This window comes from Opisthocomus hoazin, chromosome 10 (genome assembly GCF_030867145.1).
Source record: "Opisthocomus hoazin isolate bOpiHoa1 chromosome 10, bOpiHoa1.hap1, whole genome shotgun sequence".
NCBI classification, from domain to species: domain Eukaryota; kingdom Metazoa; phylum Chordata; class Aves; order Opisthocomiformes; family Opisthocomidae; genus Opisthocomus; species Opisthocomus hoazin.
The window spans coordinates 20,488,077-20,559,375 of record NC_134423.1 but is presented as its reverse complement, the minus strand read 5'-3'; the positions used below and the strand labels follow the sequence as shown (position 1 = coordinate 20,559,375).

Below are 71,299 nucleotides of genomic sequence, written 5' to 3'. Positions count from 1 at the left end.
CTTTGCAGCTAAACCAGAACGTGGTGCTAGAAAACAAGAAATTTTTTGTAAGTATAATAATGTATTTTTTTAAAACTCTTACACAATGTTTATAGGTTAGATAGTGTATTTTCACATAGCCATGGCAGCAAGAACTGTTTCCACAGTCTTTCTAAAATAAACATGATTTTACAGGAACTACTGTAAGTGTTAATGTATATATTAAACAAAATAACAGCTGCTACAGGCTATAATAAAATTGCAATCTTTAAGTGATACAGGCATATCTTTGTTTAGACCACCAATTGCAGAGTAGGTTTCTCCAAGGAAGGTGGCTGGAGCAGACAATGACTATCTAATCCTGGTTTGTTTCCGGCAGCTACCACTGATTTGGAATAATCTCAAAAGACTGTTAGGTCAATCCATTTAAAGTTATGATGGAAAATACTATTTGGCAAGCAATTTACTAAGAAATATTATACACACTAAATAAAATGATGTGCAGGGTTGTTTTTTTTTTCCACTTACCTTAGCCTACTTTGAAGTGCTAAAACATTGCGCTCTCCAAAATTTTCTTTGCCTAGGATAAGAGAAATGCACATGCATTCTCCTTTTAGGTGAAAAGGCAAACTGATCTCCCTCTTCCATTGGAGTAGCTTTTTTTTTTTTTTTTTTTTAAGAATTTATACATAATTCAGAAAAAGAAAGCACAAAACGTAACAAAATATGTTGTACAGGTTCTCTCAAGTATTCTGTCACAAAAAGTAGTCAAATTCTACTACGCTAGTACTCTTACTTCAGGGTTAATTTTTAAACATGCAGTGGTGTATTTTCTGTATATCCATTACCTATTTGTCTTTGCGATTCAAATTCTGAAACTGCAGAGAGATAATGAACTGTTGCATAGCCTATAAAGTTGTATGTAGATTATGAAATTTTTTGTTAATCATCTTTTTGTCATTTGACATACACCAAGCCTCAAATGTATTTGACAAGAAACATCTATTACAAGGTTTAATAAATCACATAGCCATGTGACACCTCTTTTTTTGTGTAGACTAATTCGGAAAGCTTTAGGCAGAACTTAAATGTGAAGATCACATTAAACCTGTTCCATAATGACTCTGCAGCCTTTTTTAGCCTGTTTACTTACCTACTCGGCCGTAGCATCCAGAAGGAAGTGCAATTTGAATGTCTGTTTTCACTACAGCCTTTTCCATGGGTGGTATCACACAGTCATAGGCACTACATTAAAGAAAGAAACACCAGTTTATATATTTTGAAAATTTTCTTCTCTATAACTTAACGTACAAAATTATCCAGAATTATTCCTGCTGGCCATTTACACCATGGAATTTATACAAGAAATATTTACAGTTTTGCAAAATCTAACTCAGATCCTAAAACACAAGATATTCCCATTTTGATGGTGCTAGCTTAATATTTCAGTAGTGTCATTTGAACAGCATAGTCTTAAGATTGCTAGTTTTAAGTGTTTTTTAACTCGTAAGATAGACAAAAAATACAAGTTAAAATTAACCATTAAGCGAATGGGCAATTTTTATCCAAAAGCATAAACTTTAAGGATAATACACTCTTCTGATTAAGCTTTCTACAGCAGATGAACTAGTTGTACTCAAAAATAATAATCTGTTAAGTTAAATTTTAGGCAACTTTTTTTTTCTGAGCAGGTCAGAAGCTCACAATTTACATGATTCTTTTGGGAACTGCAAACTAGAGAGATTTTAATAACTTTCTGAAGCTACTCAGCTGAAGGCTTAATGAAATGCAGTGGTGACAATACAACAGTGAGACTGTTCTACTTGTTTAAGGCAAGCACATCTTGGCCTTGACAAAGACCTGATTTTTAAACACTGGGAAGCTGTCGTAGTTTAACTTGGCAGCTGGCAACTACCCACTAGACAGCCACTCGCTCACCCCTCCCCTTTCCTCCCCCAGCAGGATGGGGAGGAGAAATGGACAAAAAGGAAACTGGTGGGTTGAGATAAAGACAGTTTAATACAACAACAAAGTAGATAAGAATATTGGTAATAATCAACATGCAAAACAAACTGTATACAACTCTTATCACCACCCGATGACCAATCTGTAGCCAGTCCCCGAGCAGAGATCATGGACCCTCTGGATTTTTGCAAGTATCATGAAATTCCCAAAAAAGGCCGAATTCCCAGAAAACTGAAAAGCCCCCAAGAGCTTTCTCCCCGGAGCCAACCCTCATTCATAAACCGAGTATGACACCTATGGTATGGAATATTGCCACTGGTCAGTTTTGCTGCCTGTCTGGCTATGCTCTCTCCCAGCTCCTGCATAGCTACATTGGCTGAATATAAGAAACTGGAAAAAGTCCTTGCTTTATAGCAACAACTGAAAACATCAGTGTTATCAACATTCTTCTCCTACTAAATCCAAAACACAGCAGCTACTGGGAGGAAAATTAACTCTATCCCAGCTGAAACCAGGACAGGAGCACTGAAAGGTTTTTTATGAAACAGACTTTTTTTCAGGTGTACAGTGAACCACTGGAACAAGAAAAAAAAACAGACCTGGTAAGACAAACAACAAATACAAAGGAAGCATTAAGTGCAGTGAAGCAAAGCTTCAGCAGGAAGGATGTCAGATCGGTGAAGGAAGAAAAAGGCCGGTTATTCTAAGGAATGCTAAAAAAGGGAAGCTAGAGGAGGTCGGAGTGGAGTTTGGATATAACTAGCGATTGCATTTGATCACAGAAGCACTATGCAAACAACCACAGCCTAGCTGCAGATATTCCTGAACATAGTGAAAACCTTCGAACAACGAGTATTATCAGTTGAAGCAAACCAAAACCTAAGTCTGTACAGCAACCCCCATGGTTTCCATCTAGGAGCATCACCGAATCGCCACCGCTTCCTTCGGCAGGCAGCAGCCGCCAGCCAAGGGGAAAGAAGAACAGCGTGGGTGCTGGCAGGCAGGGCCCGCATGAGCTAGCGTTTCGATAGGAAGGCACCCAGTCAACGCTGGTGCCCACATGGACTCGGGCTGATGCGCCGAGCCTGGCTCTTGGCCACCGGCTGCATGGTTCCCTCACGAAGCCAGCGCTGCAGCACGCCCGGACCTCAGCTCTCTGCAACTGAGGGGAGAGGGACGGAGGAGTTCGGGAGCCAGACAACAGGCCAGCTCCGGCCTCCTCTTCTGCGGGGCCGGCGAGTTTCTCTGGGGGCTCTGCTCAGCAAGAGGACCTGTCCCACGAGAGCCCGCCCAGCGCCGGGGCTCGCCGAGCGGGGCGGCAGCGCCTCTCCCCGAGGGCAGCAGGGCCTTAGCGCGGGCGCTGCCCGGAGTGGGGTCCTCTCACCTGTACAGGTCGTAGCCCGCAGCCCGCGCAGAGCCCCTGGACGGGGCGGAGGCGTTCTCGGACAGCTTAGCGAAGCGGAGCCGCGGGGTGGGCTCTCCGGGCACTGAGCCCTTCTGCCTCTTGACGGGGGAGGGCTGGAGGACGGCCTCGGAGGAGGGCATGGCTGAGCGGAAACGGGAAGGCGAGAGAAGACCCCTGTCACGGCGAGAGTGAAAAGCCCGCGAAAACCGGCACGGCACACTCAGCGCGGAAACGGGAGGGGGGAAATCCCTCCACCCCCGGCCGCTCTCTGCGCGTAGCACCCTTGCCACCCCTCGCCGGTGAGAATGGCCTCGCCCGGCTCCGCTCACTGCCCAGGGCCCTCACGGAGGGTGTCCCCCCCCCCGCCCGCGGCGCTAGTTCCTGCCGCCCTTCACGGCGTCGGGCGGGATGCGTCGGTCGCGGCGCCCCGTAGCCGCTCCTGGCCGCGGCCGGGCGGCCCCCGCGGGGAGGGCCCGCGGCAGAGCAGGGCCGCAGTGCGGCCGGACAGCGTGTGCTCCCCCCAGCCCCTCCCTTACTGCGCCCGCAGGGGTGCAGGAGCCGCCTGAGGCGCTGGGCCAGCATAACGCCGCCGCCGCGCGGGGAGCCCGCCGCTGCCAGGCCGCCCGGCGCTTCCTGCCGCTGGCCGGCGGGAACAGGCCGGTGGGGCGCAGGCGGAGGGCGGCGGCGCCCCGTTCTCCCCTTCCGCGGGTTTACCTGCCGTGCGGCGAGGCGTGGCCCCTCCGCCCCCGGCCCGGCGCCGCGGGCCTCGGCGGGACACGGCGGTGGCGGTGCCGCTGAGCGGCGGGCGGACCCCGCGGGGCGCGGAGCGTTGCCGGGGGACGCGATTGCGGCTGCACGGCCGGCGGCGGGCGGAGCCGGGGCCCAGCGGGGCGGCGCGGGGCCTGTCGCGGTGGGGCCTGGGCCGCTACGCCTCACTCGGAGCGCTCCCCCCCGCGTTCTGCTGTCGCGCAGCAGGCAGGGCCGTTTATCCGCGCGGCGTACCGGCGCTCCGGCCTTGCCGCCTGCTGCAAATAACCCGTATCCTCCTTCAGGAACCGTCACGTCATGGCCCTGTGAAAGGAAAGCAGCTGCTTCCCCTCCTTGTCGAGGCTGTGGATAGGAGAAATCAGTGCTCCACCTGCCTTGCTTGTCTGTCTCACTCGGAGCAGGATACTTTCACGATTTCACCGCCTTCGATTTTGACGTTCGCTGCCCTCTTGTGCCATCCCGTCTGTGAAAGACTGCCCCGAATCCCCCCGTAGTTCTCTGTGCTGCCGAGAGTGCCCATTGGATTCATGGTTGCGAAACCTGCTCTTGACCACCCTGATGGATGTGGTTGTTTTCTGTGTAAAATAGCTGCAGACTGCTGGTGTTCTTTGTGATTTTTTTAAAGAGAGATCAAAGTATACGTGATTGTCTCCTTGCTATGTTACTTTTTTTCAATGCAGCCAGGTGGCAGTGAAGCCATTCCTACACATTGCACTCCAATTGTGAAAAACACTTTGAAGAGGGTCCCAATTTGGGGTTTCTTTTATTGCTGTTCAGCATATTCAGCCTTAATAGTGTGCACTGTTTGAATGAGGGGGTGTGTGTTACAGACCTCTGTGAAAAAGTTTTTTAAAATATTTCATGACATCTGATATAAACCATCCACAAACTGAAGTTTCTAAGGAGTTAAGCTGTATGTGTATGCGCCCTGGTTGCCAAGAAGGCCAATGGTCTCCCGGGGTGCATTAAGAAGAGTGTGGCCAGTAGGTCGAGGGAGGTTCTCCTCCCCCTCTACTCTGCCTTAGTGAGGCCCCATCTGGAGTACTGTGTCCAGTTCTGGGCTCCCCAGTTCAAGAAGGATGAGGAGCTACTGGAGAGAGTCCAGCGGGGGGCTATGAGGGTGATGAGGGGACTGGAACATCTCTCCTATGAGGAAAGGCTGAGGGAGCTGGGCTTGTTCAGCCTGAAGAAGAGAAGGCTGCGAGGGGACCTTACAAATGCTTATAAATATCTGAAGGGTGGGTGTCAGAAAGATGGGGCCAGACTCTTTTCAGTGGTGCCCAGTGACAGGACAAGGGGCAATGGGCACAAACTGAAGCACAGAAAGTTGCTTCTGAACATGAGGAAGAATTTCTTCACTCTGAGCATGATGAAGCACTGGAACAGGCTGCCCAGGGAGATTGTGGAGTCTTCTTCTCTGGAGATATTCAAGACCCACCTGGACAAGGTGCAGCCTGCTGTAGGTGACCCTGCTTCGGCAGGGGAATTGGACTAGATGACCCACAGAGGTCCCTTCCAACCCCTAACATTCTGTGATTCTGTATCAAATTAAATATAAGTGGTTATTGATACAAGCAGAACTTGATAGAGGTTACAACTGCCTCCTGCATTATAGTGTAGAAAAGGATAAATTTTTTGAATGGCCTGGCTCGGCGGGGCAGGCTGGGTTCTGTCCTATGTCTAAGGTAGCCTGAAAGTCCAGGAATAATAGGAGGAGTCATCCAAGAGTATTATCAAGGAGAAAGGTCTCAACCGAGCGACACTTTTTCCCCCAGATCTTTACAAGGAAAAAGCCTGTGCTTGAAGTCTTGGCAAGTTCGCCTTGGTCCTGAGAATGTGCTGTTTGCTGTGTAGATAGTCAGTTGGTCAACATTCCCGCATTCTTGATTGCTGATTAGTGCTGCTCTCAGTCATTTCCTCCTGCCTTTTGAAAACTACAGTGAGATAAACTGAAATGATCTGCATTTTACCTAGATGGAGAGTAGGAGTGGAGGCTGCTTTGTTGTATACAGAAAGAAACATAGAGCTTCTTGCAGGGATGATAATCTGTAAAATTCTGACCACAGAAGTTTTGGTATTAGAATGAGCATTTGTATGAGAAAAAAATTGTGGCTTTAGATGAGAGATTCCCCACCCCAGTCTCACTTAGAACAGCTGTCTCCCTCACAGTGATTAAGGTTTGTAGTTTCAAAGGCTGCTGTTAGGGTGTTTATTTATAATTATGCTCTATTTTTGATCATGTATTTTGCTGTACAGTGTGGGCAGCTGTGGAATTTTGCCATTGCTTTTTACTCTGTTCCAGAACAACCTTGGTGCTTTATTTTGTTTGAAACTGAATTTACTCATACAATTCCAGCAGTGACATGACTGTGGGTTATTGCTCTTATTAGCTGTGGAGGACGTGAGCTAAAATTTGCTATATTTGTTTGTAGCGTCACTGGCACGGCTACGTTTTCCAATTTTTCCTAGCAGAGTCAAGGCCAGTGGGAGGTGTTCCCTTAGCAGTGCTGGCCACGCAGCCTCGATGGGCTACACACCTGCCAAGGGGCTGTGCCAGGCAGGTACCAGAATCAACAGAGGTTTAAACGTGGTCTGATGTATGCTGAAACACACTGTTACAAACCCTTGGTTTTCCTCACCTGTAACCTGAGGGCTGAGTCACTTGTTGGCAAACAGCTGCAGCACTTCAAGGGTTTATTGCTCTTCTGACAAATGTTACCATCAGGTAGCAGGGGAGGGAGAGAGTGCAGGACCTTAGCGTGGTTCTCAGTCACTTCACTGAAGTCTACTGACAGTCTAATGACCTGAGGCAGCAGCTGGAGGGAGACCATGGAACTTCTAGATGAAAAGGCTGAGGGTTACTCAAATTCTGTTCTCCCGGCTTTGCTGATAAGTCAGGGACTTCTGCCAGCCAGGAGGTGACCGACAGGTATGGGGAGTTAAATGAGTCAGTAATAGCTAAAACTCTGTAGCTGTTTGCCCCATATCTACAATTTCAGTGCTAATCTGTGTTACCTGCTGCCATGCCTGTTACTTGTAAACTACTAATCAGTTGCTGAAACTGCTTTTGCCCTAAAGAAGATTTTGAAATACCATGTGGAATTGTAGAAAAAGAGAGAAAAGATGAGCAATGTCCAGGTTTTCTGAGAATGAAGGGCAGCTTGTCATATTTTGCCTAGCCAGGAAGGCTTTTGGTAGGACTTTTCAAAGATATAATGAAAATTGCGGAGGTTTAAGACTGGCAAAATTTACTATGCGAGTGATTGGAGCTTTGTACTTTGTGATTGTGATAATTAAGTGGAGAACTCCTCTGGGTGTGAAGTATGATAGCAGCCTGCTTTTTGCACAATGTGGCTTGAGCAGTTGCAGCTCTTTACCTTCAGAATGTGATGCCTTCTCAGTTAGGTAGCTTTTCTATTTGCACTATTGGGTTACTATTTAAAAATAAAATTAACAAACAAATAACACGCCTCCGCCCCTCCCCCACAACTAATCTCTGTTAGGAAATGAAAATCTAGTGAAAGGCATGTTGGAAAATGCTGTTCTGGAGTGCTGTGTGGTGATGGACACCTATTACCGTTCCTAAGCACCATGCCTTAGGGGTACGTGATGAAGATGGTCAACTTGCCAGTGGTTGTAAAAAGATTTAAGAAAAATGTATGCTCTGAACTATGATGAAATCGTTTCTGTGATATCTGTTGGAGCTTCACTAACTTTAGGAGGGAAAGGTAAGATTCACTGGTGAGAGGAGAGGCCATTTTAACAGGCCCTTAGGCACAAGCTTAGCTGTGCAGAATGGCTAGACTTCTGAAGAAGACGCAAAATATTCTTTGTTCTTGCTTTACAGCAATGGTATTCTCATACTTTAGTGTCCCCGGTCACCTTATCTATGCTTGCTTTTGTCGTGGCGGATAAAATCAGCTCAAGATTACATAAACCTGCAGAATTGCTACTGATACAAGCCCAAAATGTGCTAGACAGCTTTAGAGCCTTTTTTCTAGAGATGTTAAACTTGTAATTAGAATTCAGTTACTAACATGGTGATTAAAATTCAGCAGTTCTTTTATGCATAATATGTATAAAAGAGGAAGTGTCTGTTACAGAGTGGGAAAAGAGGTAGGTGGACTAACAAAATTTTGCAATTGAAGTTGCAATTTAAGAGAGTCCATGATTAGTATGCTTGCCAAATTAGTCGTGCACACACTTCAGAAATCGTGGTGAGGAACAAGAAGTAGCAGCTCCTAGGAAATTACTGCATTGAAATTACTTGTGAATTTCTGGAAATTACCCTTTCAGGTAGTTAAGCACTGTTGCATCTAGAGTTTGTGCTTCTTGTTATAAATCCCATAACATTGTTGTATGGATACATCTTCTAATTAACCACTGAAGTCTACATACACTGTATGTGTATGTTAGTACTTAGTTTTTGATGGCTGTTTATTTAGAAAAGTGCCTCTTGGGATTTATTGTTGTAATGCTCACAGTGATGTGTTTGTGAGAGGGAAGGGTGAATAGTATTGAAAGTGCCATTGCTGATTCAAATTGTGCTCCTTCCCTTTTTGGATCTGCTTAGGTCCCCCAGAACAGTTTGGGTCAATGTTTGCTGTAGGTTGTGAATTACAGTACTTGGGAATATTTGGGAAACGATCCCCACTCGTGTACGTTATTGAAGGGCGTTTAATGCAGGTGTGTAATTCCCCCAGGTCCTTCCATAGATTGTAATAAGAAACATGCTTACAGAAGGCCCAAGCGGAGTCTCCCTAAAAGATCTTTTTCTTTGCATTGCCTGTCTGGGTACCACATGCAGATTATGCCTGTTTGATGTCTGAAGTGAGGTGGAAAGGGTGGTGACCATTGCAATTCTACAAAGTTGGAAAGACCTGACAGCATGTAACAAGCTCCTGTATCGCCGCTAACATCACTGCAAAGGATGAGAATAATCTCCCTGTTTCGCAGGTGCAGTTTGGTTTGCTCAGAGCTGTGCAGGAAGCCTAGTATATCTAGGAAACTTGTATATCTGTGTCATGCAGTTAAACTGCAAAATGATCCTTCAACCTGGTTGTAAATGTGTAAGAAGGAACGAAGGAAGAACATTATGACAAAATATCAGTATTTCATATCCTGCCTTTAACAGATGGAAAAAATAAAACATGGATTATTGGGCTACATTACCATATTCTGCTGAGTTGCTGCTGTTGAGCTTGGAAAGATATGAATATCAAGTATTTGTCATTTTTTGAGATGGAGCGCTAGCTCCTCTGCAAGTTAAATTCTAATAATTCAAGTAAAGGTGGAAGATGAGGCCTGCTTTAAAATTAACTTTTAGTGAAATTTGGGATCCCCTGGCTTTCCTGGGGCTTAGATCTCAATTGATCTCTGCAAAGGAGTTGCAGAACTACAGTAATGAAATTCGCTGCGTTTCTTAATGGTCTTTAATTTAAATAATGCTTACACATAGGATATGGCTTTCCCCATTAAAAAATGAAGCTGCTTTTACTGACAGCTGAAATTATAAAATGCTAGAATGATGCAGAATAAACAAATAGAAAAATTACACAACTTAATGGATTTCTTTTATTTTAAGTTAGTGTATAATGAATATTATTTAGAAAGTTTAAAAATAAGGGAAATATTTTATATAAATCAAAAATAAGGCATTCAACTCAGCTAATGGAGTTTTTGTTGTTTTCTAATCACTTAAATCACTGTACATGTTATCACAAAGTATAATGTCAGATTGTATTAACCTTAACATTCATAGGAAAAGTTGTCAGAATATTTAGTATTTCACTAATTTCTTTGTGAAATTTACTTAGCACATTTAATTATTGCAATCATGCATTCCATTCCATGTCAGAGCTTAAAAATTCATTATCAAGTCTCCTCATATAGAGTCCATATTTCATATGTATGTAATTTTTTTTGTTTGTCAGTTAATCAGAAGCATTTGAGTTAATATAAATTAGCAGAACAATTTAGGTAAAATAATCTGCTGTAGGCATAAGTCTTAATCTGGCAATATTAGACAGCATCACAGGTATTCTACTTGCATTATATCAGTTTATGACTTTGACCTGATTGATACCATACAGGTTTTTTTCTTTCTCCCAGGTTGGTGCATTTGATTGTAATCATCCTGTGTGTCTACTAGCAACTATGACAGTGCAATTTTAAAGAAGTATTTATTTATAGATTTAATGCTTTTTGTATTGTAGCGGTTAATTTTGGCTTTCTAGGATAAATATCAAAAGCATTTTCAATACCCTATAAAATTAGTGGAATTGCTTCTTTGTGTGTTCACAATATTTGCTGTCTCATGTGATATATATATATTTTTTTTTTTTTTTTTTCTTTCTTTTGCCTGTACTGGAGTGTGACGCCAGCAGGGACCATTTAAATTTTTTTTTTGTCCGATTCTTCACTGTATCGCTTTGGATTTTTGAAAAATTTTTTGTCAATTATTTAAGTTTTAAATCTGTATTAGATAAGTATGTCTTTAATAAATCACTGCCATTAAAAATGTAGGTGTTGAAATCAAGCAAGGGATATTCTAGGCACTGATCTTTTCCTAAGAATAGAAAGTCAGTACGTTTTTGTGGTTGCCCCTGACCATTAAGACTGGAGGAAGGTTCTTGGAGAGAATTTCTAGCCAAGCCATATACAGGTAATCGGACACTACTCCTTTTCTTGCCACTGGGAGGCTCCTGTTTTGACAGAGAGAAAAATAAAATTAACAATATGAAGACAGGGGTAGCCCTAACAGCATGCATTTCACCAAATATTGAGTAGAAAACATCAGCTGTTCATATACAACTCTGAATGTTCATAATGAGACTACAAGATTGTTTTAATCTGATAAAGCACGAAGGTACCATTAGGCCTTAAACTTGCAAACTTGCTCACTTGGTAGTGCCATTAACATGGCTAGTTGTACTCGACACGGACTGCTTGTGATTGTCACTCAAGCTGGTAAAGAAGCATTTTCGGGGTCATAAAACTCCCACACAATATGATTTCCTTTTTAAAGTGTAAAAATACAATATACGCACAGTTTTGCAGTCCATCAGCTTGTTTTCTGATCCCACTGAGATGAGAGTTTTAAAGCATGGGTCAATTTATGGTAAACATTACCCAATCTTCCCTTTTTTTTTTTTGGAGACTGAATTAATAGAGCTAAAGAGGTTTATCTGCACATCACAAATATCAGTTTATTGAAGCTGTGTTTAAAAAAAAAAAAGTGTGGCTTTAAGGAAAAATTGATTCTGAAAATGGCTGCTTGTTTTGTTTTGTAATTTTATTAGTGGACTCTTTTTATTTTTGCAGTTGCAGCTTTCTTACACAGTTTCACACGGTTCCAGGTAGATCCTGGCTAATAACTACATTTATTATGTGCAAATCGAAAGAATCCTTTCTCTAACTTTGAGATGTTAATAGTTTGGAGAAAAGAAAGGAAAAATGTGTATTTTCCACATGTGAGTAAGCAGGTGTAATGCTCACCATGTGGATTTGGATGTGAAGATTACATTTTTTGACACATTTTCATGAGTAGAGCTTTGTTTTAAGCTATGAAGAACTACTAGGAAAGATTCATATTCAGTGTAGTCCCAGAGAACCATCAGTTTGGATGCAAGTCCTTCAAAAGGTACTTAAAAGATTGGTTTTGCCCTTAATGAATTAACAGAAGCGTTCCTGTTGCTCTAGTCCAGAATCCCTTCACGCATTAGATTATTCTCTTAAGTTAGAACCAAAATCTTGCAACTCACAGGACAATGAGGTTAGCTGCCCTCGAATGCTCTTGTAAGAGTTCATTCAGACGGACTTGGCGGTAACTCTGATTAAAAAAAAAAAAAAAAAGGGAAAAGAGAAAAAAAAAAAAAAAAAACAGTTAGGTCAGCAGTCCTCAGTTCTTGCACCTTAGGGACTTCTACACTACCCGTTACCCACAAGATTTTAGCCTGTTGCTTTGGCAGCATTGAAAGCCAGGTCTGCCCTGTGGTCCAGAGAGGTAGAGATTGCAAAATACAGTGCTAGGCCATGCTTCTTGATGAGTATAGTTATGTGGGGGCCAGAGTTGTTCACCACTGTGTACGATTTCCTGGGGATGGGGATTATTTTTGTACTGACACTGTACCAGAGCTGGCTCAGACATAGTTTTTAAGTAATTCTTTGACTATGAAGTATAGGAACTGTGCAGAGACTCTTTTGTGCTATCGTTTGATGGCAGTTAATATATTAATTCATCTGTTTTGTAAGTGTCCAACTGCCATGCTGGCAGGGCTGAACATCAGTGTGTAAATGAGCACCTTGCCAGAAATTCACCTGTTAAACAAAAGACCAGGAGTCTGGAGTAAGACTTAGCTGCTTTGTGTATTTATATGGACTTTTACAAATTGCATGAATGACTGTTACTTTGATGTTCAACCAAGATTACTTTATGCTCAGGCCCTCAAAGTTTTTGTAACTTAATGCACGCAATAGAGAGCAAGAGACCAGGGCAAGTTTGTGTCCAGGGAGATTGCGGCATGGGACATACATATGTCTTAACTGGTCTTATAAATTATTCTCTCTTTCCCTGGAGAAGGTAGAAAGCTGGTTTTTTTCCATTCAGATCTTAAATTTTCCTTCTCTACAGAAATTTTGCTGTTCTTTTGCACGTTATATAGGTAAGAATCCTCATAATTTAGCCAGTTGTTATCTCATGAGAGTCATCCTATAACATCACCCTTTATCTGTGCTGCCAGCTTTTTCTCTCCTGAATTTTAATGCATTCTAATGTCCTCCATAAAATTCCCAGAACTGCCTTACTACTGAAGATAAGGGGCATGTCTTTCCAGGTGTGTAAGCTAAACTTTTTGTTGCTGTGCTGATTTTATAGAGAGATTTGGCATTTTCATATTGCTGACTGCTTTCAACCTATGGGTTTTTTTCTGATTCCTTAGTTAGTGACCTAGACAAGACCGAGCTTCATCATGTTTGGGTTGTTCTGTTTTTTTTCCTGTTGTATTCTCACTGGTTCTGCACACAAGTGTGTGTATCTGGGGTTATATTCCAGTTGTTTTTTATACTGAGATGTTCTAAGGGCTCTGACCCCCAAGTTTTGATGATTTATGCTGAGAGTACTTCAAAAGTTTTCTGCCCATGGCTGACTATCATAACTTTATGCTGGTTATCACATCTATGCAAGGGGTAATACAGTGAGCAGTCAGTCTGCTTCCCAGCTGCTGCAGTCAGTAGTATAGTGTGTTATCGTAAATCACAATTGATTTCAGCTTATGTTAATGCGTCAAGCTGTGACCTCTAGCAGCTCTGAGCTCAGATTCACAATCCTTGCTCCAGTGAGGAAGTTACCAGCACCATAAAGTGGAGATAACTAAACTCTCAGTGCACTCAGGTTAATCCAATAGGAACCATAAATAAATTTGCTAGATTAATTCTCTGTGAGTTACAGGAGAACATGTCTCTTAAAAGTGGAAGAGTTCACAGTATCCTTTCCGCACTGTCCTGGTGAAGCCTGGCGGTTCATTGCTAAAAAGGTATGTTCCAACAAAATTGAAGAGCAGCGTGGGCTCTAATTCACTGCGTGGATCAGCCAACATCAGCCTCAGAGTGCTTCTGAACTGCGGTAGAGCTCCTGCGTTGTAGGCAGGTTTAGTCTTCACTCTGCCATTGAGATAGGAATCCGTCTTAAACCTTGCCTTTGGAAAGATTCCTAGAGCCAGTTATAGGGTCTGGATTCAGTTCTAAATTTCCCAAAGTGGTGAATGTTTGGAACTGCACTCGTTGTGGGGTTGAAGCTCTAAAACAGTGGAGCTATTTCATAAACCTCTCAGCAGATCTGATTAGCTCAGGCTTAGCGCAGTACTGTGTGGCTTCTGGTTCAGAGGTGATTTTTGTCTGTCTGGCTCTGATGTGGGCAGAGCTTCTCATCAGCCTGGAAAGTGCTGTGTAAACATGCCAAGGTCTTGCAGAGTGCTGAATAATGCAATCGTAACACACCTCTGCAATGTTTACAATATAAATCCAATTTGTAAATATCAAATACGGGTTTGTACATGTCATGTTTCTAATTCCATATCTGGTACTTCCCGTTTTCTTAGTAATCACTTCAGACATCTGGAGTGTAAGAAAAGGTACAGATGTAGAAAGGTAGGCAAGTCTTTACCTTCTCCTTCAACGCTTCCAACTCTGCATCTGTAATTTTCCATGGCATCTCTCGCTTTAATTTCTCGGCGGTTGTTATATCTTTGCAGCTTTCATGGAGGCGATATGGTTCAATCATCTCTTCAAAGAATTTCCAGCTGAAACAGGAATTACAAAGGAGGCTTTGCTGCAGGGTGTGAACTCACTAAGTTATTACGCAGACACTGTATATGGCAGGCCCACTGACTATAGCTGTAGTGCAAAATGCAAAATCTTTATTCTTTGCTATGTTGTGCCCCAAGTTATAGCTGTGCCAATTCAGTATGTTGTGGTTATTTGAGGATAATTAAAAGGTTATTTGAGGATAATTAAACACTGCATTTGGCCTGTTATAGTTGCAGAGAATTTTCTGCATTTTCCTGGTTGTAGCAAAAATAGGGAAAATATTTCAACCGTGACTCCAAAATGCAGTATATTGGTTACTAATGTTAGCAACAAATATGGGTCTCCTCATAAATACTGAGCTTTTATTATTATTTTATCATTAGCTGGAGCAATTGCCTGACTGATACAGTGTTACAGTTTTAATGAGATGGAGAAACAGGTGATGTAAATCTCCTGTGGCAAGGGGCTGAAGGAAATGCTGGAGGTTTTTTGCTGTATGGGGGCTCAGATTTGTGTTTATTTCCCAACTTTTCCACATATTTTCTCTCTAAATTTTAGTTTGTCTCTTCAAGCTTTTGGCTGACATCATCTGAAGAAGCTTATCATCCTTCTGTACTTGCCTGCTTGCCACTTTGTGGAAAGATTTTATCATCACACAGAGACCCCAGGGAGTTTCTTTTGTATTAATGTGTGTTTCTATGAGCGCTTCATGGTGACAGGCCTTGCTGTGAAGTGAAACAGGAGGCTGGGCACAGGTTGGACTTTTCTATATGGCCAGGAAGTCAAGAGATGGGTTAAAGGCTGTGACATGCAGCAAGTGATGCTATTGTTGCTAAGTCGCCAGGGAGTTTGTCAGCATCCTTAGTGTCTGTTTCAGTATGTAAAATAGCGATAATCCTCTTATTATCAGTGAAGTGAATGGGATGCCAGCTGGGAGAGACATACAGTGGTCTAGCAAGTGTCTGGCACAATATTCACTTGTTCTGTTCAGATAGTGCTGATGCAGCAAATGTGTTTGGTTTTTATGTTAACGCCAGATATTAATTCTTTTTTATAGCTTTTGTTTCTGTAAAATCACTGCATAGTACTGGAAAAAGAGAAGTATTCTGCACAGTTTTTTATATATAATTAAAAAATATTAACTGAGAGATCAAGATGGCACTAATACGTGACTTTAGGTATCTAGTAATAAAATCTTCATATTCTTTAATTGCATTTCCTAAGTCAAAATCTCTAATGCACTGTAGAAATACCGGTGAATCTAACATTGTTTTTGCAAAGTTGTGTGTGTGTGTAGAAATGGGACACAGAAGGATTAAGAGACTAACCTGAGAATGCACTTTAACTCAGAGGAAAGGCTTTGGGTGGAGAAGAGGAGCCCTTTGACTGTGAAATAGCTATGGAGCTATCAAGAGGGGAGCAAGGGATGGGATGGAAGAGAGCATAGCAAGGTGAGAACATTTTCAGAGGATCTTTAAGACTAAGAGCAATATTGTGAATTGAGTTAGGATTCAGTTATTCCCTGAGCAACCTGCTATATACTTTTGTCTACATAAAGCAGAAGAAATAGGTGATTTTTATAGGGATATATTTTAGAAAGCAAGAACTTGAAGATTTTTGGTGTTTTTGGCTAATACAGTTGAAGGTGGAGCTTCCTGAGCACAGTTTTACCACCTTCCTGATCTCTGCCTAAGAGCATTAATCCTGCAGATAAGTTAATTTTTAAAAACACTGAACCTTCATTATATTTGAGTGATAAAGGAGTGTTATAATATTTTTCTTGTGGGAAAGGAGAAGTATGTTTATGTTTGGCCAGAAAAATGTTAAGTTTATGAATTCGTGGTAAAACCCAGGCAGCTGAGTTGGCAGAGATGGAAAGTTTACAAGAGAACTGTGACTGAGTGAATAATATGATGAAGTCTGTTGCAACCTAAGTAGATATGAAAAGCCATCGTAAAATGCCTGTTTAGTGGCTCATAAGTATGGTGTCTTATTAGCCTTTATTACAATCAAGTCTTATCATTGCAACATAAAGAAAAAGGCTGCCCATAGTTTTGACCCTTTGAGTTGTGATTGTTAAAAGGTTCTTTTCTTTTTCCTGCTTTAGGTACTTAGAAAATGATTGCAATAAAGTGAAAGTGTTACTTTTTGTGGTGTGTTTTGTTTGTTTTTTTTAAATGCTCAGCATAGAAGGAACAAGCTCCTGCTAAAGGCCGGCTGCTAAATAATGGATTTTGGTAATGTTTCTTACCTCTCTTTGTTGGGCTTTATGTTGATATCGCAAATGATATTAATATCAGCAAATTTTATTCTGAATTTGCTTAGAAGTGAAGCCATCCTGAAAACAAAAGAAAGAACATTTTATCACTATATTCGAGTGCCTTGCATCAGAGAGCACTCATAAATGAGTTAAGATATCAAACGCAGTTGTCTCGTTATCTTTAACTATATGACAAATTACTTTAAATGCTTTAGTGTTTTGGTTTCCAATTACAGAACTGGATTGATGTGATTGCTGTAGTATAATTCATTTAACTGATGATTGATGAAAATAACAAAATATGGAAATGAATAGCAGACAGAGGGAAGAGTGTTTATGTTTTGGGGAAAAAATGGTAATTTAAGTATTTGCAAAGGCTTGAATTATAAAGGAAAAATTTTCAAAATACAGTAGGACAGAATTCTCCAATACTTAGAAGAGCCTTCTGTTATTCTATTATTATCAGATTTCTGTGCATGGAGTATGTACAATACTGGCAGTGTATGTGTTGATGAAAATTTGGTCCGGAAGGTTGATGTGCAATACCTAATGAATAATTTTCATTTATGAATTTCTATTGATCGTGGGTTTTTTTACATATTTCCATAAAGGAGAATACTTTGCTTTTCTGCCCCAACTGGCAGGAGGAATAGTTTATAGCTTTGTCTGTGTTTGTGCTGAGGTTAGAGAGGTTTAGTTAAGTCAGTTTTGCCTTTGGTTGAAACATGGTTGGGAACTTCTTCGCCCCCCCCCTTCCCGCCCCTTTTTTCTTAAGGTAATCTTTGGAATTTGAAAAGGTTAGAAAGTTCCTAGGAGCAAACCATGATAGAAATGCATATTTGCTTATGACCTGAGAATTTACTTGTTTCTTTTTTTGTAGAAGAACATACTGCTTATATAAATCTTGATGTCCCTTGAGGCAATCCTTGTTTTGAACAGCAAAAAGAGCAAAATCTCAACTTCTGTAGAAAGGTTTTAATATTTGGGGAATTACATGTTAGCAAAAGTCTAGATAAATTTATATTCTGAATTGGAAATACAATGGATGGCATTGTACTTGGATGTTGTTGTATTAGGTCTACCTAGGGAGTGGAGTAGCCACCCAGCCTCCGAATTTGTCTCTTTGAAGGCTTCTGTGTGTGTGGGTAGAATATGCTGTTGAGGAAAGCTAGCGTTTGGGTAGAAAAAGGCACAGGTATGGTTTTCTTGGAGACAAACTAGGTCGTTGTGAACTGTACTGACCATGCTGTTCGCTCAGGCTTTTGTAGGACAAACAGTGTATACAGGTGCTGGAACTGTCTCTGTGAAGATCTGTCATGTTTTGACAAATCCTGTTTGATGTCAAAGCCTCCTACTTCCTCTCAACAAAATTTGGTGACTTGAGTGCTGAGATCCAGGAGCCGGTTACAGCCCCGAGCAGCCAAGCATGGGCAGATTCCGGACAGGGAGCAGAGAACACTTCCCTGCAGGTACTTGAGCAGCTGTAAGGCTTTTTTTACCCTGTGATAAGAATAGTTTGTACAAACACTTGTGAATCTCTTCCACAGAAGTATGTTAACTTTAGGGTAATCCTCACAACTGACAGAACTATTGAGGAGTAAAATTTGCTTTATGTGAAAGCAAAAGTTTAAGGGAGCATCCCTGTAGCAGCTGTCTTTCAGAGGCACTGTGTTGTGATCGTAGTGACACTGGCTAAATTCGAACTCCTGCCCTTGCATCCTTCTCGCTTGTTTTCCACTGGAGTTTTGATTGGATATGTTGTTTTTAACTGGCTACATGGTGGTGCTGCTTTTTTGTTAAACAGTTACTGACTTGGATCCCAAATTGGCCTGCTTCCCCCAGTGGTGAAATGGTTGTGCCTCTAGTGTGTAAAGTGCTTCGGAAGGAAAGGTCCTATATAAAGTGATGGCGAAAATAAGTTTATATTAGTACCTTTCATTTGCTTGAAGGCAAATAATGATTATGAAATCTAGACTTTTTTTTAAAAAGCGAAGTCAAATCTACTTTGTCTTAAAGTTGATTAACTTACTCTTTAACTTTATATTTTACCACAGTTAATCATATTTATGTGAGCTATCTGTCTATGGTATTTGCATATGAGAAGCTTCATGTGTAATTTCACTTACTGTTAACTGGACAATCTCATGTAAATCCCATAAAACTAATTATATTCTCATTACAGAGTGCGGACCGCTCTTCTTAGAGAAGGGAATATGAGCTATTAAAGGGAAAAATTGCTGGGTGTGAGTTTCCTTTGGTAATCACCATTTACACTGAGCCTTGAGGGCTATGCCATAAGCTGAACACCTTTCTATCAAGTACATCTTTTTTTTCATGCTGCCCACAGTACAACAAACCAGTTGTGCTGAGAAATTCCCAGCTTCCTACTGTATATGCATTATATTCAGCATCCATTCAAACCCTTTAAATAGTGAGAGAAATAGTTATATTTACACTAGTTTTTCTTCTTCAATCCTATTGACTTTTCCTCCAGTGAAGATCCTTAATTTGCAATTTTTCCATTTCTTCCTGATAGTTAGAATGTAAGGAATTAGGATTGTTAGACCTGGAAGAACATATAAAATTGCAGGAAGATCGAATTACTGCATTGTGTGGTAAAAATTTCATCCTTCACTTCGGCAGTGTTGGACCTAAGTTAATCTCAAAGCACTTAAACCAGACAGAAAACTGACTACGTAATCTTAAAAGAAAACAGTTTTGTGCAAATTCCCAAGTCTGTTTTTATATTTGGTAACACAGAAATCTCTCTCCCTGCAGTTCTTACTTGAATTCCTTACCTCCATCATCGAACAGCCACCAAATGTCAATTGTACCTTTTCCTTGCTTCTTTTTAAATTGAGTGCTGGCTTCTAGCAGCTTCTGATTGAATTCACCCACATGCATTGACTGTATTGTGTTAATGGTGCTCTCTGTAATAAGAAAAAATGTGGAAGGATTTCTGACAAGTGAGGCAACGACTAACTTTAGGAAGCCAAGTGGAGAGAAAGCTTCAGGAAAATGAACTGTTCCTGACATAATTTCTATACTTGAAATCTGAAAAAAAATTACAGTGCAGATGCTATGGTCACTTAATATACCAATATGCACAGGAACCAAAGCTTGTGTAATGCTTTGCCACTAGATTATAACCTCCTGAAAAGGGTTACTTGATTATTTGTTGTCTGGATCTCTTTAGTTAACCTAAAATTCACTGGGGCCTTAAAAAGCAATTGGGAAATACCTAATTTTAGAAGTAAATAGCGTCATTTTTCATCATTTACAAGCTCAGCTGTCTGTTGTAAAGTAGATGTCTCCCTGAAATGCATGGCAACAGTGGACAAAGAGAGCTAAGGTGAAGCCAAGACTGGAAAGCAGAAAACATAAGCATATGTGGCAACTTCTGTGTGCTAAAGAGGGTTGTTGTTAATTGAAAATAAACTTTGATGCTTGCTGTTTGCTAGGCTGGCTTTAAAAGGTACAGTCCTGCCTACGTACTAACAATATCTTCTCTCATTGCATCTTTTGAAGCCTGAGGCTTTATTACTGCTTCTCTTTCAATGATTTCAAAGAGACTGTGTCAGAGCAGTATTTTAAATGGAGTAGACAGGCTTCTTTAGAGGTTTTACTCTGATCTGCTAGGTTCTGAAAACGTTTTTTCTGGTTTTCCTGTATTTCTAGAGTGTGGACAGGATAGTTCTAAAACAGTTACTGGCTTTCCTCTACAGTTCGAGCATCTATGCGGAAAGATGCACCAGCTCTGGGGAGCACGAATGTACAAGCAAAAGGGAGAGGCAGGGATATTTATTAACATCATCTATCTCATATATAGAGCCAAAGTGTGTAATATGTATTTCCTTTATGCCTTTCCGAACTAAGTCGAAAAGGGTGGTTGAAACAGGGGTGCACATTCTTGTGGCATTTGTTATAAAAATATATTCTACTGAAGCCTGCAAAATGAACTGGAGTCTGCCAAGTAAAGAACAATGACATTTTATGTTTTCAGTCTGTAGATCTTCTTGATACATCCGGCTGTGCATGCAACTCCCACAGGTAATAGTCTCTGCAGGTGAAAATTCTGAAAATACTTGTCTGTGTACAAGCATGGCTTCGGGTGGGTCATTATCATTCCAGCCTAGCAATTGTGAAATGAGACCTTTAATTCTCTCTGTATTTCTGTATCATTTTACTATATCTGAAATGTAATTTTGAATTCACCACCTATACGTTTAAGTTATGTGTTAATTAGTTATTTGACAGCATTCTGTAAATATTCTTTCAGTACTTTTACCACCTTCATTTGTGCATTTTTATGAAATTATGTTTAGAATATAGAGCAGTAGTGCTATTTTTACCTGTTTTTCAGCTGGGTACTGGGTTTGTGTTTGTTGAGTAAAGTGAGATTGCTTGTACCCTGAATTTTGTGCATATGTTCCTGTTTTCTTTAAAGAGGAGAAAAAAAAGGCCTCTGTTTAAAAACTAAAACCCAACAAAACAAAACCCAACTTGTTCTGTATTCCTCAAACTGTAATAACTGTGTGCTATTTTTGACAAGTAGAATTCAGCATAAGCTGAGCTGAGTGGCTCATCTAGCAAATGAGGGAGGGGGAAAAATTAGTTGTGTTGTACGAGGTAGTGTGCCCTGCCAGGAAAGGACGCTCGCTTAGTCCTGCATTACATGGTGGTGGCCACCAAGACAGGTTTGCACAGGGTAGGTCCTGTTCCAGGGGCTTCTGTGTGGCTCAGGAGTTTTCATCTTGGAGTCAAAGTCCAGTTTGCATATTGGTGAAAATGTGATGCATTGAAGGGCTGGCAAGAAGTTGTCACTTTGGAACTTACCCTGTTTTGTTTCATGTTTTGAGATATGGAGTGTGCTGGCTTTTCTGAAGAATCCGCAGATGCCACTTTTTGCTTCTTCAAAATCATTTTCTTTAATGGTAGCTTCAAGTGCCAATCTCTCCTGCTCCAGCTTCTCTAATTCCTCTGTATATTGGGAAAAGTAAGGAAACTGGTAACACATCATGTTCTATTTTAAATTAAATCACTTACTTAAAATAATGAAGGTGATGTAATTGCTGTTGTGGTACTTTGTACACAATGTAAAGCTGCTGGAAGAAAGGAAATACTTTAAAATGCTTTTTCTTGCAAACCAATAGGAAGGAGGAAGCTGAATTAATTTCTGGAATCCCTAACTTCGAGTGCCCACACCTCTAGCAGTGGTGTGTACTAAGGTGCTGCTCAGCTACTCTTGGATTTCTTCTTCCAGATCAAATTCAATCTTACTGTATTTTATACATGAGATACCATTTATTGAGTCAGGTTTGTGGGTTTGATTGGTTGGTTTCTTTCCCCAAGAATTTTAAAACACATTAGGGAAGCTTTTTCCGAAAGTGAGAAAGCTGAATTATTGAGTCCTAGCCCTTGGGTCCCTATTCTAAGAACAAGGTCAGGTGGCTTTGGACTTTGAGATTCTCAGGAATATGTGAGGATCCTGCATATGCGATCAGTTTCTATCCTGAAATATTTTTAATGTTTTGATTTTTTTCAACATGTGCTCCAAAGAGGTAAGATTTAGTTAACCAATTCTGTAAATTCAGTAATATAAAATAACATTTTCATCTTAGCAATATTAGACTTTTGCTGAGAAAAAGGTACCACATGTTATTGTGGACATATTACGGTGAGGCACTAATTAATATGATCCAGGCATTTGCCTGCAGAAAGCTTTTTTCATAAGGAAAACTTCTATTTGAGTAATACATGAACTAAGAGTGAGGTAAATTCATTTAAGACATTGTATTTAAAAAAAAACCCAAACCCTCACTAGATAGACATCGTTAGCTCTGTTGGCACTCTTGGTTGCCAACAGAAAAAAATATAATTTCTTTTCCTTTAGAATCCGTGACAGCCGTATGCTTCTGATTATTAGACATGATGATAGTCACTACCTTAATGGCTATTCGGAACTGGAATTTCAGTTTCTCTATTAAACAGAATGCTGTCGCGAGTAGAATAGAACACAATGATATTTTTCTTTTCCCCGGTACGGAGACGTTGTATCCGCTTCAGAACATTTCTACCTCTCTGAGGGTTTTTCTCCCCCTCCACACGTTCGTAGCTGATTGTTTGTGTCTCAGCACCCGGGGAGCGGTTGCAGCCGGTGGGAGCGCGGAGCGGGCGCTTGCCGCGGTGCCCTGGGGATGGGCTCCCGGCCCGACCGAGCCGCGGGGCCGCCGGGCTCCTGCCCCGGTAGCCGGCTACCCGCGTTGTTTAAAGGAGTCTCTGGGGCCTTTTAACTCCCAGAGGTGGTGTGGTTTTGAGGGCTTCCTCGCCCCCCAGGCCGCCCTCTGTAACGGGGAGCCCATCGGGCGGGGCGGGCTGGCAGCAGGCGGCGGCCGAGAGGCGGCGCGCGCTGCGTCGCGCCGGGCCCGCTCAGAGCGCGCGCCGGGGGGCTCAGGCCGGATCTGTCCGCTCCAGCGCACAAACTTATGAGCAGTGGGAGAATTAGCGTCCTGAAAACCTACAGAATTCTTCTGTTTGGGGTTTTGATATGGAGTCATTCCCTCCCTAGTGTGCCTGAGCAACCGGTCAGACCTCTGTGCCCTAAAGAGGAAGAGGAAAAACGAAGGCCGCCATTGTACGTGGCTCTTGGCAGCCCTGCGTTTAGGTGCGGCTGCCTGCGTGTTCTGTCTCCCTCCTTCCACCCAGATGACAAGTCTCCCTGAATGGTTGTGGTATGGTGGCAGGTTTTCCCTTTTCACCCGAGATATGCACCGAAGGAAGAACGAACAAACAGGTGAAAGAGAGAGCCGCTTCCAGAGTTTTGTGTGGGTGGAACATTCTGGGCCCCAGCGTTCCACAGAGGTGGTACCAAAACTGAAGCTTCCCGATTCCCACCAGTCCCAGTGGTCTTGGGTAGGCAGAGGGAGGGAGATGTGCCAAGAGCAGGAAGGAAACGTGCCACAGAGGGACGGGCTGCTGTGGCACAGCATGATTTTGCTGCTTCAGTCTGTGCCTGTGCTGGAAGTGCTTTGGGGGTCGAGGTCTCTGGTGTGCAGAGCCCCTTCATGTGTGAGGCTTGGCCTCTTTCTGTCACTGCCAGTGCTTCAGCAAGGATTTCTGGCAGGTTTGACACTGCAGAAGCAAGGAGAAACTGTAGAAGCTACTGGTGTAAGAACTATTTTAGAAACCAGACAGTGACTCTAAGACTGTTGGCTAGATTCCTTCTTGTGCTGAACATGTAACCAGCATAGATACTCAGCTATGGAGTCACCACGTACCTTGAACCTGGAGGACCTGAGATATATCAAACCCTTGGCTGATTCTGACGATAATCATACCGAGCTCAAAATCAAAAGCATCACTGAAAAGAAAGGAAAAGAGGAATAAATATCCTTTTGCATCTTGCATGTCAATGAGGAAAGCTACTTTGAGAAGATCAGTAAAAGAGTTAGTCCTCACAAGGAGGCATTACTGACGTGCTAGGCTGCTCTAGGTAAAATTGCAGAAGGAATTGCCCCAGATTAAGCAAAGTACTATCAACTTTCTTTCCTCATTTAAAAAAGATAGTATCATTGGGCTTTGGAACAGATAGGCTAGTCCTGAAATGGGCCTTTCTGACCACACTTTTTAGGAACTAGGTTGCCATTGGGTAATTTTTTTTCTCCCTTCTCTGAGGAAATAACAAAGCTGGGGTGGGTTTTGTTATTCTTTAACTCACTTCGGCTTTACGGGTGAATTTAGAGCAAGAATCTGAGAAGCCTGTTTCTAAATGACTGTTTCCTAGCTAAATCCCAACCCGCAGAGCTGCTGAGATTTGAAGCAAGGCTTTTGCTCTGTCTCCTAGGATTAAAAGAAGAATTCCATGATGTTCTCTTATTCCCTAAGTGTACACATTAGGATTGTTTTTCTCTGAGCTCCTGCCCACTAGAAATGGGAAAATACAGTTCTGCCAAAGCACTGCTGACAGAAGTGCAGCTTCTTTATGTAGCATTGTCAAGCGACATCAGCTCTGATGGTGCCAGATGTTTGCTAAGCAGATCGTGTTGGGTGTGTGAAGGCAAAGAGCCTTTTTTAATGGGCAGAAACTTCTGTTACAGAGCTAGCATGTGTGAACCCAGATTTGTAGGTATTTTCTTATATTGTTTCTACACATCAAATTCTGTATGGAAATGCTATATTAATCTAGTCCGAGAAGTAAAAAAGGAGAAGCTGAACTGTGACTTACTGTATAACACCCACATAGTTTTCAACTTGTGCGGCAGTGGCATTTCTCCAGTCCTTCTTAAATCCAATCACCAAGGTATTTGGTTTCATTCTACCCAAGCCTGAGGCCTAACAATATTAAAATACTGCTTGAGAAGGTACACACACACACACACTTTTACTGTAAATGAAAAGTAATGGCAAAAGATAGCTGAAGTAATGTTCTGGAGACACTTAAAACTAGATTGCATTTCATGAATGTCCTTCATGCTCCTACCCATGCAGAAAGCAGAAAGATTAGCTCTAAATCATTCCAACTATAAATGATTTTAGATGACAGAAATGTAGTTTTGCTAAATTAGCATTCATTTGCATTTCTTCTGACATGCTCTCATTAAAATGGTTCAGTAACTTGGAATCAAGAGAGAGTTCAAGCACTGTTTGTATGCTCGTTCTAACATAATAGCATAAAGCTTTTATCAGATTTGAAATACTCAATAGACGGACTGGGTCTGAAGTCTCTTAAAACACCTCAGATATGCAGAGAAGGCATATACTCTCAAGAACAATTTTTTTCGCCTTGAACTTGGAAACTGTTGCTGCTCTGTTTGCTGTATTCTTTCCAAAAGATTATCCAAAATTAGCTGACCATACTTTATAGATAAAATTACAGTTTATAAACAGGAAGAACAAATGGTTTGCCAAGATATTAGATTGCCTCCAAAACTGCCTGGATGCTAAAATCTGAACAAGTAAAGGTTGTCAGATCTAGATTCAGCTAAGCCTAATTTTTACAGAAATTTAAATACCCAATATGTTGGTAACCTTCGGGAGGGGACCCACAAATACAGCAGCTTGTCAAGTTGTTACACTTGCCAGTTTTTACTACTAGCAAAAAGAAAACAGATAAAAACTGCTGGAACCTTGGCGAGTTTTAGTGCAGAAGTATCAGTGCTACTCAAAATTTACATTGAAACTGGCAAAGCAATGCAGATGTCCTTAGGTTACATTAATGATGATATGGTTATCCTTCTGTTTGCTGGAAGGGAATTATTTGTGGTCCAGTAGTTGACTTTGGCAATAGTGTTTAAGTAGTCATGGAAAGGAACAGATCATCAGACTGTGACTGTTCTAAAAAACATCAGAAGGATCTCCTACTGAGACAATGTTTGAACCTAAGATGAAGTGAGCTTGTGAGGCTTTGATAGAACAAAGCGATCTTTATTAATAATATTTCATCTTATTCAATTGTACTGTCCATTCAGCAAGTGTACAAAGAGCCCTGGTAGGTTCCTGGCGGGTGACTGTTACCCAGAGTATTTTAGCCGATTCCCTACTGTCTTAGTTAGCACTGATGTCTTTTCAGCAATGTATTTTGTGCAAAGGATGGGAATTTTCTCTACATTTTGTCTCAATACCTGTGTGTTTAAATATTCATGAAAGTGAGAGAGAGAGGGAGGTGGGAAATATGAAAACAGCGCGTCTGTGCCTTCATTAAGACCATTTTAAATGGACTGTTGGAAATGATCTGCTGTATTCTTAGAGTAATAGAAAAATATTGCAGGCTCTTTTATTTAGATGACATTCTGTGTTTGCAGAAAATGTATATTACACATTTTCAGTTTTCAATGAATGCAAAAACATTTTTGGATATTTAATATGCTGCATAATACCAGACAATAGAATTGAGGTATATCAAGTGCTGGCTGCATAGACATTCATATGTTGCCCTGTAGATTCCTCCCTTTTCTTATAATAGTGTCTTGTTCATTTGGGAGAGAATCGGTCTGCTTTATCTCGTAATTCCATAGCCCAGAACTAGATCTCTTTGTGAAATAACATGTAATATAATATACATGTACCCCCAGAATGCCCTTTCTGTTTATAACATTATGTATATATACACAGGACTGCTTAACAGGCAAACAGCAATGCTTGACACAAAGGGATGCTTTGATGTAACATTCTTTTATGTGTTTTGTAAACAAAAAGCTACCTGAAGTAGACTTTTGACTCCATCTCTGAAGCTCTCAGCTGCCACTGCTGCATAAAAGGCTTTTCTTTTGTTCTTTGTGAGCCAGGCCTGCTTTTTTGCCATACCGCTGTTCATCTCCTTAACACACAGCTTGCGTGGTCCCTGCATGATACAATAAAATATTATTAAGAAGGCTTTGCATTATACCTCACACAGAGATTTTGAAGGAGTTACCTAGTCTGCTGTGAGAGCAAATGGAGAGTCAGAAAAACACATTTCCAAAAAGGGTCCACAGAGATTCAGCCATTTGAAAAGAACCATGCTGCTAACGTAATTCACATTCTGTTCCAGAGGGCTGAGGCTGTTAATGCTGCTTAAACATAGTGATTCTGACAGAAGGAAGGACTATGATGGGTTGTAACATCTTAGAGAAACATCTAAGGTATGATGAAGCATCTCGGAGTGAATGAAGTCCCTCCCTGACTTGACTACGTAAACAAGTCTCCGCAGACCTAAATATACGTGGTTAAGCTCGTATCTACAAATAGTAAGAGAAAAGGGTGGTTGCCATACAATTAAAGATGCAAATGCCTTTGTCACCAGGTTCTTCCAGTGGTCATGGGTAATTTAATTATTCCGTGTGCATATCCAAGTCATAAGACAAGATACACTGACTTGACAGCAGAGAATGGGCTAGCAGTGGGTCTCCAAAAGATTAGGCCCAGGGAAGACATCAAGTCTGCAAGCACGCGCTTTAGAAAGATAAAGGTAAGTTTGGGAAGTGTGTATCTGGGTTTTAATGGATTTTAAAAATCTGTGCTCTTGAGTTCAAGGTTTGCTAGGCTTTGTTTATTCCCTTTCATGTTGTCTCTAGGAAGCTGAGTTGGTACTCCAGATCTTCTGCAGTGAAGATGGAACTCTGAGAGGGACACTGAAGGGTCTTAAATACTGGTTTTAGTGTTATCAGGCTGGACAGGTAGTCTTCACTTTCCAAGGCAGAATAGGAGAGCAGAGTTGTAAACTGTGGGAGAATGTCCAGCAACATCAGAGACAGAAGCAGTAATTAGACACACCAGAAGGTTACAGCTGGCTTGGAAGCACTCAGAATTCAGTGAGTATTTCCATGTGCCTGTCTTGGGAAGTGGTACCAGTTTAGTTTGTTATAAACAGATAGTTTTGAACTTTAGTTTGCTGCAGAGTTTCGTTTTAGTGCAGAAGTCATTCCTTTGCGCTTTTTAAAATTTCTAATGTTTTGAGGATGCTGTCAAGTTGCAATTTTGGTTCCAACAGAACAGATAAATAAAAAAATCAGTAGAAGTTTCCTATAATATAAAACTAGGAATGCTAGGTAAACTCATGCTCAGGAGATTGTATTTCAAAATTCACATTTGGAGCTTTCGCATTTAACAGAAGTTAGTGTATGGTAGCTTCTGCTAAGCTAGGAAACCGGTTTAAATAGAGCTGAGGGGGATTTAGGGGTGTTTTTCTCCATAGCAAATACTGTAAGCTCAAAATTTATTTCCCATTCAAGAACAGTGTAAAACCCAAACTGTAAGAAATTCTCTCCTAAATGAAATGTATGGGAAGGATCACTTAATTAAAAATGAATTTCTAAAAGGTGATTTTGAATGTAAACCCGAACTGTCCTTCTTTCAAAACTTTTCAGCCTTACTGAAACTATTTTTTTTCCTTCCTGAAAGAAAGTGGGATGTACTATACATTTGTATAGATGTAGAAATAAATGGAATACATTTACATTCAGTGAATTGGCATTGGCTGCTAGAAAAGAAGGCAAGGCCTTCAAAATAAACTTTCCAGCTAATTCCATTTAAGAAAACAGAAAAGAGCGTTGAGAAAGAAGCTGTGAAATGACCTGGCAAATTTCATGTGTCATGATTTTATCTGTGCCTTTTTCATTGGTATTTTATATATTTACATAAAAAAGTGAGTTTTGACCTGAGTCAAAAAGTAGGCTGGCTTGATGCTTGCTCAGGTGTTGTCCCTCTTGTATGTTTCTGAACTTCTTATGGCTATTTGGGAAGTATAAAGGGAAGGACAGGGGAGTCCATGTGATCTTCCTTTAATGAGATCATGCTATATTCTTGGGCGATATTAAATTCACTGGCATTTGTTTGGATTTAATGGGTGTAACTTAAGAGAAGTTTGATCCTGGCTGTTGGAAGAGTAGTGTGAAGAGCTGGGATGAAGAAGTTGAACAATAAGGTTGAAGTTCCTTTGTGGGTAAAGAGGGGAGGAAGAAAAAGCCTTACCCTTCTTCCCAGTCTCTTTAAGGAGAGTACCTGAAGATAGTTTCACAATTGGCTTGCACAATATGTTTCTGCTGGCCAAGGGGACAGTCCCACCCTGCTATCAGATAATAGCCTATCTCTGTCCTTCCCTACTCCTTGTTAGTATCAGTGTTAATGTTTGTGCAATTGTACAAGGAGTCCGGTGAATTTGCAGACTGAAGACTAATCTTGCAAAAATACTTTACGTGAAGGCAGGGAGTAAAAGCAGAATAGCCCTTTTTACTAGAAACTCAGATTGTTCAAGTCAATGTGCAGCCACAACCTCAGAGACAAATAACTTTTAAATCATCTTTGTGTTCAGTTGCTGGTTTTATTTTACTGATCTCTGAACTATCTATCACCATGTTCCTGGAAGTTTCTTGCTGCCCTTTGGGAAAAAGGAATGGAAGATATTCTCTCTGGCATGGTGTCTCAAAACTTTGTGCATAGCTAGCAGCGTATCAGCTTTTGAGGCAAAATATGCTGGGTGTTACGTTTATGGCTACATAGTCGTGCTGTATTTGTTATGATATATATTGTAGGCTGCTCTTCAGCATTATCCCTGGGAATTTTTATCATCCGCATTTTACTGCAATTTTGCAAATCACAAAGGTTGATTTATTACCAATCAAATTAAATTTAGCTTCAGTTGTTGAAGAAATAGTAATTTAAAAAAACAATGAAAATGCTTACACTAGCAAAATAGACTTAGTTTTTTGTAGAGGTGGGAATGAAATCTCACTCCTCTGCAGAAAGTACTAATATTAGACAAATATGCTTAAGAATTCAGAAAAGTTGCTGAAACTCAACTCTAGGAAGCTGCATAGTCTAAGGATCTTGCTGGCATTGATTCTACGCTTACTGAATGCAGTGGGAAAACTAACAACAATTACAGTAGAGAAGAATTAGGACCTTTCACTCTTTATAGATTCATTTGTTTTGGGAAGAATCACGTGTAGATCTGCTGTACTCCCTTTCTGCAGCGTGGCAGCATCAAATGAATTATTCCTGCACTCCTGTAGAAGAATAAGTTATCTTGCCTGGAATGACTCTATTAGTTAGATTTTGGAACCACATTTGGTGCCATGAGCTGTTTTTTTTTCCTCTCAAAATTAAAAGGTTGTTGTAATATTTAAAATACATTTTCTCCTCCATACTACAAACCCATCTATTTTTGTTCAGTCCTAATGAGAGACTAGATCCTCATCCTTTGATACATAATTTCCTATGTATTTATAACTAGAAATATACTTTGCTCCTCTCTTTAGATTTCAGAAGTTCATGTTTATCCTCAAGATTAGCATTGTTATAATTTTGGAGAAACCACTGCAAAGAGAGCTGAATTACTTGCCAAACCCCAACACTGCAAATCAATGACAAAGTTGAAAGTAGAGCCTGGGTAGTTTGACTCTTCCACTATAATCCTTCAAGTTTTGGTTTGTTGGTTTTATGGTTGGTTTTGGTTTTGGTTGTTTTTCTTTAAAGCCTTGCTGTGTCCGTTTGAAAAAAAAAAAAAAAAACAACCAACCAAAAACCAAAACATCTTTCCTTGTAATGCTTTACTTTTTTCAAATCGGTTTTTGGTCCATCTACTATTAACTCTGAAATGCATCTCAATGAGGCATTTACCAGCAGGCTCTGTATCAGCCGATAGCTTTCTTGTCAAGACTTATGACAAAATTCATTCTCGGTGCAAATCTCTTTCATGGTCGGCATAGATGCCCATCAGCACCAATGGGGACATTATGTGCCGAGTGAGAGGGGTGAATTTTCAGATGTATATGAGTTGACCTTACCGTGTACACTTCACAACAGATGCACAGCCCGTTGTTCTTTGTGAAAGTATGCGTGATGTCTAGCAGAGCAGGCCTGATCATAGGAGCTCCTGTTAATGCTATACACTGGGGTCTGTCAGGAGGAAAAAAGAGGTTGTATTTAACTGGATGATGTACTTGCTCAGAATAAGGCATTCTACTGTTCACTGGAAATCTTACCTGAAGTTTTTCACATGGTCTTCCACTGTAGTTAATGCCAGGGCACTGTCTAAGGCATTAACATAATAAAGAGCCTGTGTAGAAGAGCCCCAGTTTACTTCTGCATATAAGAAAGATAAATAATGCACATTACACCATGGGCTTTTCCCTATGTTCTATTGCAAAGGTTAACAGTCATGTTATCTATGAGTCAAAGCAGGGTATATTCTCTCATCCTTCCTAGATACAGAGATATCCTTCTTTGTGCAAGAAGTTTTGCTTGTGTGATGCAGAAACAAACATGCAAATAAATAGTCTCATTCTTTATATAAAAATTGTAAGGAATGTTCTTCTGCTGCTTAAAAACTCTTTTCTTCTCTGTTCCATTAACTTTGTATCCTTCTCCTATGCATAAAATGGACAGCCCTGAATCATGTATTTGGTGTGGAATTTCAGGGAGTTCAAATTAAACCGTTAGGAAGGAACATAGCTCAGATTAGCTCTGTTCTACTATGTCGGTGCAAAATTACTCTCCAAAACCAATTTGGCGTATACATCTCTTCTCATTACTGTGCAGCTGTTTGGTGCATGGAGACAAATAAGAAATAGCTTTCCACACTTTGAGATTTACATGAATGCGGATCAAGTCCTGTTATGCCAAGATACAAAGGTAATACTTAGTGCAACAAAGTGGAGTTTTGTGTAGAGGTGGTTTTTCTAAGGAATGTTAGTCTCTTCTCAACCCTTCAGTTGCTGGTAAATAAGTGCTGAACAAAAGTCACTCTCTTAAGAGACCAAGAGATACATAGCTTTTGTACAGTGTCTTAAGTGAATTTAACCAAGCCTTAAGCTTATACTTTGCAGTGAGGACACTGGCAATATACTAGGAAAGGGCAGAAATCCTCAAATGCTTTTGACAACTGTCTTGACAGGTGCGTTCTCCTACAGCTTCTGATATTTACAGGAAGAGAACCACAGGACACACAACAGTGCAGCAGTCTACACAGAAAAGAACATAGGCTCAGACCAGGTGTTGCTATACTAAGCTAGCTGCAATGAAAGCACATCTTCTGCCGGGAAACTTGCTTTTTTATTTTTATATTTTTTTTTCTACTGCAGAAGTATTTCAGGTGGTTAGCACTGAAATCTGGACCTGGGTTAGTTTTCCCTGGATGTGAATAATCAGGCTGTCTAGTCTCATACTAGTGCTGTATTGTATTAGCACAAAGATTTCTGAGGACATCTCCTGTGGTTTGCTGAGCTACTAAGCACTTTTTTTGCACAGTAAGTGCGCCCATCTTTCTTGATTTGCTGAGGAATTGTAGGGAAGTACTAGGGGATGATCAGTTCATGAGTAATTCAGCTTGCGTTTTTGTTGCATAATGGGCAGCAGGTTTACATTTTGAGTGAGGACCCCAGATGAGTCAGCTAAGAGCACAGCAAAATTCAGGTAGGATTTAGAAAGAAATTGAGTGATACTCAAGTAAAAGCCCAAATGTAGTAAAGATGTGGTGGGAGTAAACTGGTGTGCTGGAATGTTTGCACAAAGCCCTGAACTGTACTTGAAATGCTTGTTAAACAGGCAAAAATTCACCAGACTATCATCTTCATCTGTCTTATATAAAGAGGGATTTAATGGGATGCTCCAAACTTTCCACTGAAGAAAGGTGCCAGAGAAAAATAATGCCTAATTCTCTAAGTAGAATTAATTCCTGTAAAATTCAGTCTGACTGCATAACATATACACAAAATAATTGTTTTGTGGCCTTACCTGGTTTCTTATATGTTACATAAATATACAGAAAGAGCTCGATGGCATAAGTGATGAGAGCTGCCCACCAGTTGATGACAAACATGACACCACAGCACAACAGGGCTCCAAAAAGTGACACCCACATGTTATAATATCTGAATGCAGGTCTCCAACCTGTTTAAAGAGAATTGAGGAAATTGGAAGAGCATAAAACATAATGATCAAACAGCAAACCACTGATTTTACCCATACAAACCCATGTCCAATTTGTTTCAGGCTCTGTCAGAAGGAGTGGAAGTGATATGCACAAATTCTCAAGTATCATGAGTATCAACAAATACCTTCAGGTGTTGGCTGATGTAGATTTCTATATGTACAGAGTGTTGGGTCTTAAAAGCCTTTTACTACAAACCCTTTCCTACTGCTTTGTCCAGCCTGGCTTTGAGTCGCCATTCTGTTCATATGTATATTTGCCAAATTAAAGCTCACTGTTTCAGAACTGAAAATAGATTTTCCTGTAACTCCAGGTAATTGGCTATTGTGTTGTTTTGATGCATATGCATGGAACTTATTAATGGAAGCTAAACACTTGCTGAAGGTGAGTTTATCCCAATACTGTAAATGCACCTGTCTTAAACTTGGAAATTGAATGGCCTCACTGCAGAAAAATAAAATCATTTGCAATTGACTTTAAAAAGATATTATTCCTGCTGCTCTTCAGCTGCAGTACTGAATCCATCTCCTGCTAGCAATTAAAATGATGAGGCAAGCAGTGAGCCTCCATGGTTTGTAGGTCTCTGCCAGGTGTTCTACAGAGCAGACTCTTTGGAGAGGGGAAAAAAGACAGAAGATTCAAGAAGACCCTGAGCAACCCTATCTTGGATCATGTTTGTAATGAGGGAAAGGGAAGGTCGTGCTGTGAAGAAATTTGCTGTCCTGCAGCCTTGCAATTATTATAATCTATCGCTGTGTATTGGCAGAAATTAACTGGAGGAAATGAGAAAAGAAAAATGCTGCAGTGTTGTCTGAAATGTTAAGTAGTGGCAGAGTACAGTCAGATGCACACATATGAGGTCTATAGAGGTAATTTTTACTCAGCCCAAAGGCTGTGTAGAGCAGATCTGCATTTGTTCAGCTGCACAGGTAATTAGCAGAAGTGCTCATCTTTTCTACCCTTTGAACAAATGGCACCATGCAGATCTATAGGAAGGAAGTTGATGTAGGCATTTATGTCACTACTGCAGTTTCATCACACTGGAAATCAAAAATGTATTCTGTGCTCCTTGAATTGAATAATTGATTCACAGCAGCAGGAAATTGTCTTTCCTGTGTGCCAAAACCAGTGTTGCTCAGCTAATTGACTTTAGTCCTCTAAGGTGTCACCCCTTCATTCGTGAAGATGATCAGAATTATTCTGCTGTGGCAATGCACAAGCCTGGAAGCCGGTATGTTCCTTTGCTGCACAAGTATAGAGGGGGGCTTTCAAGTTACCCCTCATTGTGCTTCACCTTACAATTCTGCTACTAGCCTCTGCAGAGCTGTGCTGATGCTGTTTGGTGGACCTGTTCTCGTTCTACATGTTCCTTTCCCAGCAGTATCATTTCTAGCGCAATTACTGTTCTTAGGAACTTCCCTGTAAATATCACTGTCAATTTGGAGGAGAAAGGCATAACGCTTCCCCACTATACCTTGCTTACTTTATGTGGCTAGAGCTGGCATAGATTTTTATCCACCCATGTTGTGTGATAGTGAGGGGAAAAAAACACCCTGAGGAGGACCTTTTCTGCTCCAGTGGGATCCACTAAAGTCTTCTTCATCCCATACAACTATAGCGAATGTAAGAACTAGAGCCATTATTTTTATGTTTGGAGATAAATAAAATGTCATCATACTCAATGAGAGCAGTAAAACCTCAGATTCCATAGCTTAGACATTTTACAGATACTGCAGCTTTCTCTGACATAGAGTCAAAAATTTGCAGAGATCAGACTATGGAGCCCACATTTAAATAGCTGGTGAATGCAGACTCACCTGGAGACTTCGCATATGAGGCATGAAAGCAGGAGAAATTAATCAAAGCGTATGAAGCCAGGAAGAAATTGGAGATGATGGGAGCAATGGTATTCAGTTCAGCTGCAAGACACACACACAAGTCAGACCAATACGCACCAACTTCCTAGACTGCTGGACAGCTTTTTCCTGATGATGCATCAGGACACTGTCTGAATTTGTCATCCAGAGAGAGCTTCGATGTTTTCCTGTGGTACTAATTTAAGGCCACCTTAATATACCTTCGTTCATATTAAGTAGTGTCTGCTGATGCTGATTTTAATAGCATCATGTGCTATGCAAGGTTATACTTGATACTCTGATTCTACAGACTGGCTCGTAATGATGTAGATCTGGTGTAAATTTCAGAATTTTAAATACGTAGTTGAGAGGACAGGTGTGTTTCACAAGACTTGCAGTTAAAACTTACTGTTTTGCTTTTGAAATGACAATCTGAATTCTCTCTGCTAAACTTCCCATTTACCTGGTGTCACAGAGTTTGAATTTTAAATCTTGGAAACACTTGTTTAAAAATCCCCACACCTCTAAATACGTTAAAAAATATAGTAGATTAGATATGGGATTTTCTACCATCAATGCTGGCAAACTGGGATTTGCTTTGGAGCTGACTGTGGGGAAGGCTTGGCGCAGTAGGCTTCCTAATTATCTCAGAATTACCTCAGAGCTATGTGCAATATAAATTGGAAAACCATTTTTGAAGTTGGTGACTCTGCCTGATTTGATACAGTTCTAAGCACTGTCCTCTTCCAGTGGGGTGAACAGGAGTTGCACCTACTCCCTGTCTTTGGAAGTGAGGCTGTGGTGACACCGAGATGTTACTAGAGTCCCTGTTTGTTTCTTTTTGCCTTCTTTAAGAATAATGGAATTGCTACCAGGGCTTGGAGTGTGCTTGGGCTTAAGTTACAGCTTACATGACTAGAAATTTTTCTAACCATAGCTAATCACTGTATTAAAATACTAGTTTATAGAATTTCAGAACGTGAGATTATAGCAGTTGTGTAACGATATACAAACCAATCAGAATGAATGCCATAGCAATCACAAAAGTGAGAATATATCCCCTGATGGGCTCGTTGTTTTTTCCATATCCCTTGGCAAAGAAGTGGAGCCCTTTGTAGACGTTGTCCTTGCAAAGAGCCTGGTAGACAAATCAGAACGTAATTCTGTAAAGTAGTGCTTTCTTGAATCAGAAGTTGTTCACTGTCTGTGAGTTACAGCTTGCTAGGCTTTTGCTAAACAAAAATGAAATCTATCTTAGTACTTCAAGTACATCTACTGCTACAGCATGTAAACATTCAAATAAGGTGATAAGCCAATATTGTACTGTATTGTTATATAGTGGGAAAACAGAATCACAGGCATTTAATACTTATTTAACGGTTAAAAAAATATTAACTGAAGAGCTAAATAGAGTCTGAATTGGAGGAAACTGAAGCACAAATCAGTGGCTTGGTATAAGTTGTAGAGGTTATCTTTCTGTCCCATGCCCTCTGTTCCCATTCTGTCCACGCTGCTGCTGCCCAGACAGCTTCTGGACAGCCTGCTTGAGCACACCTGCCAGCACCTGCATCTTACCGGCCTGAGGGCCCCTTCCTACTCCTGACACTCCTGTGCTTATGGAATGGCTTTCTCTGGGAAGATAGAAGTGGTCCTGAAAGTAGCCTTGAAGCTATCTATAACAAGCACATGTGTATCCCCCACTCCCACAGCAATGCTGAGCTCTGACCAAAGGAACATTACCACTGTCGTACGAGAGTGATAAGACCTGCCTGTTTCTGTTGAAAAACATTCTACATACTGTTTTCCCTGCCTCTTCCTCCCGCATGTGTCAGTGTTGTTTAAATATATGTCACATTTGGCACATAGGGTTCAACTAAATTTTATATGTTTGAAGTAAAACAGTATAAGGAAGTGGATAGTTTAATTTTACCTGGAAAACTTTGGGTGCACTGACAAGAGATGCTAGAGCTGATGACAGAGTAGCAGAAAAGATGCCAGCTGTGATGAGAGGACCAAAGCCAGACACCATGCTCATCACCTTTAGAAAAAAAAGAATGAGAAAAGAATAATCAGGCTTGCATTTGGGTACTTTTTGATCACAGACCCGTTTAAGTGCTATGTTTCTATATGTCTCTGCTTTTCACAGTTTAAAATTCAATATACTACCAACCAACTGTGAAGTAGGGAAATACTATTATTCCTGTTTTAGTAAAAAGCAACGGAGGCATAGCCAAATTTTTATACAAGTATGCAGCTGTCTGCTGAGGCAGATGAGTACTCCATGAGATTTTTTCACCTCTTTTACTAACTGGTTGCTATAAGTAACAGCCTCTATTTGATGGGTAAATTGTCAGCTTGTAGCAAGAAGGGAAAATGGAAATGGCAGGAAAAAGCACCAAAGTATGACATGTGATTGGAAGCACTTTGGTTTGGTTTGGGGTTTTTTTTCTTGATTATTTAATATGGCTAAAAAGGAGAGAAATTGCCTGACTGTGCTGGTGTAACAGCAGGGCTGCAAACAGTAATGCTGGTCACAGTCGGTTCTCAGCCCTCCCAGAGTGGCTGCACTGGCCGCTGCGACCACTGAAGCAAAGGGGTTGTTGAGAAGCACTGGACAAGGAAGCTAAAAGATGAAGTGGACAGATGCTCTTTGTTGTGTAGGCAGTACTCCAGGAAAGAAACCAGTTAATCCTGGAGATTTGTCAAATGAAGATGTATTTTTTTCTGACTTCAGTCTGGCAAAGATAAATGCAAGAAGTGAAGCTCTGGTTATGGCTTTAGGGAGGTCACCGATTTTAAGGATTGCCCTGGGTCTAGGCAGCTGCGGTGGGAGTGAGGATGGCAAATGATCAAGAAAGGAAGGAAAAGTAGTCTGTGACAGAGAGGGCATATCCCTTTTAAGGTGATTACCCAGCCCTGTCATTTAGCAGAGCCAGCTGGGAAAAAAGCAAGGGACTTTGAAAGCTACAAATGGCTTGTTGTAAAGCAAGTGTGGGTGGGTGGTGAGCTCCTCTCGCGGCCGTGAAGCAGAGGGCCTGAACAGACATCTGGGAGCTGTGGTTGTCAGGCTGAGAAGAACTGCTTTACTTTCATGCTTTGCCTAAGCTTTATTTTGAAGAATAAAAGTGGCAGTCTGTCTCTCTCTGGCCGAGGAGAAAGACCTTCTCGCTTGATTTTTCACTTGGCTATTTTTCAATACTTTTTTTAAGAAGTCAGAAGTCCGTTTTTTGTACCTTTAACAGTGACCACAGCACCCCTGAGGTAAAATCGCATCCATGTGTAAAGAGCAGTGAGATGAGTTGCTCATCTAACAGGAGTTCCTGAGGTCTGTGTGAAGTCTAGATTTTGAGTTCTGAAGATGTTGCAACACATACTGGTGCATGGTACTTGTTGAAAGAGGAGGTAAAGACCTTACCAGCGTGCTGGGAAGGCTAGTGGCCGGCAGTATGAAGGTAAAGTAGAATGCAGGGGACTTTTCCCTTTGATTATGCCTATAGTTTTTTACTTTTTTAGGTAATAGGGAATGTCCTGTTGCAGTTAGTTTTTAGCATGGTTTTGCATGTTTTTCTACTGCATTCATGTATTGCTTATGATTATATGTATTATCTCTTTAAAACCTGAAAATTATTCATCAGCCCATAATCACATGGCTGACTTGCACATCTGGAAAAATCATAGCCTAGGCTGCAGGCAGATGATCCATTGCAGCTCATTCCAGGTACAACTGTATCGTTGATGTTCCCAGTAGCATCTCGTACAACACAGGAGGCTGTGGAAACAACGATACATTATTGTTTTCCTTCCTTGTGACACCAGAAGAATATTCTTGCCACACTTTGACTCTCAGTCTGCACACATTTTGTACAACTGCTGCCTTAGTCTCATCCCAAAGAGCAACGTTTCATGCTGGGCAGAGATTACTTCCCTGTAGTGTGGCTTAGTTTCTCATGTTGTCTATAAGCAAATATTTATTTCAGTTCTTTTAAAATAATCAGACAGTTGACTAATGAGGACTAGCATGTTTCTGAGAATAGAGAACCAGAGAGAGATGAACAATAAATTTAACTAACTCAGAAGTGTATTGTCTGCTTGCAACCACTTCTACAAGTGCCAGTATTCCAAGGAAACGGGTCAGTGGGGGTTTTAGGTCTAGGCATATGCTTTGTTTGTTTGTTTGTTTAACAAGAAGACACAATTGCTTTAGAGACCCAGATCCTCAGCTGTTCAAATTGTCACAGCCCTGCTGATACCAATATAGTGAGAAAAACTTTAACAGAAGAAATTATCTATATGCTTTTTGGATTTGTTAATGTTTATGCTGTCTTTTTTTGCTTGCCACCAGAAATGGGAAGAAACAAATAGAGTTAGAGTGCCGATCTTAACATCTTTAGTGGCCAAAATGTAAGTTTATATAGTATCTTCAAACAAGTCAAAAACATTGTTATTGAGAGTCCCAGAGTAACCATTCTCTATTTAGCACACCAATATGCAAACAGAAAGAAAAAAAAAATATTGCCCTGAAAAGTAGACAGCTCTGAAGTTGAAATACAAATATTGCTTGTGAGAACAGAACAGTGCATGCACGCAGTTTTATAATGGAAGGTGAAGAACAACTACTTCAACTTTAATTGCAGGGGAAATTTACATCCAAATAATGCAGTAACCTGAGCTGCGTCTTGACTCAAGTATTCTGACTTTTGCATAAAGTACAAGAACCACAAAAGTCAAGAAGACTTATGATTCATCTCTCAGATAAGGGAGTACCCCGCACGGCTTTCATGCAGTATTGAGGTATTCGCTCATAAGGAAGTATCATTTGCAACACTTTCTCACAGTACTATTAAAATAGAAGGAAAAATCTTTTTCTTGAACAGAGATTTATTGTACCCTTGTAATGAGCATTTAATTGCATATTCATCCAACACAGTTCATGGCTTCAGTACAGGTCTCTTTTTTACTCTAGTGTCCATTTCGCTACCTTGCATTCCAGTATTGTAGAGCAGCTAATCATGCAGTGCATCTTCTTTAAGACAGGCAATTGATTGCTGTCTTTGACATATAACATACAAAATGTGTGTGTTACTCATGAGTGCTTAGTAAGAGCAAGAAGCAGCCATGTGAAATTTCAGTGTGATTGAGGAACAGAAGATCAGCAGATTGATGAGAGGTTCCTTTAATCTTTACTATGCTCATGGATGCTATATGCTAGTGGTCTGTCACTGGATCAAATGCAGAAGTAACCATAGAAGTTATACAAAAGTCCACCTGCCAAACAGGGACTTCTGTTTCTGCTGATTGCTGCTTTTTTCTTTGTGGTTTTTACATACAGTAAAATCAAAACAACTATCTGTACATAATTAATCCACAGGATGAAAAAGCAGTGAAGTTAATCATTCATTTGCATTCCAGGCTTTTATACTTTTTAAACTGTATAAATTCAGACATGAAACAGAGGTTCTGTCCTTACCTGCACATATTGCGACAGCAACGTAAACAACTGTTGTAATCAGAATGGCCAGCATTGTTCCTTTGGGTATTGCACCTTGTGGATCCTAAAAACAAAACAGTGACCCAAAAAACACTGTGAGTTAGTGTGCTGCAGTCTGATTGCATTTGGAATCTAGGGAGTCCTGCCACATTGTGTATGAAGATACCTTTAGAGGGCAGATTTTTATCACTTAGACCTGCACCAACATTTCCTGTCCCTGCATGCAGATAGTGAAGCGGTCCTGTGGTGCTGTGCTCCTGTCCTGGAGATAGTGAAGGATATTCTGCAGGAGCGGAGGTCACATTCCCAGCAGTGGGAGAGTCCTGAGCTCTGCATTGCTGGGAGCTCCAAACTCTCTGTACATTGCAATGGGCTTTATTTTTAATGTTTAATGATATAATGGGTAAACAGTGACTGAACTAACAATCAAACTCCTGTGTATGACAAGACAGGACCATTTTTGGTTAATTGGTAAGATAGATGAAGATAGTCACCCTGTACAGAATACAGTGCTTTTGTGATTAGCAACTAGTAATTGTTAGTTCTATGTTGACAGCAGTCTACTTTCTTTCACTGTTTTGATTTTTAATTTACATGATTTAATTCAGCTGGGTTATAATGCTTACAGGGTGGCTCACAGCAATATCGGCTTCGATCATGCAACTGTATGTAAAAGTCCAAAGATCTGCATTATACATTGTAATTTTAAAGAAGGTTTTAATACTAGCCAACCTTATAATTTAGTGTGTGTTTGTTTATGCTAGGAAGCACTCTTTCTTAATTGTCGTCGTAAGTTCCTTTAGCAAGGTTTTTTTAAGTTAAAGGTGTGGAATGAACTTTAAGTCACAGACTTTTGTACTTTTATAACTATGCTCATTGCATGGGGGAAAAACAAAATACAAATTTGGAGTGTCACGTGAAACATGGATGAATGGCTTAACTGTGTTAATAATTAATATATTTTTTAAATGAGGTAAGGATTTATTGAGCTGAAAAATAATTGCAAAGTCACTTCAGCTGCATAAGACCTTTTGCCCTCAGATCATGGTAACTTTAATTTATACAGTTCTGGTGTGCATATCTTAGGTCATTGTTTTCTTTGGAGCCTCGTGCTGCAATCTTAAACACTGTAACATTAAATCTTAGGGTTAAAGCCTCTTACAGCTTTACAACTTTTAAATTTTATCAGTAATTAAACACATATTTAATATGCTGTTAGCACTTTCGGACCCACTCCAAAACCCACTGAAGTCAGTAGGAAGACTGGCTGTTTCTGTAAGTAGGCTTTGGACTAGGCCTCTCCTTGTGGGTGTAGCGGCTACAGAATCCTGTACGTAGGTGTTCGCAACAAATTCTAAAGAAAGTTTGATTTGTCAGTTTTACACTTTATGAATACTTCTTAGCTTGTCTTTTAGATTTCTGGAGAGGCTGGTTAATTTAATTAGACCTGTCTGTCTAATGCATATAAACATGCTCGGTGGGGAATCTGCAGCCTGGAGGACTTGGTTGTAGAAATCCACTTACTGCCAGACTCAAACAACTGCAGAGAGCCAATGGGAGCACCGCTTCCCTTGGTCTGCTCAGACTCTTTCAGATTGCTTATGAAAGAGGCGCTGCTGCTTTGGGAGCTTGCCATGTATAGAGAACACCATATATGGCAAAAGAATTATTTTTGTTTCATAAAAGGATGGAGATTGTGGGAGGCTGATTCAGTCTCACTAGACAGAAGTACAATGATTTTTGCTTTTTAATTAAAAATGGAATCTCATAGATGCTATTAGTGCCTCAGTTTCTACATGTTTCTTTCTGTGCTTGGTTTTGAAAGCAGTGCTCTGCAAACGAAGGAGATGAGGCATGCAACTCAGTGCAAGGAAGGGAAAAAGAACTGGCTGCCAGGGTTGGTAGGATCTGGTGAACTTCTGACTACTGTGCCAATACAGAAATAACAGGCCTTTGGTTGAATCGTTAAGGTATACAAGACAATGTGTCTATATGATCAAGCCAAATAACTTCATTTGACGTGCTGGGGTTATCAAGGAGTAAGACGCATCTTTTTGGTGACTTTTTAAAAACGTTTTTTATTTTTGGTTTTAGGGGGGTGTTTTTTGTGTGGTGATGCTTGTTGTATTTTTAGTATTATATTGCAAGACTTGTGTTATGGATACCCTGGTGCATTTCTGGATTTCCTGTAATATTATGAAATATTGCATCGCTCTGCGATTTACTAGAGGTGTTTTAGCAAATGCTTTGCTGAGCTTTGAATTACTTCAGCTTTGCATTTAGCTTTAAACACTCTTTGCATTAAATACATTGTGCAAAGTCATGAAAACTAGAGGGCACTCAAAGTTAAAACTAAATTCCTGTCTGTAATTTACTGGTATGTTTAGATACTGGAAATACTGTCTCGTAGAACAGTTATACTGCAAGAGGAGAGTGGGGACCTGGCAGAATGGCCACAGCAAGACAATTGGGCACCCTTGGACCTCTTTTCCCTTTCTCTTCAGACTCCTTTCTTTTGTCACAGCTGCAATCCTGCAGCTTTTCCTTTGAGCAGCAGTAGTGACATGGGATTGGGACATACTTGCTTTCATTAAATGCTCTGTTTGCTCTGCCCTTGCTATGACCCTGAACAGAAAAGCCAGTCTTTGCTGATTCTTGTGAGTACAAACATGAGCTTTACAGGTATGCTTTTTGGGATGATGTTTTAAGAGATTTTGCAAAAGAAGAGTGCCAAGAGATACACATGTAATTTCTCTTACGTCATGTGCTGCTAATGGACAATTAATGTTATATTATTACAGGTTATTGAAACATGCTTTTAAATGATATAGCAACCCAAATCTAAATGCAGTAATTTGTGTACATAGCCTTAATGCATGATGAGAGAAAAAGTGAACTGATGTCTTTAAATCATAAAACAGGTACTCAAAAGTGAGAGTTTTGCTTCCCAGAATAAGACATGATTTAAAACTGAATACAGTGTTGATTCATAATTTGTTTTCTTGTTTGTTTTTCAACCTACAGCTAGTATTATGAAGTTAATGAAATACGTACTTTCAGATCTCCTGAGATGTTGGCTCCTGCAAGAATGCCAGTGGCAGCTGGGAAAAAAATGGCAAACACCGAGAAAAATCCTTCTCCACTTCTGAAATCTGGTCCAAAGTTTTCTGCAAATATTGATGCTGCAAATATAGGTGAAAATGAAACATACCACCAGGATTTGATTCCAAAGTTACTTAATGAATGAGGTGAATAAGCTAGTCTTTCACGTCTGGACATCTGGGTTTAAATCTGTCTCATATCATAAGCAAAGTGAATTTGATTTCCTTAGTGTGGTCCCCAGTAGGATGTTCTTGTCTGCATCTCAGAGCTACAGATCCATATTGAAGTGACAGCAGTGTCACTATGGCACTTGCACTTAGCTCTGCGTAAAAGTTTGTCTATGCTCTGCTGATATATAAATGACTCAAGCTGCAGCTAACTGTGCTGTCAGCTTCAGCAGCGGAGAGACAGACTCAAAATTACAGATGAAATAAATTCCCTTGGTCTGCAAGCTTACTTAAACTCGGGCAGAATATCCTGATCTTGTGACCTTTTTCAGTGGAATCCTTAACTCAGTATGAAGCCAAAAAGAATGCAAGCTTTTTTATGATAGATATGCAATCTATTTTATGATAGATAGCAAGGTTACTTGCCTTGGTAATTAAAAAAGCCTCTTGCCTTCTTTTCGTTGTTGGTAGGAATGACTGTCCCAATAAAGAAGTTTGCAATGGCAACAAGGAGAACAACTAGAAGAATAACTTGAGCCTATTAATAGAAACAAAAAGATTTTCCTGATGATTTTAATTTGCATTGACTGTGGAGATGGCTATAAAGTAAGTTGTCTGTATGCGTTCTCTGTGACAGATTACTAATTTTTGTAGTTTTCGAAAGTCCCAGGAATCAAGATGGCTGAATCAGCTAATGACAACAGCAGATAGTTTTTACTAAGGGGGTTATGAAATATATAGTTGTAATTTAATTTTATGTTAGTTTCTTTACAATAAAAGACAAAATGAAACAGCAAATGCATTAATATCAAGTATAAGACATTTTTATATGGTTATAAAATTTGTTTAGTTGCAGTGGATTGTCACTTCTAGGGTTATAATACCTAATTGTTTTTCTGATTTCTTTTCCAAGTAGTTTTAGTCTCTATCAAAGCAGAATGTAAAAATAAGGGTGCTGTTCTGGACCTGATTTTGATAGCTGTATTCCACCTTCTAAAGTATTTCCTTTTGAATTTCCATTTTGAACTTTTTTACAGGGGAAGGAATAGCAGAAATCGTTAGAGATTAAGGAATGGATAGCAAATAGAGCTCTTCTGCTGAGTAGGGCTTGAGAGAGTACAGGGATAAAACCATACATTCTTTTTACTACTGTTTATCCTGTCAAGCTGCATCAAAAATGAGGGCAAAAGGGGCACTTACCCAAGGCTGATGCCATGAATTATAAAAATCAATATAATCAAGCTGTATCCAGAATACAAACTTCCTCTTCCCTTTTAAATGTGTGTTCAAGCAAGAGCATGGAGTGCTTTGATTGAATGTACTGATTAAACTTCTATTGCTTTTAGAAAGATTAAGCTTAAACTGAAACTGAGTGGTTTTGAAAATTCCACCTATTGTGTAGAATTCCTCACACAAAAATGCTGTACAGTACTCTAATATACTGCTTGCTTTTACTTTGTTTTAAAGGTTTACCTTTGCTTCCCATTCCATGCCAGCAACAGAGATGCCGAGAAGACATATAACAGTTATGGTACCTATTATTCTGATGTCATTGGACTCATCTACCATCAGTGTATCACTCTCCTGAAAACAGTAAGAAATGTTATTAGAACCAGCCTTTCTATGCCCAGCTGGTGGAATCAGGTAAGAAGGTGAAACAGAAAACAGTGAGCTGTCAAAGTTTCAGATATTTGTGAGACCAAGTGTCTGTATTTCACATTCCAGCTGGCTTTCTGTAGTTGTGGTTATTTGGCTGTCTAATTAGATGTCTGTTCCTTTTCTGACTCTTGTTGAGAAATGTATGAAATACATTCATAAGGTAGAAATAATGGAGAAGCACTCGATGGCATGTTTAGACAGACCAGCTTCTTCCCCGCTGAAGATGTTCCTCAAGCCTCAGCTAAAAAGTATCACTACTTAAACAAATACATAAAACAAATGGACAAATAGACCCCAAACCAAAACAGCCCCACAAAACAAAAAACCCCAACAATTTAATCATATATATGAAACATCTACATTTACCTTAAGAAGTTCTACAACTGTTTCAGCAAATCCAACTACATACATAGCAACTGCCACTGCATTTGCAAAAGCAAAGATAAGTCCTATAGATCCACCAAACTCTGGGCCAAGACTTCTGGAGATGAGGTAGTATGCCCCACCTGCAGACAGAATTGATTGTTATTTCAGCAGAACTAAATGCTCAGGTTTTGCTCATTTTTCTCACATAAATAATACTGCAGGAATCTCTGCTTTTAGCCTAAGAATTAATCATTATTTGCCCTATACTAATAGAGGATACTAATAAAAAAATGTGCTTTGTACTGATTGTGCCTTCAGACTTTCTGAATGTATACCTTTCTGTTGCAGAAATCTTTTCAGTGCAGATTAGTGTGCAAAACTGGACCATCAAATAATTTTTCATGATACATAATATAGTGACACAGAGCAGAGAGAACCTCACTTTCAGACAGGTTCTAAGTTTCTTCTATCTATCCCAATGTCAGCATGAAAGATCATACTCTGTGGTACATTGTTAAAGCTCCTGCATAGTGATGCAGTGAATCTTTAATCTTTTTTGCAGATCACCATAAATGCAGCATATTACTTAGTTAATTAGTTTATCTCATCTGATTGGGACTTGATATTTATTTTCAGGAAGTGTCTAAGTTTATATACATTTTAATTTATGGTTGATCCATTGAGAGTTATCACTCCAAATGTATTTATTATTGCTTTGCTTATAACACAGTTAGGTCAATTCCATTTATTTTTCTAATGCTAATCTGCAGATTTTTGTATTTTTCATGAGATTGTATTCACTTACCTCCTCTTACTACTCCATTAGTGCAAATGGCGGACATGGAGATACCTGTTAATGTTGTTACTACTACACTCAGACAAATAACTATGATTCCAAGACCTGAAAGATCCGAAAAAGAAAGTATATTCAAGTGTATTCAAATACCTGTTCTGCTTAAATGATGTAATAAGAATTTGCCATTTTCCACAGAGGTTAGAGACATGAGTTATAACTTTAAGGCTCTGAAATGCACTAAGACTTTGTTTCATAAAATACCTGACATGCACTTTTCCAGCAAAATTATTTACTCATCTTCCAAGGAGTGGCTGAAATGTAAGGAGTTTTATAAAGAAGGTATTAAAATGAAGAGATCCACTGATCTGCATCAGACTCTGAAATGAGAAGAAGAGATGCCTCATACTTAGTTTGTTCAAGGATGTCCAGCCTGGAATGCTCTGAATAAGAAAGACCTGCTGAAAAGTAACAGAAGAACTCCGTGAAAAGCCAGAAGCCATCCCTCGCTCAGCTGCAGGCAGGAACATCTGAAATGCACTTCACAGACTGAACTGAAATCTGGGATTTATTGAAAGTGACAACTCAAACGTGCCATAAATTGTGATTAGAGGTGGCTAGAATTGTTACCTTCCGTTCCTTTGGTTTATCGTCCCTCTGGTTTGCCTCATGTGAAAATAATACATAAAGACCTTTTGGGGCTTGAAAGCATTAGTAACCCTATGATTTTTACCTCCACGGACAAACCCATTAGTTGCTATTGCAGAAGTTGACAACCCAGTAATTGAGGTTACCATCGTGGCGAGAAGAATTATGATTACTCCAAGACCTGTCAGTAATAAGAAGATAAAATATTTTACTCATGTTCCATGAATCCTACAAATCATTCTCTTTAAATTGAATTTTCAGGCCAGAATCAGAGCAATGAACTGAAAAGATGTCTTGTTGACCACTTGCAGTTTGCAGAACACTTCCAAGCAGTCCATGTCATGGTAGTAAAATATTCCCATCAGTCTTCAAGCAGTGATTCTTTCTGATAGGAGTAGCCTAGCCAGAAGTTCTCATGATTTTCAAGGCGGGAGGAAATGAGCAAATAAGTATCCCTTGGCATGGATGCTTATATCTGCCTTTAGCATACATCCTGGCTGTTTAAAGGAAGAGATCAACACAGTAACCAGAGATCTCATAAGAATGCTTCTGTCTTTCATCAGTTAATTAAATCTTGAATCAGAGAAAGACTGGCTGTATAGTTTCATAGTGCACCAGGACAGAGTCTAGCAGTTAGAGAGACAAGACCTGACTGCGAGCCTTCTATAGCCTTACGTGCCAGGCTGTCAAGTGCTGCACTGACCCACTCTCTCCTCATCTCCCTCTTTCCCTGCAAAAAGTAGTTTTACTCTAACACAAGACAAACATTTGCTTTTTAGATGCCATTTACTTTAACAGGTGGCCTGTAACATCAGGTCAGCCTTAGAGAACTTAGAATCTTTTTTTTTTTTTTTTTTCAAAATCTGATATCACAGGATCATATAATTAAACAGAAATAATTAAACATCTGAAGTCCAGTGATAGATGATTAGTTATAGGTGAACTGGGTTTCAGTTTGAGTAAGAGACTGAAATCTGAGTATGTTTCAAGTCTTTGGCTATATGGGCAGGATTCTGTTAACTTTGTGAAACTGTGCTAGAGACTAGAAACTATATGAGTAGGAGGTGCCTAGGGTGATTTAGAATCATAGAAATGTTGGTTGAAAGTAACTTCTGAAGGTCTGTATCTCAGCCTCCCAGTCATAGCAGAACTATTGCCAACACAGGATTAAATCAGTGATGGCTTTGGCTAGCTGGGTCTTGAAAACTTCATGGACAAAGATCCCACAGCCTTTTTGGATTACTTGTTCCAGGGCCAGACTGCCTGCCCAGTGAAAAAGGTTTTTTTTTGTGTACAAACTGGGCCTCCCAAGCTACAATTGCAGCCATTGCTTCTGATATATTTTATGGCACTACCAAGAAGAGTTTGGCTCTGTAGTTCCAGAATACTTTCTTGTTTCAAGTCAAGTGAAGAAATAATATGACATTTTTCTCTCAACTTTATTACTTCTATTCCCATTTCTATCTAAGAGAGGAGAGGAAAAAAAATGGGGAAAAAAACCCCCAAAACAATTAGAGTTTGGTGCCAAACATGGAATCAGTTCTTAGTTTTATCTGAACTTGCTAATACTTATGCAATAGCTCTCTTATTTCCTTAAGGCACATAGGTGTTCAGTGTGGAACTGAAGATTATACACTGCTTGTTGCAATATTTATTGACCAGGGCTTGTCCAAAACAAAGCTTGCATCCTAGAACTGACATCCAGCTAGAAGTACTACAAACATATTGATTTATCTGCTGTATTTCAGGCTTCCAGATCAGATTCCTGACCAGTTCATGCTGGATGGTTATGGACATCCAATCCCTGAATGAATGTTCTTTGCTGCTTAAATTATAGCCTTGTTGTCACAATCCTTTAAGATAGAGCAATGTAATGTGTGCGATACAAATAATGTATAACATAGTGTAGGATATTTAAAGTGATTTGAGCCTCTAATCATGTTTATCAGACTGATTTCTGAACTCTTACTTTAACTAGTCATGTACCTATTTTGTATGCAGGTCTGTATAAAAATAATCCAAATGGTCATTCCTTTTGGTCAGTTACTGTTACATACAAGGAAGTTGTTAATGCAGCTTTTGTGCCTGAGGAGTGGCTGAATATGACTTTTAATCAGCTGTTAACTTTAAATTGAATAAGTTAGACATATTATTCTTAAAGTACTTTTAAAATTATTTGGTAAGTGCACGTGCATCCTAAGTATTTTTCCAGGATTTTCTATTGCATTTCACAATTTATGTCGTTAACATGTATATGATAAATAGGATCAGATATTTATTCGATAAGAAATAGCTGCTTGGGAAGGCTTTAATGTTAATAAAAAAAAAATTAACTCTTAAGGAGAAAAGTGCATAAAATGAAGTGGCGCAACCAAAATATCATTGTAATATAATGCAATGTATCATAATCGTAATATCCAGGGCCAGATTTTCAGTTAACATAGACTCGGTGGTTTTGCCTGCCTTTGGCTAACATTCCACGTATAGGTACAAATACAGATTTTGGAGAGTTCCCAAATGTTAGGTGGAAATACCAGACTGGTTTTGGACCCGGAACATTGTCAGGACTGTACTGTCCCTTTTTTCCCAGCTGATGATAAACAGAGAACCTCGTTGGAAAGTTATTTCTTTTTTCCCCTGGAAGGATTTTTGCCCAATACAGCCTATCAGGATATGGAAATAATTGGGTTTTCTTTCTTTGGCCCTGTAATGATGGGGATATAAATGGTGCCCAGATGGTGGTTTAACTGACTCATTTAATTTCCATGTTAGTAGCAGTACCCAGTGAAATCCCCGAGCCTTGGTGATGATGAGCTTCCATCACTGTTCTCCTTAAGCAGCTTGGCAAGGGACTTAAAGCTCATTGCTTATAAGACATTCAGAAAATGCACTGAGAAATTATTCAAATGGAATTTGATGTCTCATTTTCAGAAGTAAAACTAACCTCCTTACATAAGGCATGCAATTTTAAAAAGTAACAGCAGCGCAATAAACGATAAGAAAGGAGGGTCTGCTTATCAATGAATTAAAATGGTAAAATAAAATGTGAAAGCAGAAAGTCTGTAACTCCTTTTGGTACAAATTAATGTTAAAATCTGATTAAAGTTTAGATTGAAACCCAGGCATATGGCTGCTAAGTAAGTTGTTCTAAAATGAATTACTCTTGCCTATGGCTATTCTCACACCTCAAAACAAAGTAATACTTCTTGATGATCTCAATAAGTTACTAAACTGCCCTTAAAAACTAATTTTGCATGAAACCCCAGAGCAAAGTCTTGGCAATATTAAGATGCAGAATTTTCATGGCAAGGCATATACTTATGAGTGCCCTGGGCTGTATGCTCTCATTTGGTATGCATCATAAAATCAGCAAGCACCCCTTTGTCAGGCACAGTGCTAGAGCCACGCATGGAGCACTGCAAACGTAGGTAAAGGTCTTCCGCTTAGTTCTGGAACTTTTTTTGGTTTCCTATTTGTGTCTCTCTAAGTTTGTGGCTGGAATTTTTCATTAATAAGCATTTAATTTGTTTATCTTTTTTTAAAAGCTCGGTCTTGCTCATGTGAAACTTCTGTGAAGTTTACTGTTTTGTTGGAAACAAGACTTCAGCCATGCAAAATTTTGGAGGTGTTTTGATTCAGTATTTCATTTCAGTTCCATTAACAAGGAAGTGAATGATAGTTATATTCAGTATGAATTTGGGCACCAAGTTTTATCCAAGACCAGGACAGCTGATGCCCCGAGACCAGAGTTTGGACTCCAGCTTGTGTCTGCTTAATATTTCCATTCTGTGAGAATCCAGACTGGAATACTTGCCATCCACCTGCTGGATTGCTGCTTTCTATGACATCTGGGTGCCAGTCAAAGATTAGGGCCCCATTATTCTAGGCTGTGTGATCATGAAACACAGAGTGACACTGTCATCACAGTTCACATTTCTGTGCTTCCCCAGAGCAGCAGCTCTAAAAAGGAAGTTGTACCACACAACTACTGATACGTTGCACCTCACTGCATTGCTCTGCTAGTTGCTGGAGATTCCTGGAGTGTTGTGAGCCCTTTCCTCCCTCACTGGTTTCATTGAACACTTAACAACATGTTGGACGGAAGCCTTGGGGCCCAGTCTCCCTGGGGCTGGGATCTGGGGTTTGGATTAATTAAATTGCACAATGAGGAAGCAAAGATACAGCACATAATGAAGTGTACTTCGTTAGCACAGTTTTTAAAACTTAGTGTTTCATAGTACACTAGTATCTAGTGCTGTGCTACTGTTAAAAATAACAAAATCCTGCTGAGATGAGACCTCCTTCCAGTTCTGTTTTCATCTTTGCAGAGAAGTGTGAAGAAGCATTGTTTTTAATATGTAGATGACAAGGTTTGGGATTCACAGATAAGCAAAGTGTGAACTCTTAAAGGTTAACTCTGTACGCGCATATTAGAAATTGGCCCGAGTCATGAAGTTTACATCTGTTACAGGATCTAAATACAAATTTCACTAAAGCTTAGAAATATTCAAATGTGATGATCATATGCATAGTTAACAGATCTGTGCCTCTAAGCAGTAATTTGGCTGAGAGTTTGGAAAATTCCGATAGTTTGGAGGATTAACATCTTTTACCCTGGCAAGCATTTGAAAACATTATTTAGTTCAACGTGCAAATGCACATCTGAGATTATATATTAATCATGAGCATGTATAGTTTATTCTCTTTATCCCTTTCACTGTTGAAAATGATATTAAATAAGATACATACCAATTCCTGCTTGACCTACAATCCAGGAAAGTCGAATAAAAAGCATCACACCCCAAATATTAAGCATACATCTCACCTAGGTTTTAAACAAAAAATACTGCATTAGTGAAATGTTTAAAGTAATGTTAACAACCAGAAAGGTGATAGTGTGCATTGCTGGCTTTTAAAAAACACCGCAAGCAAGTCCACCTCCCTCTCTTCCTTCTTAAAAGACCTTAGTGTTACAGAACTAATCTTAAAGTTTATTTTCTTTTAATTTTTTTTTAGAAATGCAGATGAGTTTCTCACCAGCACACCCTTCACCCATCCGAACTTGACAAATCCTGTTTTGTTTTCTTCTTCCTTGCTGACTGGTGTCTCATCTCCAGCAGTGCTTTCTCCATTAGCCACTCTCTCAGCTGAGCCGGTGCTCACAGCTATGTTCTGAAGGATCACACAAAAAACAAATACATATTTGTGCCAAGCAGAGGACATCTGGCTGCATAAGAGATACGTGGAATAAAGGAATTCTGAAGAAGATCAGATTTTACTGTCTCTGGAGTAGAGTGCAGTATTCTGCTCACATCAGGCATCAGCAGGTGGGCTTGCTAACACCAAGAAAATATTACAGAATCACTTAAGCAGACTAGATGCATTATTATCTGATGCTAAATAATTTTGTTGTAAACTATATTCAATATATATGTTGTGTTGGTATGTTAGTACAGCGTCTAACATAATGAGGGATTCGTGGTTGGCCTCTACATGCTGCTGCAACAATTTATGAATAATGCTAAGTGTAGAAACAGGGATAATTGCTCACTAGTGAAGAGAGACCTGGCTGAGTGTTGCATGGCAAAGCTATGTGATGAACTCTGATGTTTTCTGTTGCATAAAGTACAAACAAAATTGCAGCAGCAAGTGGGTAGCATATTCCTTAAAACAGTCAAAGAAATGCCGGTAAAATGTAGTAAATAATGCAGTAAAGGAATAATCCTTTCTGTGGTTTAGCCACCTCTAGTATAACCATAGTAGATAGGATTAGGAAAGGCCATATTTGTGGTGTAACCAGAATAAATAGCCCAGAATTTTGGATTGTTCACATCCAGTTACAGACATAAATCTGTATTTTATCTCTTCAACTCTTCTGCCCCAGAATCTTTGAGGCAATTTAACATCACAATATGTTTCTTGTGGCTTGAATAGGAATTAATTAGTCACAGTACTGAGGTTTATACTCATTGTCTTTGCTGCTTTGTTTCTTTTAATTTTTTTTTTTAAATAACATTCTGACTGATTTTGCGAGGAGTTGGCATTAGGTTAACTATTGCCAGGTATTGTCTGGGTCCTCTGCAAAGACCTTCAGGAAGGACCATAGCCTGGCAGAGGGTCAGGAACGTGTGTCACTCCTGCAAAGGAATCAAGATGCTTTTAGGGTTTGGAGGGGTGTGAAGATGTTTCCACATTAACTAAATAGGTCAAGGAGAGGAAACATTTGTGATTCTGTGAAACATGAAGTTTTTTCATCTTGCTTCAAGATGAAAAACATCCTTGCTTCAAGGATGTTTCCATATTTTGTCCATGGGCTAGAAAACCCCCAACAAACAAAACCAAAACAGACATAAAGACCAACGGTGTATTATGCTTATGATGATGTTTGGACTTCCTCCCCCCTGCCATGGATGGGGGCTCTAGCTACTACAATGCAAGGTTGTAGAATGCCTTTGAGACAATAAATCCAGGATTGTGCTCACAAATGAGAAATAAGCGACTGAATAATACATTTTGACATGGATTAAACTTGGTGCCTATTGCCCTTTTGGCCCTAAGTGAAATGGGAATACAATATCTATTGAAATCCTGTGACTTTGAGCTCCTGAGTTACTTAGGGTGAGAACTGTCAAAATTCTCTAGAATAATAATGGATGTGTTTGCTCAAAATACAGTAAATTATTAAAGTGAGTTAAGAAAGATTAGCAGAATAATGTAAGTTTTTTTGCTACAGTGGTTAGAATTTCAAACACACAAAAAAATAAAAGGGTTCAGTCTTTGTACTTGAAACAAGTTGTTTCCTATGTTCTTTGAATTAATTTGTGCTCTCTATGCCATTACCATAAATTATGGCCTTAAACCTTCCATAAATGCATTTTAAATTGGTGTGCTTTAGTGAATGATTGGTTATTTACCAAGCAGCTGTACCTGCACTACTCATGCATTAAGGATGTGGAATAAAAGTGACAGAACATTTTGAAAAGCTACCAAACTACACAGTTAACTGCTCTTAAAAACCCCCACATTTTCCTTTCCTTGTTTCAGCACAGTTTAGCATTCATCTCTCCTGGGGATAAAGATGATGAGCTCATCAAGTCTCCATAACAAGTGTGGAGAATAGCCAAGACGAGGAAAGGTGAAATGATTTCTTATGTAGGGTAAATATTAAGCCCAAGTAATTATCACCAGCCATCAGCTGTGAAGTAGCACTTAGACTATTTTGGGGGGATTTAATTGGTGTTTTATGGCTTAATGTGTGCAAAAAGTGACACATCTTGCTAAAAGATGACACACATTTGACTCTAGCAGTATGGAAACTCAATATTTGAAGTTCCTTTCAGCCTGCCTTACATTCTGACATTTGAAAACTTACATGTTAAAAAAGTGTGTTAAATATTAATATTTATCTTCTGATGTTAAGCCCAGCATCAAAGCAAAATAGGAATGCTTATGTGCTGTTTAGAAATCTGAAGTCAAATGTTTCTCACTTCTTATCAGAATCTGGCAATGGGCTTTGACAGGACAGTTGTCTTCAACAATTTCAGTTTCAAAAAAGGCAGGGGTGAGGAGCGTGGGATTGCCTTGGGGTATGGTGTGGTATGCCCAGATTTTAGTGTTAAAGAAAAAAGGAGTAAAGCATCTTCTCCAGAACTGCGTCTTGGGCTATTAGTCTAATCCCTGTACACGCTTACTGTGGCATGTCATCCCCTTCGCAGTGGTGGCTAGAGAGCCTGCGGCACACTGGGGCTGGTGGAGAGGCACCCTATCCAGCTGCACATACTGCTTTTGCCTCCTGATAGGAGCTCAGCCTTTTCATACCATCTCAATTCCTTTCCCGACTAATCTGCTACTTGTTGACCTCAGTTTTGTTCTTCAGAATAAGCTCTGTAGATTGAAGTGATTTGTCCAAGGTCACAAAGCGAGTCCCTGGGACAGTCAGGAATAGACTCCAGCCATGCTAATGGCGGGCCGTTTGTTCCAGTGCTGTGGTTAGTGGCTCCCAGACCAGGGCCACAACTCGCATAAGGGCACAGCGAGTTGCCAGTGTAACAAAAATGCCATTACAACTGACATTCACCTTCCTATTTTGAGTGGCATACGATTATCCTTCTGTAAACTGGATACTGGAAAAAGCCTGGGAATGACCAAGCTAGATGATGCTCTTTTCTCTTACCTAACAATCCCAACCCTTGAAGAAATTTTCCTTTCATTTTATTCTGGGATGGAATCTGCCTTCTTTTTAATCTTCTTTAAGTGAAAGCCTTAAAACACCCTAAACAAATTTATCTAATTTTGTTTAAAATAAACAAACCATTGAGAAATGCAACAGCAAACCCCCTGAATTTTCTGGTAACAGACAAAACTGAAAATCCATAATGTGCTAATATTCAGCACATGTTCATTCGGCATTATGTTCAAAGTCAATATGATATTTTTCTCCTCTCTGGCCACTACCAAAGTAAATTATTTCTGTAAGAAGAAGTTTCTTTTGGGCATGGAAATGTGTTTAGTCCCTTCAGCAGAGCTTACACATCTGCAGATGAGTAGGGGTACCAAATTCGTATTCTTCCCTTTTCACATCCAATTTGCATTAATTTTTAGAAATAAATGATGACCACGTAACCTGTTTCTCCTTTCTATGTAAGCCATTTTATGCACATCTGTGGACACCTTAATTTAAATAAGTCAGGCCAAAACTAGGAGGCTGTCCTAATAAGATCCTAAAGAATCAGGTCCAAATTTCCTAATGGCTATTTTTTTCCTTGATTTCATTACTTTATATTAATCTTCCTTAGGACAGGCAAATCTCCACAGAACTGGAGTTTGAACAAGATCTCGACTAGCATCCAAAAATCAGATGCTTGTTCAAATTATTCAGACCTCATAAGTATGTAAAAGTTAGTGGAATGGTGATGAGAGCGTATTTTCTCTGGAGATTTCTCATTTCACTGTTGCCCAACACGGAAAAAGATTAGGGGTTTTTGCTGCATATTGACAGTTTTAATCTGAGTTGGACCATAGAGGTGATCTCCCTTTCCAGCCCTGCCCTGACAAGTGCACAATTAAAAACCTCAAAAAAGGTTTGATTTTAGTTCTGTAAGTAGGTGTATCCTTTATCTCTCCTCTGCTTTTTACAGAGAACTTGGTGTTGTGGCCTAAGGGGAAAGAGTCTGGTTTTACCAAAGTGAGTAGAGTATCATATTATTCTGCTGTTTTGCAGTAGGTTTTTTAACAGTTTAATTGTTTCAAAGCACTTAAACTATTTGTTCTTGTCCCAGGAAGTTCTCATTACAGCTTTCCACACTATTTATTTTGAATGGAGGTGATTCTTCCACATCAAGCCTTAAAAGGTCTAGATAAGTGAACAGGCAGCAAAATTCACCTATCTACCTGTCTGAGGCAATAACACAGAAATTAGTGAAAATCTGGTATTTGAAACTTAGTATTACCAATTTCTCAAATTCTTTTCAGTGGAAGTTTTGAGTGTGCAAACCCGAAAAGGTTATACCTGACCAATGTATATTCTTCTGACAAGTAGCCATAGATGGTGACAGAAGTGAGGGTTATCATGATAAAAGGCATGTTTTGGTATCTCATTATTCATTTACTGTAGTGCCTATGGGGGGAGGGGGTGGGGGAAAGGAGCAAACAGGAAGAGTCTGCTAAGGGGAAGTTTTTTCCATAAAATCCATTGGTCTTATGTATTAATAATAAACTCCTACATTGTGTTAACCAAAAGTAGGTCCACTCAGAAGGGGAGAGGAGAAACAGCCCTAGAAAATCTTTCAAAGGCAGGCTAGCCAGTTGTATTCTGTTTGGTAGTTGTCTCTGCAAGTGTGTTTTACATGGACGTAGTCCCATCTATTACATGAGCAAAGTCTAAACAGCTCTTCTATGTAATAGATTAGGAGGAATTTAGCCAAATTATTCCTCCATAAATGCTTTCTCTGCAGTCATTCAAGAGGCTCGTCAGATTCTGTCCAAATTCATTGATATAATGAGCATGCAGGCCTAAATTCATTCACTGAATCAGTACCTGAACATGGTTGTCTGCTATCCCTCTTCTGAGCAAACACTTTCAACCTCAGCACCCTTGTCCTGATTCTTTCTTGCTGTTTGAATGGTTTGTTACAGCAATAAACAGGTAGTGCTTTGGATTTCTGATTAGTTGAAATTGCATTTATTGCACATAACATTTTTGTATTACTTATATATTAATGAATACAACAGAGGAATCTGTGAAACTTAATTATGCATTGATGTTAAATTCAGGTTTAGAATAAGTGTGAATTGTGTAGCTTCATTAAATTATGAATTGATATTCATTATCTGCCAACCTAACTCTTAAGTTAAACAGAAGAGATTCAGTAGTTTTAGACTTTTAGACAAGGTTAAGCTATGTTTTTTCTGCTAATCAAGTATATTACTATCACCTTTTAATAAAAATATTTGCTTTGAGCTGGGTACAGGGCAGAAAATATACTGCAGCTACCACATGAAATATGGTAAGCGATTACTTGTACTTTCTCTCTTGTGCAAGGTCCGTGAATTTAAGGACTTTCTCATATTAATAAACAGGATTAACAGCCTGGAAATGGAATAAAGAAAATCTGTATCTTTCCTTTTCACTTACCTTTGCCAGTTGTTCATGAATTTCTAATAAGCTTGGTCTGCTGAGCTTATTCCCACTGATGCTGCCAGTGTTTCTATAATAATCAATTTTTGGAACTGGGTCCACTGTGTTATGGCCGAAAGTTTGTAGATAATACATTTTAGTGTGAGTATCATAGGGATGTAAACTAGCTTCTGTTTTCTCCCCATTTTGAAGGAAATTGTCATATAATTCTCTTTTTCCTGGTCTGTAACTGATTCTTAGCCTGTTATGTGCTTCATCAGTAAAAGATGTTTCTTCATAATGTGGTGGGTCAGAGCCCACATCCTCTTGGGATGTTTCATTGTTGTCATGGCTTTCATTAATTATATTAACTTGAAACCGATTTGCATTTGGATCCAAGAATACATTTGGCGAATTATTCATTGACATCTTCAGGGATGCTGTAGACTTAGGTCACAACTAGTTAGTTGCAGCTACAGCAAAGGGTTTAGTGCTGTTGCATATGAAATCTTTGCTCTTAGAGTAACGAAGTTGTGAGAAATTTTTCTTGAAATCTTTAAGCAGTCTTCCTAATGTTGTCCACTGTGTTCCTGCCATAAAAAAATATAAATAAAACATTTCTGTTAACTTGCGCAGTTGAATAAATTTTCCACCATAAGCTCTCCCCCACGTCACCAAATATCCATGAGACTGTCATCCTATAACTTGTTGAAAAAATAATTGAGTCAAAGCTTGAGCTGGTGGGGATGTTTCCATCTGTGATGAATGCACTTGACCCCTTAACCAAACTAGTGGTATTTTGGTACAGGCTCCAGAGGAGGTAAAGGCCTAAGCCGTAAACAGGCCTCCTAACTAGCTCCTCTAGTTTCAATCTGTTCTCTGAAAGCCCACAAAGGAGCAGAGTGACACAGTGAGCATTGATGCCTATGAGCTTGGAACACCACTCATGCGATTAACACATGAATAGCGGGTGGCTTTTCCAAGACTCATTTGTCAAGGAACAAAGAAAGTTGTGGGTACAAGAAGTCTCATGCATACCTTTTCCATTGCATGTAATTAGACTACAAGCCAACCACTTTATTCCATAAATATGACAGCCTAAGTGAGCCTTCTTTGAGCTCTCCCAGCTAAGCAGCCTGGCTGCATGGTGGTGATCTCCCTTTGAGCTGGGACACCTCTCAAGGTTGCTCCTCGAGGCAGAGAGACCTTTTACCAACAGCAGATATTCAGTAAGCGACCGATATCGCGCATAACCTTGTAGTATGGTGACTTTGATTTTGTCTTGGTAGCTTTGATTTGTGCCTTGGTAGTTTTGAATCATTGTTCAAATGATTGTGTTGTACGGTAATAGAGCGAACCTTGCCATAGAACTTTGTTAAGTTGCACTTTTACAACATCGTATTAAACCCACTTTTGCTAACACCTTTGACAGTGATTCTTTAAGTGATCTAAATCACCCATTTGTGACAAATTGGCATAGTCAGCAGGATCCTGAATCAGGATTCTCAACGACATCTATTTAAAATGGGCTGTGGATCAGATTCAAAGTGCCTAAAAATTGATTTTCAAATATAGTATTTATTTTAATAGTGCAATGTTTAACTGAAGCTAGTGAAACTGTAGGCAGTACAAGAGATGTGACACAAGATTCTATGAAGTCCATTTACTGTTTAGGTTCCACTTAAGTATTATGATACCATGTATATTTCTGTCATAGATTAGAATTAAATTGGCATTAAAAGCTTGAATCAAATACATTTTTTAATCTAGGCTTTACATTTTCAGTAGTTCCAGAATGGTGACAATTTATGAGCAGGCAGTTAAGATATAGCAAATTGGTTTTTTTTATGTAATTAGAATTAATGTAATATGAAAGAATAAATAGACAACTGAAATAGATACAAAAATAGCATTGGGTTTCCTAAATTATTAGGTAGTAATTAGTAGTAGTAATTATTGAGAAATATTAACAATAGTCCTAGACATTGGAAGGTTCATAAAATTTTACACTCAATTTTACATTTGTATACTCAAAACACCCTTTAAGACGATTTGAAAGAAATTGTAGCCAGTCATAGAATCACGCAGGTTGGAAGGGACCTTGGGAGCTTATCTAGTCCAACCTCCCACTCAAAGCAGAGGGAACACTGAATGTAAATCAGGTTACTTAGGGCTTTGACTAGTCATGTCTTGATATCCTCTGAGGACAGATTCCACAGCCTGCCCTGTCAGCCTATTCTAATACTTAGTTGTCCTCATAGTGGTTTTTTTTTTCCTATATATCCAGTTGGAACCTTCAGTGTGTCACTCTGCCCATCATCTCTCACCCTCCTGCTTTGCACCTCAGTAAAGAGCATGGCTCTGCCTTGTCAGTAACCTCCTCGTAAGTACTGGGGAGGCTGCTTACATTCCCCTAATGCCTTTTCTTCTTCTGGTTAAACAAGCCTTATAGGGTGAATGCTCCTACCCTGACCATCTTGGTGGCCCTCCATCAGACACACACAAGTTTGTCTACATCTTTCTTACATGGGCAGGTGTGGGAGACAGGTAGACAAACTTAGAACCTGGGTTCCAGGTGCAGTCTGATGAGTGCTGAATAAAGGAGCATGATGACTTTGCTTGATCTGCTGGCTATGGTCCTGTTAACACAGCCCACAACACTGTTCACCTTCCTTGCTCCTACGGCATGGTGCTGACTTCTCTGTAGCCCTCTGCTCACCAGGTCCCTTCCAGGAGTGTTGCTCCCTGCCAGTGAGGCCCCAGCCTGTACGGTGCAGGGGTTTAGTCTGCCTGAGGTAGAGGATTTGCATTTGTCCTTGTTGACTGTCATGAGATTCCTGTTGGCCCCTTCCTTTAGCCTGTCTAGGTCCTTCTGGATGGCAGCCCATAGAGAGGGAACGTGTGATAGCTGTACGATCTGCTTCCCACCTCCACTTTCCCACACAGACCCCTCAAAAAGACAAACAAGCAAACAGAAACCCCAAGAGAAAAGGGGTACTTATATTTAAGGCCTTTAGTGGGTTAAGTACCTTGTAGCAACTTACGGGATGGTCTAGATGGAAATGAGCTATTGAAACAATGGCAACCCATATGTCTTGAACCAACTTGCAAGGAGATAAGGCAGCGTGACTGTATAGACCTGTATCATTCAGTGGGAGTCCAGGTCTGTTCAAAGTGACTAAAATGGAGCATGCTCAGACATTGAAACTCTGCAAGTGTATATAAAAGCAGAAAGTTTTAGAAAAAACATATCTACATAAAGGAATAGATGAGCTGAAAATCTGGGTAAATAAACCCATCAGAGGCATTTTTTAGTGTTTAGTGCTTTCACAAGAGGCTGGACTAGATCACCTCCGGAGATTTTTTCCAATTTAAATTTCTCAATGATTTTGTGAAATGCATTTGGCCCTTTGGCAGTGAAAGATAAAATACTGCATCAATATTTATACCTCAGCAGTGTAAATTTTCTCTAAAATCTCATATCAAAATTATAATTTGAAGCGCTGATAATCAAATGTCTTCCATCTTCAGTATGAGATACAGCTAAAGTATATTTTCTCACTTTTTCCATTGGCTATAGATAATATTCTGCTGTCACCTCTCTGCTGTGATACCACTTTATAACCCCCTCATATTTATGTTGGTTTTCCTGCTTAATGTTCTGTAAGCCTCACAGCAACATGTTACATTTATTTAGTTTATTTTACTCCTACTGGGTTTGGATGATCAATATTATTATTATTCCTCATACTACCTATTTCTGATCATAGATAGTGTTCTGCTTCCTTCAGCCTTTTAAAGTTGTAAGGAATTGTTTCATCTTCAGGCATGAAGGAGCAAAAACAAATCTCTTGTCATTACGGTCAGTGAAACTAGGTTTGTTTGCATCTCCATGACTGAGTGAAATCCTGACTCTTTGATGACAATGAGACTTTTGCTACCAAGTAAAATTACTCTCTAATGTCACCATCTTATTTCCATAATATTACTATTTTGCTAGGAAAAGAGAAGTCTCTTACCTTTCTGCTGTTCTTGAAAATAACGCTTTGATTTTCACAGTGTATTTCCAGAGGTGTCTCAACTGTTATTTGCCATTAATTTAGTGTTTAGTATTCTAGCATTACGCATCAATAATCAAGTTTACCTTATTCAGGATAATTTAACTTACTATTAAATCCCGTGGTTTTAGGGAAGGACAATCTGCCTCTTCTATTCATGTATATAGCATGTCCCTCTCTTTGAAGCATTACAGACTCTGCCTTATTGGCCAGATTTTTCTCCTGCTTAATATACTGAATAGACCATCCAATCCCTCTCTTTCAAAACATTTCTAGATGGTGATTTAGAGAGGCATTCTAGCTTGTTAACTATTAACCAGAAAATGTACCTATCCATTACAATTACTGGGTTTATGGTATTGCAAAATTTCTAAGGGGGCCTGAAAATACTTTTGTTATCTCCACTTCCCTCCCAGCTACACCTGATTCTGTGCACAGATCACGATCTCTCTATTTGTCAGTTCTGCGGGTATAGTAGTGGAGAGATAACGAGTGTTCAGGCTTCTGCTCAGCGAATTTTATGCAGAAGAGATTGCAGGAAGGTCAGCGGGATCAGAGATTGGTGGGTCCCCTTCTCCTACATGCATTTTTCAACCATTTGCTCCTAACCCCGTTCAAAGTTTTACCCTCTATAGTTAAGGAAAACCTTTGAAAAATTAAGTTCTGTGTATTCCTTCTGGGAAGGCTGACCCCGTTGTCTTTTGGGGGTGCAGAGAAGGGCAGGCAGGAAATGATGAAGCTTTGTAATCATGAGGGAATTTGATAATTGCTTCCAACAATAGACTGGGTCAAGAACAAAAGTAGTGAGACGGTATTGGGGTTCTTTGGGTATGTTTGCTGTGTTTGCTGCATAGTTTAGAGATAACTGAACTATATTTAACCCAGATAACTGAAGTACCTTCCGCACTCTAACCTGACAGCACTGAGCTCAGCTGTGCTGATTAGGTGTACGTAAAAAGAATGGCAGCGTCAGGTCTCTGCTGTGGATGATCCTATCCAGCAATAACAGATCACATGAATCAGTGTACTGATATCTACCTTTGATTTTGTGATTAAATTAACTAGGATAAATGCAATATACTGAATCTTTGAGGGTCTGGCGTTTTTTCTTATGCAGAACCTGAAGCAGTTTAAAAGCTCTTACATTCACAAAATTGTTTATGTTTTATAATTTAAATGAACCAGTGTAGATTAATGTTGCCTGTTCCTCTCTTACGCTCGTCAGACAGGAGATTCATCTCCTTCCCTGTACAACCAAGTATTTCGTGTTCCAAATGGCACTTGAGGTCTGCTGTTCCACTGGCTGCCTCTGCCTAGTGTATAGGGCAAAAAGGACAATATGTATTTTTCAGAATACGTGCAAAAGAAACCAACTGCTGTAACTGATCTCCTTGTCTTTGCTCCTCGTTGCAAACAGAGCTGTTTAGCAAAAGTGACAGTGCTTAAAATTCTGATGCCAACCTTCTTAAAAATGGAAAGGAATTTCTGTCAAGTACTGTCACGCTTGCTAAACAGCTGTGTATGTGAGGGTGACCTTGAATACCCATATCTGAGCTGCTGCTTTCACTGTTAGTTCTTCTGCCTTCACAGGATCTCCTCTGACCAATTCTTCAGTTTGACAGTCTAGATCATACCCTATGCACAGCTGTAGGAGCACAAACAGAAGAACCACCTGTGGAGAGGGGCTGGAGAGTAGAGAGATCTCCAGTCAGCTCTGGACCCTCGTCCCTTTCTGGGGCTGGATACAAATGGGTATGCAGCGTGACTGTCTCTGCTTTGGCCTTGCCAACCTGGTGCAATTACTGCTGGGAGCTGTTAACCAGTCAGTTCAAGTTCCAGTTTAAACCAAATCATCTTCCATAACCAAGTGGAGTAAAATATTGGCATGCCTTGACCAATTCAGCTAGACTGTAAGATTGGTTACTTAACATTTACTTTTTTTCTTTCACCTAAAATTTTTAATGATATGGGAGACATGGGTGGACTGGGAATGTGGTGCTGTTGGTTCAGACTGGAGTTCTGAGCAGGTAATATATTTTGTATTGCTGAATGTTTGTAGAATCAAAAATTCCCTTAATGATATTTACTTCCCTTCCACTAGTTCTGTTTGACTTTCTGTTGCTGTAGAGTAGGAGAAGGAAGACCTAGCAAAAAAAATGCTCTCACATGAGCAGGAAGGAATAGAACTACGCACTGTTTGCAGAGGACCACATCGAGTTTCACACAGGAGAAGGAACATACCGTTTCCGTATAAACAGTCAGTAGTACAGCACCTGCTCTTCTTGGAAGGTGAGAGATGAGTTAGGAACTGGTGTGATCGTTAGCTTTCCTGTTAGTTCCTTATTACTGGTAGTCCGTGGACCAACCCTTGTTCCTCTTATCTCCGCAACATAGACACGCACCTCTTGCAGGCACCTCCTCTGACCCACAACCATTTGTTGTCCTCCACTTCTGTATCCTCAGTTACAATACAAGCTTCTCATACAAGCACAGTCTCTGAGCTTCAGAAAATTGTGTCAAATGAGGAGGGGAGGGAGTTACCACTTAGGCATTCACCATTCATGAGCCTGTCTTTTCTCCTTTACCTTTCTCTCCAGCCTATCATGAGACACAGTAGAAATGAGATCCTCCTCTGAAGGGGCAGGTATCATCTAATTCTTAAAGTACTTTTTGGCCATGATAACTTTCTAGTGAGTTGTTTATTGTACTGTTTCTTTGCTTTTAACAATTTTTTATCTACCATTCCACTATTCCTGAAATAAAAGCAACATGTAGTGCCTTTTGAGTTTGCAACCAATATTTATTTAACAAAATGGATGCCACCAACGTATCTCCAAAATGCAGGTATGTATAATAAATGTAACAACATTTGGTTTCCAAAATGAAATCAACATCAAATTTAAGGCAAGATATTTTATGAGTTTTCATGCAAGAGCATATTCAAATGTTCCTTTATCCAACCCCTCAACTTCATCTTCCCAGGTAGAAGAAGGCATACTACTGTAGGGGTCTAGCAAGATTTTGAAGCATCTGATGATTAGAAGTCCCAAGAAAACACACAAAATCCCCACAAAGGCAAAGCCAGTTTTTTGTTCTAAAGTCAGGGGGAAGGCAGACATTTCGTTGACACTCATGCTGGCTGAAGTGTTGCTGCAGTAATTACTGCTCATCATTGGGCATCACATCCTGGTGACTCTGTGGGATTTTCACCTTGATTGCTTCTTTGCCTGCATAGAAAAGTAGAACCAGTTTGGTTAGGTCTAAATGGAGTGTGTATATCTGAGCTGTAGCATATGAACATTTGGAAATGAAAACCATCTTGGATTTTAGTTGTGTCCTGTTGTTTTTTCACATTTAAATTAATGTGATAAAATTGCAACTTTTAGCCTCTACACGCCATCCACTTACTGGCCTCTGTTAGGAGACAGTAAACTCACCATTTTCTGGCTTTCTATCTCCTCAAAACAGAGCAATTTCAGCACACAGCTGTTGCAAACGGCATTTTGTCAGACTGGGCACAAACCTACAGATTCTGATTAGGCAGTACTCACCAAAGTCTCTACCTGGAGAAACCAATATGTTTTCTGAAATGGCTTTACACCTCAGTCCTTAAACTAGTTAAACTCACATTGACCTCAAAGAGAATTTCAGCCAAATAATGTAGATGCTGCTCATATAATTCAGCTTATAGACCGTGATGTGTGCCCTATGGAGGCAGGATGCTCAAGCATCCTCATCCTGCCTTTGGAAGCAGGAGAGCTCTGTGTGTTTCCAGCCAGGAGAGACTTTTATTTTTGTCTTTTTAATGTATAGATTTTAGGTAGAGGTGGGAATCGTTTTGCTTTATTTTAGGTTTTCCATCAGATATTGAACTCCCATCTTTCTTTTGTTGCTATAGACAGCAGGAGACTTGGTAGGACTGGGACATCAGAAGTACCAAAGGACAAAGGCATTTTTAAGGTTGGATCTTGAGGTTTTTTGGCTCTTATTAGTACCTATTTAACTAACACGCCTCAGGGGAAAACTCTTTTTGTTAACAATTCAACCTTCTTGTCTTTCCCCCCAGGGAATTCCCAGTATCCATTTATTTCTTGGCAGAGTAATTAGGCTGCTCAGAGCTCTGTGCTGTCATGGCTACACTGCTTCAGGTACCTGCGCTGCTAGCCAGTTTAAAGGGAGCTCTAGTATCTTTACCCTGTACTGCAGTCATGGCTGAAAGTAGGCATATCCTGAGTCAGCCTGCAATTAATAACAACGGAAAAAGTAAAAATATGATTTGGTATTCCTGAGAAGACAGAAACGGACAGAACTTTTATCTTGTTTGGTGTCTCCTTTCTCACTTCAAAATTTGTCAGATTTTTTAATATTATCCTAAAGAATTAAAATTTTAAAACAAGGATTAAAAGGGCAAGGCACAAGTCTTTTTTCTTTTTACAACAACCCTCAATATAGTAGGTATTAAATAATATGGTTTTCTATTACAGTCTTTACACATTTGCCAGAGCTTAACAACCAACATTCTGTTTATTCCGTAGAGCTGTGTATGAGATCCTTCCTTGTTTTGAGTGACATTCTGCTCCTTGGGTCATGCTGTTTTAATTCCTGTTAAGTTGGAGAAAAGATACAGATATAGCCTATGGGAATTAGAAGCAATGTCAACAACAATATTTATTTTCTGAAAATATATCGTACATAAAATCCACCTGCTGTACAGATTTTCACTGGGCACACTTCCAATTTTTCTGTTAAGTTTGACCTTATGTAGGAAAAAAAAAATCACAGAAAGTTCAGTATCACAAATTTATGTCACAAATCAGTTGATTTGAACAAGAGCCAGTCAAGAAAAAAAGTTACCTTCCAAATGTCCTAGGACAATGGGTTATAAAAATTAAATTAGAGGCTTACAGGGGAAAAATTATAAGTAGAAACTACCTGGGAAAGGCAGAACCAAAAAACCCGATTTCGATCTTGAAAGACATGGAGAGAAATCTTAGGGACAGGCTGGCTGTGGAGAACCCTGCATTTGAGATGAGTCCAGAGAAATATGTATGTGTTTGAGGTGACATTTCTTTACCATAGAGAGTCATATTCCAAGAATATGACTTCCAGTCTTACTAATTTTGCAGGTTCCACTCTGGAATTAATGTGATTCATTTGTATATTATGTGCTTCTCAGGAAACATTATGGGACAGATCTCAGTGCAAAGCTTGACTGACGCTGAAACATGGGGTGGTAAGAAATGGATATTTTGGTCTTATGTGGCAGAGTTTGGCTGAAACAGCTGCATGAGAGAACAGCGGCCATTTTGCTTGTGGGGGGAGTTGGTTCTGGGAAGATCTAATATGCAGCTTTGTGTTCTTCTCTTCCTTGTCCTGAATTTCAGAAGTTGTAATTGAAGCCTTAAAGTTCACAGAACATTTTGCTCTAATTATGTATCCCCAAAACTGTGGTACCAAGACTGTCCTTGAGGGTCTTTTGATTGTTTTCACATTTTCATGCTGCATACAGGTTGGATGTCCTCTCCCAGTTAGTCAGATATCCTTTCATTTGCTGCAGTGTATATGTCAAGTCGTGAGTCAGAGGACTCTGAATGCTAACTAACATGGCCTGGATCCAAAAATCCTTGAAGATAACCTTTAGGACAGCATGATTTCGACAGGAATTATATCAGTTAGAATCTGCAGTTATTTTTTAGGGGCTGGCCTCAGACTGATCTCTCCTGCCTTTTTTTTATAGGTGAAGACTCTACTCATCCTTTGATTCATCGCCCGTATAAAATCATTGGCATAAAGAAAGGCTCCTTAACATCCTAATGTGAATTAAAAGGCCATTGGAGGCCCTTGTGAGGCCAGAAGAAACAACTGGAGTCGAAAGAAAATAGCAATGAGAGAAATAGCTTAGTGTGTAGACCACTGAGGTAAGGAGAATGGAGGTATGAACTGAGGGTGCTGGCTGCACCTGTGGAGGGTGAAGAGGAACACTGTGGACACTTAGCGTTGTGAGGTGGCTGGAAGAAAGATACTGAAATTATATATATATATATCTATATATCCCAACTCTGCCAATGTTTGGTGTGGACTGAAGATCCCAGCCCCAGCTATTTGGTGGTTCGGGTGTCGCTTTCTTCAGACCTAGCCTTCAACCTCATGTTTTCAGATACTGACAAGATTAAGAAAGTAGCCAGTGAGTGTTAAAGACTTCCTCTGTAATCTTCCTTGTATTTTGGGTTTCAGTCCTTCTGTCATAGAACCCCCTACAGATTTTTTTTTAATGGCTCGATACTGGAAATGAGTACCTTTAACATCTGCTCGAGCTGGGAGCATTCATCCTCTTGGCATGATTAAGCCTCAGGTGCCTGAAAACTCACTTCATAAACGATAGTGTGTAACAAAATGGACTAAATCAGTCGCCATCTGTTCTCCCCTTGGATGTCTGCAGCCCAGCTGCTGGTTCACGGATCTGGTCATCCTGAATGTACTTCAAACTGCTTCAGTCCTAGGCTTGAGTGACAGCAAACCTGACTTGAAAAGGTGTTGGTGTGGTTAGGGACAGAAGCAGGCATCCTCTGGGAGTTTCAGAAGCACCTCATTTGCACTTAACTGTCTGGTCAAGGAAACCAAACTGTATTCCAGGGATGCTATTACAGGAATTGGGCATAGGAGGTAGTAGGGTGAAAGGATGAGCAATGGAGAAGACCTAATGAAACTGAAATCAACATGAATTTGGAATTCTCCACAAGGTCTGAACTATCTGAGTTAATAACGTATGGCTAGAAATGCTGCAAAATGAGCTCTGTAACCATACAGCCAACCTGTCATGCTCATGTGCACATTGCGTGCCTGTTTTCTCAAAATTTCAGGGGAGAAGACTCTCTCTTCAGGCTGAGGTTTCAAGGATCAGGCACAGAGTGGTGTAAGGTAGGAAGGCCAGGGCACAGATGCCCAGCAACCAAAGGCACGGCTAACTGTTCTGCAAGGACAGCAAAGCCCCACAAAACCAGGCAGTGTTTCCGCAGCACGGCAGCTCAGGGTGCAGGCAACGCTTTTTCACGTAAGCGGCGTCCCCCTGCGAGGAAACAGCAGCCGGGCAGTGACATTTCCAGCCTTCGGCCAAGCCATGAATTGCAGAAACCAGATTTTATCCTCCGTAAATACACAAGCCTGGAGCCTCCATCGGACAAAAGCCCCTGAGAATTCGTCCGTGTGGTCCAGACTTGGGTGATGCAGGGAGGCTGGCGAGTGAAGCGCTCGCTAGCACCGTCCTCGGCCGGTGGAGGTGGACCAGCGCTGTCCGCTTCCCCGGGGACGGAGCCCGCAGCGCGGCTGTTGCCGTCGGACGGCGCGCACGCCCCGCGCTGCCGCCGGCCCCGTTCCCCGGGAGCGCGGCTCCGCGCGTTCCCCCCCGCTGCCCCCCGCCCCGGCTCGGGCCGCCCCGCCGCGCCGCGCTGCCTCCCGCCGCCCCGGCCCGCCGCCCGCGCTACGAACCCTGCTCCTCCTCCGCGCCCGCGCTGCCCATGGTGGCGGGGCGCGGGGCTTCCCGCGGCCGCGGGCCCGGCTCGCCTCCTGTTCAGCGGCCGGGCTGGAGCCGCGGCGCTCGGCCGGGCTCCCCCGCCGCCCGCGGGGATGCTCAGACCGCCCTAATTAAAAAATTCCACGCGGCCGCCGCCGCCTGCTGCTCGCCGCCCGCCCCCTTCCACCGCTGTGCAGCCGCGCTCGGCTCCAGCCCCCCCCGCAAGGATCGAACCCAGGAGCGTGGAAACTTCCCGCACAGCACTACGTGCGGCGCATCGGTAAGGGCCCGGGCTGCCGGGCGGCCCTGCCCCCCCCCCCCCCCTTCCTCCTCCTCCTCCTCCTCCTCCTCCTCCCCCTCCCCGCCGCTCGGGCCGGCAGCGGGGCCGCGGCGGCTGGGCGGTCCTGACGGCGGCGGGGGCCGGGGCCGTTCCGCTGGCCCGGGGGCTGCAGCCGGCGGGGCTCGGCGCGCCGGTGCCGAGCTGAAGGCCTCCGGGGTGCACCTGCCTCGGGGTCTCCCGGTAGCTTGAGCGGTCATAACGGTTACAGCACCGGGGGCCGGTGCGGGAGCCTCGCCCTCCCTTGGTATCCCTCTGTTAGCCGATGCGGGCTGCGGGCTAGAGGCTGCTGTTCCCCACAGCAGCAGGTGGTTGAGGTGGGCGAGGAAAGAGGATTTCTCTTCCCAAAGCTGCGTGTTGCACTAATAAACAGCAAATCTGTTTTAACCGATGGCGATTCCGTGTTGGTTGGCTGCCCTGGTGAACACCGCGCTGCAGGGCTGCATCCCAATGCCGTGCACCGTGAGGTGCTTGAGGGCTACTGTAGAGCGACTGGCAGAATTTGTTCTGTGGAAAACAATTTAAAAACTCCACCTGTTTCTGGCTATGTGCGATAACACGAGGATAGGTTGAACCCTTTTCTTCCTAATACGAGCTGGGAAAAGGATTTTCCGTTGCCTGACATTTTAATGCCCGATTCTTCTGCTGTGTCTGCAGTGGGCTTCTAAGCGCTGGGTAGTCTCAAAAAAATGCTTTCTCCTGCTAGCAGAACTAATGGTTAAACTGACGGTTAACTATGCGCTCGCTAATGGTTATTAACTTGATCTTTTAATGTTGCAGCATCAGTCATGTGTTAAATAACGTCTGCTGCTGAAGTTGTAAGTCAAGTTAATTTTTGAAGTGCCTCTCATTTAAAGATCTGTGAAGTCTTTATAAATAGATTGTTTTAAATAGGGTAAGATTGTGCTTTCAGAATACGTATATAAGGAGCCTCTTCTGTTCCTAAGGAGCTCTAGTTTTCTTTTTTAGCCCTGTCCCTGATTTACTTGGGGCCCCACAAAGGTCTCTTGCTAGAGGGAAACAGCTGTGGCTTTGGATTTGGGGATTAGCAAACACACAAAGGCTCAGAATTTCATGGTGCCCCCTCAACCTAGCACAACTGTTTTGGGAGAGTGACATAAAACCAGGCTTTTCTGATAATTGTTGAGCGTTGCTGTACTTAGCAGACCTTACCGTAACTAGGTCTTGGGAGTAGCCAGGACCACTGTGTCCGCTCTGGCTGGGAAGGACGGGCAACAACAGTGGAAATACGTAACCTCTGAGTGCGTGCGTCTTGCCTCTTCTGTCAGATTTTGGGCATGGATGCTGGGTCTTTCACTACCATTTTTCCTAGAAAAGGTTTACTTGTGGGATCTTACTCCCTACAGATATGATAGTATCCTTTCCTCTGGTTATTCTTACAGCAGTGAATGTTAAGAAATTTTTTTATAACTGTGAAATAATTGCCTCTCTTGTACTATGTTGTGGCAGAGGTTACTGAAATGATGTGATTATTTCTAGGAATCTGACGCTCATGTTCATTTTTGAAGACTTTACTATTGATTTTATGTGTTGGAGATCCAGTTTTCATGGAAATTAAACTGGAAAAGAAGCTGGCAGCCAGCAATGGGGAA

General features: G+C 40.5%; 3 protein-coding genes across 6 annotated transcripts in view; all 3 read right to left on the bottom strand.

Annotated features, from left to right (window-relative positions):
- Positions 1–4,183, bottom strand: part of DUT (deoxyuridine triphosphatase) — a 12,874-nt gene extending 8,691 nt beyond the window's left edge. Inside the window, exons 1-4 of one of the 3 annotated variants that reach the window (XM_075431821.1) lie at positions 4,064–4,183; positions 3,329–3,523; positions 1,133–1,224; positions 1–26 (exon numbers count right to left, since the gene is read on the bottom strand). The exon at positions 1–26 is cut by the window's left edge and continues 19 nt beyond it. In XM_075431821.1, the coding sequence (XP_075287936.1) occupies positions 1–26; positions 1,133–1,224; positions 3,329–3,489 (279 nt within the window). In that variant the 5' untranslated portion in view covers positions 3,490–3,523; positions 4,064–4,183. Of the gene's footprint in view, positions 27–1,132; positions 1,225–3,328; positions 3,524–3,885; positions 3,970–4,063 lie in introns of those variants that run through there. The other 2 variants (XM_075431822.1, XM_075431820.1) reach the window with 2 other exon arrangements.
- A 6,502-nt stretch (positions 4,184–10,685) lies between these two features.
- Positions 10,686–58,210, bottom strand: SLC12A1 (solute carrier family 12 member 1). 2 transcript variants are annotated; one of them, XM_009940247.2, is made up of 26 exons: positions 57,800–58,210; positions 52,204–52,338; positions 51,916–51,991; positions 47,252–47,347; positions 45,726–45,865; positions 45,174–45,284; positions 44,127–44,238; positions 43,486–43,613; positions 40,411–40,495; positions 38,561–38,712; positions 36,874–36,981; positions 35,958–36,081; positions 34,905–35,006; positions 32,892–33,047; positions 31,142–31,241; positions 30,944–31,055; positions 26,881–27,021; positions 24,907–25,013; positions 23,960–24,042; positions 21,519–21,662; positions 19,481–19,612; positions 19,137–19,248; positions 16,674–16,760; positions 14,280–14,415; positions 11,881–11,948; positions 10,686–10,821 (listed from the first exon to the last, which is right to left on the bottom strand). In XM_009940247.2, exons 1-26 carry the CDS (start codon positions 58,208–58,210, stop codon positions 10,686–10,688), a joined length of 3,294 nt encoding a protein of 1,097 aa, XP_009938549.1. The 2 variants fall into 2 exon arrangements, with proteins under 2 accessions (XP_009938549.1, XP_009938550.1); XM_009940248.2 differs by lacking the exon at positions 47,252–47,347 and adding an exon at positions 46,531–46,626.
- A 6,452-nt stretch (positions 58,211–64,662) lies between these two features.
- On the bottom strand, positions 64,663–69,448 carry CTXN2 (cortexin 2). The gene is made up of 2 exons (XM_075432245.1): positions 69,325–69,448; positions 64,663–65,066 (listed from the first exon to the last, which is right to left on the bottom strand). The coding sequence occupies exon 2, from the start codon at positions 65,010–65,012 to the stop codon at positions 64,764–64,766; it is 249 nt and encodes an 82-aa protein (XP_075288360.1). The 5' UTR covers positions 65,013–65,066; positions 69,325–69,448; the 3' UTR covers positions 64,663–64,763.
- Positions 69,449–71,299: the final 1,851 nt, after the last annotated feature.

What these genes read in the sequence shown, in the direction of transcription:
- SLC12A1 (XM_009940247.2), bottom strand. Translation starts at nt 58,210, where the DNA reads ATGTCAATGAATAATTCGCCAAATGTATTCTTGGATCCAAATGCAAAT. An exon ending in AGGCTTTTTTAATTACCAAG is followed by an intron (nt 43,614 to 44,126) that starts GCAAGTAACCTT and finishes CTATATTTGCAG; the next exon opens with CATCAATATTTGCAGAAAAC. An exon ending in GAGTCAAAAGTCTACTTCAG is followed by an intron (nt 25,014 to 26,880) that starts GTAGCTTTTTGT and finishes TAATATTGTTAG; the next exon opens with GCCTCAGGCTTGGGTAGAAT.
- CTXN2 (XM_075432245.1), bottom strand. Translation starts at nt 65,012, where the DNA reads ATGATGAGCAGTAATTACTGCAGCAACACTTCAGCCAGCATGAGTGTC.